We start from the raw sequence: 69,811 nt of genomic DNA, 5'->3' as shown, positions 1-69,811 counted from the left end.
CTGTGGATGTAAAGAAGCTAATGGAAATGCAATATCATGTGTTAGGTTTGTAATTTTATTTGATTGTTGATTCTGTCTGAGTAGCAAATGCCTCTTGCTCATGTGGCTATCTACATGCTTCCGGATAAAAACTGAGAATTTACGAGTTTTCTGCAATTCTAGATTATCTATCGGATTGGACTCATTTACTTAAAATATCATTGGCTTCAATGACATAACGATGCCATTAAATACAAGTCCACTCCTGACAAAAGTGTGGCTCTCCTACCGTTCTACGCTTTAAAAAATTTGATTTACAATATTACCACCAGCTGAAATTGGTATTTGAGCTGAGCTCACGGTTTTGATTTCCAAGAGTTGTTCTTTCCTATGTTGATTTATCCAAACTTCTTTTGATTATGCGGTTTGAGCAATATGACTCATGCTGTTACTATTAGCTATATATTTAAGTATAACAGCAAAATCTTGATCTAAATAGATGAAGCATGCCTTGTTCCCAACTACGGTTCTGGACATACTAGAAAAATTCAAGCTTCTAATTTCATCTGTGTTTGTTTACTTCTTTCGAGCAGAGAAGGTGCGGTCCCCTCAAATTCTCTTGGTACTGATATAGTTCAGTGCACAAATCATATGTGCCCTCTTCGGATTCACTGGCACATCAAGAACAACTACCAAAATCATTGGAGAGTGAAACTAACAGTATCCAATTACAACTATGGGAGAAACTTCTCCGACTGGAATGTCTTAGTTCAACATCCTGGCTTTGGCCTACCCGCCTCTGTTTACAGCTTCAACAGTACGACGCTTTCAACTATCGGTGTCCCAGGTACTTTTTATATGGAGCAACTTTGTATACACTTCACAACATGGGAATGAGCCTAGTTACTATGTGGCAGACGGAGGGGGTGGTTTGCAGGGGCAATGGACTTCCTTCTATTTTAGAATTTCTTGTAGTGGAATAGAAATTTCTATTCTGATATAGCCTGCATCGAGAAAGTCTATATATATATATATATATATCGAAAATAGAATGTCTATAGTTTTAAATTACGCATTCTTTTGTCTACTTTCTGACTCTGCCTTGATTTTTTATCTCCTAACATCATTCTAAGAATGAGATCACGTGTAGAAAACGAAAAAAACTGTACAGAAAGTTACATATCAAACTCAGGGTCGAAAGAAAGCTTATGTTTCATAAGAATCCCATATAAATCAAGAACTCTACGTGAATCTAAACCCACTCTTATTTCATTATTGTTTCTCAATAATTTTCGTATTCGTTCTTATTTGGAGATATGGGAATTCTCATGCCATTGAAGTGTTGCAGAAGACGTAGCCCTTTTCTGGGGAAAAGAATTCTACAACACCGAACTCTTGCAAGCTGATGAACATCAACTGGGCTCCTTGACGACGGAGATACTTCTGCAAAAAGATCCAACTTCATTTACGCTAAGAAATGGATGGGGTTTTCCAAGAAGAACGTATGTCAATGGTGAGAACTGCCAAATGCCCCCTCCAGACGAGTTTCCGATGCTCCCGAATGGTAGCCCAAGACAAAAGCCTTTCCATGGCCAGTTTCCTCATCTTCTGTCTGTACTCTACTTTATCTACGGGACGCTTTTTGGGTTCTGATACATTTTTAGTCCTGTAGATTTTGTCGAACTAGTGAAGAACGTGCATACTCCACGGTTCACTTGAAATTTAATGCGTATTTTTTCCAAAAAAAAAAAATGCGGGTTCAGTTCATGATCTTCTTTGTAAGAAAGCTCCTACTGATATCTAGTTCCGTCAGGGGAGAATTTACGACAAGAATTATCCAATTGAAGCAAACTTCGATCGAGCAGTTCAAGTGACTCATGCAAACTGTTTTATGTTGTTTGTTAAGAAGATTGACTTTATTAGCAATAGGTGTTGTAGAAGTTCAATTGCTGTCATTTGCTTTGTAAAGATGTCGGTTTATACTTCTTGAAGATTTATACTGTCAAGTGGTGAATGACGATGATAAGAAAATTATGTCGACTTAAATTAAGCTATGTTCATCAATAATTTATATTGAAATTTTTTTTTTTATCGATAATAAAATCATAAAATTTCAATCCATAGGTATACATCATAAGAATATACATGTGACTCTGAAAATTGGAATTCATTTTGAGTTTTGTTTAGCATCTTGTGCAGCGACGGAGCCAAAAAAATTTATTCGGACAGACGGGACGAATTTTTTTAATAAAAAAGTAATTAATTAGGTAAAAAATAATATAGATATATAAATTGATATGCATGTACGCACAATATAATAACCATTATATGTTGTGTTTGCATATGTATTTAAAAAAAGTGATTATAAAAAAAAATCTTAATTTAGTCTAATAAAAAATTTTAAAATAAATTACTTCAAATTAGGGTGACTGCGTACAATATCAAAACTTTCAATATTTCGTTCCTAACATTTCACAGGAATCAAGTTGCAAAAAAAACGACAGAAAATTATTTTAATATAATTTGTAATATAAAAAGTAGAGTAACAGAATACATATGTAATCATAATTTCATTAAAAAATATATAAACATAATTTATTAACTTATTTATCATGTCCAACTGTTTTAAGCTATGCTCGATGTTTTTTCATAATTTCAAACTCATAAATAATGGAGTTAATAATAAAATTTAAGCAATCTGTTTTAATGTGGATTGATAATAAAAAAGTTTTCATACTATTAATATTACTAAATGGTGTCTGATTTTATGTGAATAATTTATATCATATAATATATTAATCGAATTAATTCGTCTCACGAATATAGATTCGTAGTTCAAAAGTTTTTTTTAAATTTTTTTCTTAAAAAAACCCAAAAATAATATAAGTTTCATTTAAAGAAAAATGGAATAAAAAGCAGCTGGCTCAAAGCCGCCCCCATTTGTCAAAAATAAATCGTTTTTTGTATGATCCAATCCAATATCATAAAAGCGTTGCCACTTTCCTTTATTCTCTCCGGTTCTTGAATCTTAAATTATTTCCAGTTGATTCAAAGTAATCGCTTTTTGATTTTGGTTTGGCCTCGTCAACGGAGGGGACAAAGCATGCTCTCTATAGCTTTTTGATTTAATCGGGGATTCATCGGCGGAGAGGAGGTTCGAAGACTTGAAGTCGATTATAGTCTGTAATCTAATGGCTCCTCCCCAGGATGTAAAAGCTGAGATACAAGTTAACGAGGATTCAATTTCTCAGCGCTCCATCTCCAATGTACTCTTTATCATCGGTACTCTTTTTGCTCCTAGTGTTTATTTATTCCAACAATTATTTTTGTTCGATTTTTTTTCTCAAAATGTAGCATATTGATTTCAATTCTGTGTTTTTGCATGTTTGAACCGATGAAAATGACGTACAGCTATGCAGACTGAGGCGTCACCTCTAGTGAATAAGTTCCAGCTCACCGAGGACCTTGATTCTGTGTATACCTTCTTTTTGATTGATTTATTCGTTAGTTTCTGTTGTTTGGTTGAATTGGAGTTGAATGTTAATTCATTTCTTTGTCTGCATGAGGAATAGGGAGTTGGTAACTTGTTGATCATTTGTATTAGTTGATAATCGATGTGAATTTATCAGTTTAAGCTTACTGTCACAAGTTAATTAGTGTGGGATTTACACTGTATATGAGACCGTGGGTTTGATTATTTGAAAGGTGATTCTTTTTTTTTTCTATATGTTTTATTTTCTATTAAACTTTACAACAGTGATTGTTATTTCTTAGCTCTGGAAGTTAATTCACCAAAGAGTTGCTTTTCTTTTTCCTCCTTCCATGTCTTGAATAATGCAGTTTTCCAAAGGGGGTCCCATGGGTGCGGTATCATGGTAAATACAAAGATTTGAGCATCAACATTGTTTGCCCTGGAAAAGACAACACATTGGGTCTGTATTTCTTTTCTTGATGTAGCTTTTGATCATGTTAGTGTATGTTTATTCTTGTGTAATTTTCCTCTTTTTATGGAATGTGTACTGGCACCAAATATTTTTGGCTGATACTACTCTTGAGTTTCCTGTTGCTAAGCTCATGAGCTATTTCTTATTAGGTGTTGACGGAGTAGGTACCGTGTCTGCATCCCTCCTGACTTATGCTTCAGTTCAAGCATTTCAGCCAGACATTATAATAAATGCAGGCACTGCTGGAGGGTTCAAGGTATTTCAGATAAACATTTTATGTTTCTCCTTTATTCCAATTTTCAATCTGTAATATTTGAATCTCACTTTTGACCTTATCAAGGTTGGTCAGTTGCTGCTGATATTTTTACGCTCCACTTATATCTGTAGTTGGGTGTACATGAGAGTGTCTTCTCTCCAATTTCATTACCTTTATATATCTTTCGACTCACTGATTCGGTGCTTGCTAAGTAAAAAATTATTTCTAATATTCAGAAATTTAACTATGTTTTTCAATTGTAAGGAATATGATCAATTATCTTGCTTGATGAAATTTTGTACTTGTAATTTACTTTCTTTGGCATAGATTTGTCACTACATAAAGCAGCTGTTAAATTGTTGTTTCAGATTTTTGATTTGTATGTTTCTGAAGGTGTAAAGGGAAACTCAGACGTGCTCTCTATGTAGAGATCATGTAATGCCTCTCAATTAATTTTGCATTGATATCTATAACTTACCAGGCAAAAGGTGCTTGCATAGGAGATGTATTTCTTATATCGTATGTCGCTTTCCATGACAGAAGAATTCCCATCCCTGTAAGTGCTCTGCATTCATATTTTACCACTTATATTTTTTCCCTTTTATTTATATTATATGAACATGGTGGAATATGGTCTCCCTTTTTGGAGATAGGGTGATTGTTTCCCTATCTGGTTAGTTTACTAGTCCATGTATCAGAATATTTCGTTTCTAATTCTTATATTCTTGTGGTAATGTTTGGTGCTTCACCTCTTTACCAGTAATGAATGATTTCGGTGTCATGCTTTCCCAAAATGATTAAACCTCCAAAGATTTTGATCTCTACTACATGGTGCAAACATGCGTGACTAAAGGGGTATATTGATCTATGAAATTAAGACAAACCGCTTCAGTGTTGGCTTTGAGATTAATATTTCATATCGTTGCTTGGATACCAATGCCAATTAATTTCCACGTAGCGAGTTGGAACATGAGGTATATAATTGGAACACTGTGGAGCGAGATGTAATTTTTTAAACAGGCGGTAGTGCTTTTTTATTAAAGCTCTGAGAATGGATGTAAATAATTTTTTGTTTATTGCTCACTTTCTCAATCTCTGGGGATGGAAATCAAGGAAACCTTGACCTCGTGATCAATGATATAATGCAATGCTGCTGTTTTCTGGTTGCAAACATGCGTTAGTAGTTTATGGACAGTCAGTTATTGTGTTTCCTGAATGAAGAAGTTTAATTTCTGCATCAGATCTTCATGAGCCTTCTGTTTTGCCTCCAGGTGTTTGATCTGTATGGTGTCGGCTCTCGTCAAGCATTCTACACTCCCAACCTTGCGAAGGAGCTGAGCTTGAAGGTTATTTACTTTCAGAAGCTCATTTAATGATCATTTTGAACCCCGAGTACTTTTTCCCTTGTTTCTTTTCAAAGTTCCTTTATATCAGAAGTCTCAACTACAAATGTCAGTCTCTGATTAAGATTGGTAATTCTTCTCTTTGGCATGTCTCTGCAATGCTTAAAGCTGTATTTTTTTTATTCAACGGTAAAACATCTTATGGACTTGAATTTTCGATCTAATGGAGTAGCAGATCTTTCCTTACATGTTTGATGGTAGTAAAAAGTTAAAGTTGTTTAGAATTTGTCTCTGCTTATCTTGATCTTTTTTTTTTTTCTTGCTTATCTTGATCTTTGATTATGACTCAAGTCGATGGTATATATTTATATTTCCAGTATGTCGTGAATGTACAGGAATTGAGATTTGCTTGCTCGTTTTTGTTTGCTGACTTTATCTTTGCATGCATGAAATTTAAAAGATGCAGTGTAGATTTTCCCCTAAATGGTCCTCTCTAATCAACCATGAATATTGTGCTTGATATTACTGTGTTTGTCACTAACGTTATTTATATGAAAAGCATGTTAGAATAATATCGCTGCAGTTAAAGTAGTATCTTTTGTATGTTTCAGGTTGGCAAATTGTCTACTGGCGATTCTTTGGATATGTCCACAGTGGATGAAGCAGCAATCCATGCAAATGATGCAACTGTTAAAGATATGGAGGTTGGTATTACGTTTTGAGCTTATCATGTTGCTTGATGTAATATAAAAAGAGTGGTTCTGCAAACTGAGGTTATTGCACGCCAGAAAAGACTTGAATCACATGACACATCTGTAGCAATTTTTTTTTTAACTTGGACATCTGTAACAATTGAATCTTCTAGCTCTCACGTCAACCTTGCTCAGTTCATTTTCACAATCTTTCTCTACGTCCTAACTGATTCACATCCTTTCGTCCACTTGAATTTTGTCAAAAATAGAATCGTATTATTTTGAAATTAAAAGAAATCTAACCTCCTATTTGTCAAAATATTGGCGCAAATAGTATACACTTCTTTATGCTCAATTGATGCAAAGGACATCGTATGTTGATTTGTCATGCATAATCAGGGAGCTGCTGTTGCTTATGTAGCGGATCTCCTGAAAGTGCCTGTAATATTGTTAAAAGCTGTGACTGATATTATTGACGGCGACAAGCCAACAGCTGAGGAATTTTTGCAAAATTTAGCGGCAGTTACCCTGGCACTCGATCGAACAGTCACCCAAGTCGTCGACTTTATCAATGGGAAGAGTTTCTCAGAAATTTGATCATCTCAACAGGAGCGAGCACATGCAGGTCGTTTATAGTATAAAGATGCTACTAAATTCATTAGCTTTTGCTATGTAACTAGAAGGTCAAAGCAAAGTAATTTACGCATCTTACTTCAACCTGCACATTTATGCTTGCGTTTTGTTTTGTCTAAATGTTGCACTTTCCTATTTGAGTCAGATGATTGTGGGGAATCCATGGACCATGTGAGACTGTTTGCTTGACTTTTTAACTTGTACATCGCTCTTCTGGATGACAGCAACATAATGTGCCTAAAAATTTGTTGTTACATTTGATCCGAGGTTGCATCAAGATATGACACCATAGTTACAATTGAAACAATGCTCGAGTTTGAGGAACTCGATCGGACAACAAATTTTCTCTTGGTTTTGGAAGTTGAACCGAAACAAACACTAAAGAATTGGAAAAGATCTATAGTTTTGTGGAATATTGACTTATCGACCGAATTATCCGTATTTGAAAATTATCCAACATGAAACATGATCCTTGGCTTAACTCGGATTTCCATAATTGCGAAAACATAACTGCATCTTTTATCATTTGTAATTTGATGATATGATTTTTATTATCATTTTTTAAGTGTATCTTTTCCAAAAATGGGAAATAATTACCTAGTTCAGGAATTTATAAACTAAGTTATATTCAAATTTCAAGCGTTAAAACCAAGGCAGATGCACATATATTGAGTGGGACAATAAACATGGCAAGATTCACATAGTTGGAAAATCAGATACGAATTATGATTTTTTTTTAAAAAAATTTCTCCACCATGAATTAGCCCTTGAAAAACCTCAAACTAATCTACTTGGAGAGAGAAACCAAATGAAACAAGAAACCAAATCTTAAAATATATATATTACTTGTACATTAGTTAAACAAAATAAAATAGATTTCAAATGATAAATTATTGAGATAATTTTAAATTCATCAAAATTAACCTAAAATATGTCTTGTTTTTTTAAAACAACAAAAATACATTTAAAATATATAGATTTGAAATCAATCAATCTAAATACAACATAAAGATATACTTAAAGATATAAACTTAAAGTCGATGAATTTAGATTATAGTTTTATTGTTTACAATACAATAATATATCAAAACTTAAATTCACATTTTACTAATTTACATATTAATAATATAAAACATAATTAATTTCAAATAATACAATTATTTAATAAATTTCAAATTCATCATAATTAACATGAAAATTGTTATATAAACATATAAGTCGTGGATATAAGTTCCGGATTTGAAATTTCTAATTTTACTTCTCTAAACAACAAAGATACATTTGAATTTCATGGATCTAAAATATCAATCCAATCGTAAAAAAAGGTCGAGAAAAATTTAGTGATCATTGATTTAAAATTCAAGTGTTTCTTACAGAAAAAATCCATAATCTAAACCAAACTACCGCACATGCAATATTTCCAACACAGTTTCTGGCAGAATTAACCCCGACACCCCAACATATCTAACCACCATATTTTAACACCGAAATATCAACCATGAGGCGTGCACCAAAACAACTAAATTAGTCTGCAAATGTTGACTACACCACCCCAGAAGGAAGGTGCATAAGAAGCTGTCCTCCCAAAGCGCTGCAAAATAACAAAATCAAGCACAATGAAACGATACAGCAACAGAAGACGCATATCTACACACACACACAAAATGCGAATACAAGGGCAGAAGAATGCACCTTTTAACGTAGTAGTAACAAAAATCAGCCAATATGAATGTTTGAACAATTTCCGAGATAAGAACCATTGGAGGCCATAGTCCATAACCTAATGCCACGAGCAGGTGACCACGACTGTCCAAAACCTGGCAAAGAAAAATGGGAAATTGATGGCAATGCTACAGCCAGATGACTAAGATTCAATAAGGTGGATCTTAACAAGAGGAAAGGTATGTAACTTAAACTACCATAACAGGGGTCAACATATTATGATAATTATATAGATGATTTATGATTAAAACAATACTTATTGTTGATGACATAAGCATATTATTTCAACCAATCTATTTCTATATTAGGATAACAACACCATTAAACACCGGAGTTCTGAAAATTTTAAAATGGATATGATATCTACATTCTCAGTAAATATGATTATGCTCATGCTACCATTGAGCATCTTCAAAACTCTCTTACAAATTAAAATTAATAATGGAATTTTAGAACATTGATTAGGTAATGGACGGTTTGTTTGTGTTTGTTAGCATTCTTCACTTAGCAGACTAGAGATTCTTAAAACAATTGTGTGTGGCAAAGTCTGTGAACCAACCTGGAGAACCCAATGAGCACAGCTCAGAAACCTTGCAACACCCAGTGCAAATACATAATGTGCTGTAAATGGTTCCACAATCTGTCATTGAGAAGTTACAATGTTATACAAGTACATGCACAATAAATAGCTAAATTTAAGATAGCAACATAAAGTATCATGCATGTAATACTGCAAACACAAGTTAAATCTACCTTGGTGTTTTGCATTACGCGCAGCTGGGGTAGCACAGAAACAGCTTCGAGGTAGACACAGAAAGCCCAAGCAATCCTGTTGGCAAAGAGATGCGATGTGGATGGGTGTACTACTAAAGCTAAGACTGCACAAGGAAGTAACTGCAAAGACATATAAGCTGTTAAAAATCAACTTTAGTTCAGATTTCCGTGTTCAACTTCATATGGATGTTAGAAATCACATAATATTTATTTATTTATTTATATAATTTGATTATGATTAGGTTATAGCAAAGAAAGTTTTCCTACCACATCTATCCATAGATATTTTAGCTATATATAAAGTGGTGAAGACTCAAGATTCTATTCAAAATTAAGTGAGGCCATTAGAATTTAGCCATTTTAACAGTCATGATGTAGACCTTTATGATTGCACTGCTTAAATCATATGTTTGATTGCATTTTTTCTTCACTATTTTATTTCTATTGAGTTTTCATGAGCTTGTGATATAGCTACACCTAATTCAAGACCAGTTGATGCAAGAAGCCAAGAAATATAAAGGACCAAGATCCCCCGTGAAATAGAATAAGCCAACTGTCTCACTTTGACTTTCAAGTAACTCTTGATCATGGTGTACTAATCTCCATAAAACTGAGAGACAAGATCAAAGCCGCAGAAGAAAATGAATAAGAAAAAGATGGCATCATTCACAAGTAAAACTCACCACATAATATAGAGCTAAATTGTCTTTCTCCTCCATGTAACTCGACCTCAGTTTAAAACGAATCATATAAATAACCCACAAGGTTGTGGCTAGTGTGGCCAAGTCAAGTACAGTGTGTATATCATATTCCATGACAAAACTGCAATACAATCTAACAGCCAAAAATATAGCTGTTAGCTCCTGGGATTTGAGTGAAATCCCTGCCACAATTTCATCAAAACTAGACGGTATGAGTATCAGAGAGAAAGCAAATCGAAGAGAATAATTGAAATGGACATTTACTTTTTTGTGGTAAAAAAAGATCATAAACACAATCCAAGGCCTCTAAATATTAACACGATGATTTTTAAGATTTGCAGTCTTTACTTTCCTTGATATTTAACATCCTAATTGATAGACAAATAGAGGTTGCAAAAAAATGAGGGCCTTAGTTACATCACACGACCTATATTTACATACAAGTTACTGTTCACTGAAAGACGAAAATAACTAAGCAACACAAGGACAACTGGAAGCTGTAAATCATTTTCCAATTATAGTCAAAATAAGGGTAAACCTCAATTTCAAACTTCACGAACTTGTTATCAGAAAGTCCAGAAAATGAAACGATTTTAAGAGAAATTAGTGTTTTTTTACTCATTGCAGTCGAACGGCGCTTTCAGCGCACAACTAGACCATAATACAATACCTTTTCCAAGTAAAAAGGGAAAAACGGGATTAAAAGTGCACCTTTGTCCTTCCAATACGAAAATACCAAGAAATGAATTATAACACCGGCAAGTTTCGGAAGAAAACCGAAACCCGTCAAAAGTTCAGCTATATCCCAATCACAGATACCATAAAGGAAACATAATCACCCCTCATCAGTAAAGTCCCAAACTTTTTTCACCCCTCGATCAATCCCACCAAAATTATATCCTAAAAACAGCGATTCCCACACCAACAAACACATAAATCAAAAACCACACACACACACACAAAAGAACCCATTACCAGCGCAAGTCTTCTCCTTCATAAGTTTATAAATAAGAACCAAGATTCCAATCGAGTGAACCGCCTCAGCAGCTACGAAGAGGTTATCGTGATCGTGAACAATTGCACGAAGGACAACGAGCGCCACCATGCCGCTAACGACGGCGAGAAATGCCTTCACCTTGGGCGGCTGCCGCCGCACCCAAGACGACACCGCTTTGAACGGCCCTCTCGTGGGCTTCATCTTCGGTGTGTACGTGTGGTTTTAGTGGGATGTCTGATAAATAACATATAATGTACAAAGTAGAAATTTGTAAAATAATTTTGGTAATTATTTTTTAAGAAAAAATAGTTGACATTAAGAAAAAAAATACCGCAATATATAAATAGAAAGGAAATTTTTCGTTCGACGGAGAAAATTTTGGTCAGGGGAAAGTCTCTGAAAGCCTGGAAGGAATTAATCTCCAAGGGAAAGGCGGTTTTTTTATTTGGTGAAGGTGTGAAAGTATCCAATAAAAATTGGGAACTTTTCTGAAAAAAAAATCTAATCTCCCCTTTAATTAGGTAAAAAAAATATTGTATCTTAATTATAATATGACAGTCTTACGGATTATATATGAGTCAATCTGAATCATATTTTAAGTGAAAATATCGAGTCGAATAGAAAATTTGTCTCACAAAATTAACTCGTAAGAAATTTTTATAAGAGTTTTTTTGTTTCAATCATAACAATTGTCTAGGAGTGTTCAAACTTCGGATAAAACCGAGAAAACCGAACACTGAACCGAAAGTCAAATTTTGTAATTCAGATATAAATATTAAAACCGAAGTTTATTTGGTTTAGTTTCGGATTATATATGTCAAAACCGGAAAAACCGAAAACCGAAATTTCATTAAATTAATAATTTTTTATATTTTTATTTATATTATATATTTTGATATGATATTTAGTGAATGAAGAACTATATTGAACGATTTTTAGTTGATTGTTGTTTGTTTAATTAATTTAGACCTTATATTTAAATATTTTGCTAAGAAAATATGTAAAAAGTTAACATATTATATTTTACAATATATTTATATTATTAATTTAACTAATTATACCAAAACCGAATTAACCGATCGAAATAACCGAACCGTTTTGGTAGAAAACCGAACTGAAGGAAAATGGTTCGGATATCGGATTATATATTTCGAAAATCGAAAAAACCGCAATAAAAAACCGAAAATCAAACCGAACCAGCCGATGAACACCCATACAATTGTCCAATTAAGTCCATATACAATCAATATAATAAGTTAATTATTGTAATAACTTATTGTAAAAAGGTTTTTATACTTTTTTAAAAAAAAATTCCAAAGATAATAATAGTGATTATTAGGTAAATATCCAATAATAATATAATAAAATGACATAAAATAGTGGATAATGTAGCATAGATTATGGTATTTGTTATATTCAACATCTACTAGAAACACTATTAAACTATTGGCAAAGACCTATAATAATTTTAAGATGATAGATTATTAAATTAATCTAATAAAATGTCATTTAAAAAGCAAAGTCATCCGTTGTATTATCAAGTGTCAAATGTATTCAATAAGTCGAAATCGTCTCTGTTTTATAATTTCTCTGTCCCTATTTAATTCATTTTTCTTATATACTAGAAAAATTGGCTGACAAATTGTTAAATGACGGGCCGAAAAGTTATATGTGACTAAGAACGGAGCTGATATTAAAGTACAAACAAAAACATTTTCACATTAAAAATAGGATTGATATCCCCTAAGAAAATGGAAATGATCCCTTCATGCTACAAATTTGTTCGTTATCTTGCCAAAAACTAAAATTCCACATTTGCTCCAATAAAGCGAAGATTCACCTGTTGACGAATGGGAGCTAATGAATGAACCAGAGATGAATTAGTTTCAAGTAGTCCACGAGGCCGATCTTTTCAAGACCGGCTGCTTCAGATGTTTGTCCTCCTCTAGCGCGATCATACCCAAATGAGATGGATCTTCGATCATCATTTTTGCAACCAAATAGCCGGCAATGGACCATGTTTGGTATTTTCGAGCCTGCTTTCCAATGTATCTACCATGCTTTCCATCATAGTATTCTGGCCAACCGTCTTTTGATAGCCTGGATTCAACAAGTTCAATAGCTCGTCTCGCAATCTGGGGTCGTCCTGTCTTGATGCATGCTGCGGTGAGGAGCCACAAGAGCACTGTTTTCATAAAAGTTGAGAGAGAAATTAGAAGATTGCCTCTTTCCTAATTCAACCAGGTAACTGATGTTGTAATACACCCAGTGAACAATGGCAGTGGTTAAGAATAATGGAGTTTCAAAGTATCATGATTCACCTCAAGATCCAAAATAATTGAAGACGAGCTCGGTTGAAAATATTTCAAGCTGAATTCGAGCAAAAAGTCATGAGCCATTCACAAACTTTTAACATATTTACTTAAAACTAGTAAATATATTAAACTAAATGGCCTCTTGAGTTAGAGCCACAATTCGAGCTTGTGTTTTGATAAAATTCGATATCAAGCTGGAACATAACTTAAAAAGACGGAATTCGAGCACAACCCCTGATCAAAATAGTTTTTGGAGTCTCACAAGAACATCAACAGACTTTGAGAAACTTGAGCTCAAACCAAAGAAAAGAGGGGAAAAAAAAAGGAAAATGCATGGTATTTGGCTTGGTTGAGTTTGTTGGCACCATTATTCAAAATTAGGAGAGTACCTGGCCATGATCCTCCATTATGGTAACTCCATCTAGTATTTTTAGGATCACATCCCGTCACAATCCGCCATTCATGACTCTCAATGGCAGGATAACAAACTTTAAGTGGCATATCTCCAACCAACTCCTCCCAACGTGATTCGATAAGATCCATAATTGCTGTAGCCTGCTCATGTGTCGCTAAAGATGAAAGTATTGCAATACAATTACCTAAACAGAACCAACGGAAATCCATTTTTGAAGGACCAACATTCCCAATGAAGTAGCCTCCAAGCATTGGCATGAAATCGAAAATCCATTCTGGCAGAGAATCAGGCATGACATTGAACTTGTTGACTGCTGTGTGGGAATACTCCTCAGTTTTAAATCGATATATATCATTAAGTTGCTTCATATCTAGCCAAAAGTAACTTCTCATGTGATAGCTCAAAGCATGTAGACGCTTAACAATTCTTTCTAAGAATTCCTTCCCTTGAGCATCATGTTTCAGTAAAACCATGGCACATCTCAAAGCCATAAAGAAGAGAGTTTGTATCTCGATCGGGTATCCATATACTCCCTACAAGAGTACATATTTGCAAACAATTATATAACTGGAGATCCTTAGGACAAAAAGACAGAAAAATTCACCAGATAAGAAAAGATTGGTTTTACGAAGAAATTGGCAAGAACCTAGTTACCATTATACATTTTCTTGATTCAATCCAATTGCATGGAAAAAGGCAGACATGTCATCTATCAGCTAAACTAAGAATAAAAGAACTAATAAACTGCCAAATTCAAGACAAACTGGCACTATAACTATGAATGATCTTCTTGAACACTGTAATTGAGCTTCATTGATTGTGTAATTCCTCCAGATTTCATAATATATACAATGGACAAAAAAACCCATATCACCATTAGTGACCTTCGTTATAGAAACAGAACTGATTATGAGATTCTTCAAGAATTCTAAAACAAAAGAAAATCAGCAACTCGTATGCATGAAAAGAAACTAAGCTAGGTTGATGATCCCCGTGTAACCAGATATTCAAGACATTAACCATAATTCGACAATGAAGTTCATGTGGCTGATTTTGAAGACTTCAAATTCTTATAAAACTGAAAAAGGGAGAGAAAAGCAAAATAATCATAAATAAGACTTATTAAAGATATGAAACTCACCATTCTGCGATCAATCATGCAGCAGCCATCAGCACAAAGGAGTGTTGGAAATGTATCAAATCCTTCTGAGAGGCATAAACTGAGTATCAGACGCATGCCTCGTTGGCATTCAGGCCTCTCAGCCAAGGAAGTGTCTCCAGTAGACTTTGTGTATGCCCTTAGTAAAATGATCCACCAAAAGCCAGAATCAACCGGAGCCACTCTTCCTATTGCACTCTCACCAAAATCTGCTATCAATGTCTCAGTATTCCTGGCGGGATCGTGCAAGACTTTAAAACTGGCAGGCATCACACCTTCCCCAAGTTGGAACCTATCAATTTTTTTTTCCCATGATTGTAGCCTAAGAGTTTTGAGGATAAAGTTCTTTACTATTTCAGGTTCTCCATTCATTAGAAATGCCAGCGCGCTTGGAACAAAATCCCTGACAAATACCTGCACATTAGAAAAATTAAGGAAAACCTTAACAAGTAGCTGGCGTTGGAGAACTTTTAGATGGCTTTTTGCAACCCAGATGATCTTGCTTGTTATATGGTAAGAACAAAACTGCTTAATATACAGATTGTTCGTGGTTCTTCTCCAGCCAGCTGTTTCATGCTAAACAGGCAAGTAAAAATCATGAAAATTATAGAAATTAAACCTACAAATCCACCAAAAATATTGCATTTCAGAGTAAACAGTGGGTGCATTCAATAAGTAAGTACCATGGTTTTAGCTATTCACCTGATCATAGTTGAGTTTCTCATCAGAATTGTCAAATGCAGCAATTGTTCCAACAGGTTGGCCTCTGAAGTACACCAGCGATCGCCTTAGATTTTCCCAAGCCTCTGCTATCATGGGGTTTGGCTCGCAGCTCATCCCAAAACCATACTGGGACAGCGGAGTTGTGTATCCGGACCTTTTAACAGGTGAAAACACACTGTCTAAATTGTCAAAAGCTCGATTGAAGTTCTCAGCTCTAGAAGGGGGATGAGGTGAAAGTCCCATTGGCATCTCAGTGAGTGACCGTTCATCAAATGATCGTTGTCTTTCTAAATTCAAATTTTGTGGCCGGTCGGATAACTTTGAAAAATCAAAATCTTCCAACTCAACCACGCTGCTTGATGAATCAACAGTCTTGATACAACCATTTTGTGATACATCGGTGGAAAGGTTTGACAATCTTGAAAGAGTGGACATTCTTGCAAGCTCTAAATACCTGACTAAAAATTTCCTACTTGCAGGTTAAAATTTCGATCTGTAATGTGCATTTATCAAGATCCAGCTAGGTATTACACAAATACAATTGTGCAATCCCCCAACCCCACAAGCACCACACACACACATATCATGCAGTATCAACAAACACGGACAAGTCTGCCAAAACCCATTAACAAAAACCATGTTCCATCTCCAAAACCGAAGAACACTTCCTTCATTTTAATTGCTAAATTGTAATTAAAAAATTGATGAACAAATGATAATAACGTTAACCTCGTTGCTTTACTTTTCAGATTGATGATCAACTATTTTCTTTTCGACCCCTCATTTTCTTCCTCTTTTCATCCGTACAGATTCTTTTATAAATCATATCATAAACAAGAAAATATGCAAATCCACGAAATTCCACAGAATTAAGAAACGGCGAGATAAAACCCACCATCCTGCGTCTCTCAAATCCCCTAGATAATACCCGTCTGTCTACACATGCATGAATCAGAATCGATTAACTAATGACACATTAACCCGGGCAAAAAATTTAAAGCAAATAAAACACATACACCCACCTTAGTTCCCAGATACTTACCACGTTCGTATCCGATGACGAAACGTTTCAGAGAAATAATACACACAGATCACAGCTTGCCCTCGAAACACCAATATCGGTTCAAAAATGTGAAGAAGAGTATGACAGATATACGTGAAGAACACGAGGTTGGTCACATCAGGAAACAGAAACACGCATTTATGAGTGCCCCAGTATGTGCGTGCGTTATAAAGCTGTCACACACTACTCACGGAGAGAACATGAACGTATAGCGAACAAGAAACGCCGAACGAAATTCTCTTCCTCGGCCTCGGGTGCGTGCGTGCGTGCGCAGCGCAACTGTGTGGGGGCGCTCGCGTATGAGCCAGGATTGGGAAACAGAGACTCGAGCTTACCGGCAATACTATTACGCAGGGATGTCAGATTGTACACGTGTTCGCTTCACAGAGTCCTACACACATATATAATATACGTATAATGAAGATCTTAGACTAATTAATTATTATGTTTTCATTATAGACTAATTAATTATTATGTTGTTTAAATAATTAAGATGTGAATTTAATTATTATTTCATAAGAGGATTTAAGAATATATAGAGAAAAAACATATTAATAGAATTTATGAGGTATCCTAACATCCTTGATTCTTCATAAACGGCTTTATTACATGCTTATTTATATTTTAATAATTTTCGATATTAGATACCGCTTGACTCGTGGAATAAGACGATGAACGATGAGCTAATAAATTGAAAAATACGAATAACAGAGTTGTTTATTTTCGATTATTGTAAAACTTGATATAAATATTAGTTGATAAAATGTTGTTGAATATCATCTTTTGCACCGAACAGTACCTAAATGTTCAAATATAATTCTCCATTAGATGTTTATGTTTCCCTTTTACATAAGGATTATAAGATGGAGAATTACAAAAATGACTTTTAAAAAGTTTTTAAAAAAAATTTGATTTTTTTTTTTATTAAAACATACGAAATATAGGATGGAATATGCAATGTGTAACTTAGTATTTTATTATGATGATTAGACTGAAGTGTTGGAAAACATAACCTTATGGTTGAGGTTTTAGGTACAGGCTCCTCCATTGCTTTTAGCAGAAAGAAATTTGTTGTAAAATGATTGATATTGGCATGTATTACCTAAAAATGAGTGTTAGAAAATGCAGAATATCATTTCCTCGTCTCATGTATGAGATGAAATCATCTGTTTCATTTAATGTTTCAAATATGTGTATATTTTAATCAAATAAGTTTCATTTAGAAAAAAATATATTAAAAAATAAATGTACGAAACAACTTACATGAAGAAAATAGAATAAATCACAAACAAAATATTTGATTTATATTTTTTTAAAATATTATAAATCATAAACATATTGTTTTGAATATAATGTTTTATTAGTGATTGATGATATTTCATTTGTATATAGTGTTTTGTACGTTTAATTTTTAATAGGAATGTAATCGAGTCGAGTCGAGCCGAACTCTTGAATGTTTGAGCTTATCAACGAACATATTCACGAGCTAACGAGCCGAATATTGTAAAATTTGAGTTTGGTTCATTTATCTTAACGAGTCTCATTAAACGAACTTTTATCGAATCGAGCTTCAAATAGTTCATTTACATCCCTATTTTTTTTTTATAATTTGTGCAAATATAACTTGTTTGGGCCAAATGTAAATACGGGTTGGAGTACCAAGTGTAGCATATGATTTCGTAAAGAGGTGAATCAAATGTTATGTATGTTATTTATTCTATTTTCTTTATGCATAGTGTTTAATGCATTTATTTTTATATTTTTAAACGAAACTTATTTGAACAAATTGTAGTATGATTTGGAGCATCAAATATAGCAGAAATTTCCCTTCATTTTGCGGAAGATGATTACCAACGTCGGTAGAATATATCAAGGGATTGTTGATAATTTGAAGACTTTTTTGAAGTTTTATTAAAATTCAAAATTTAATATGATGATTTTTGAAAATATAAAATACAAATCGATTATGGCATTTCATTAAATTTAACTTTGATTTCCGATTTTACAACTTAACTTCATATCAAGTGCTTTCTTAATATTTAATGTTATTATTTGATTTATTTTTAAAAATATTAAAATTCCTCACTTCTCGTAAATATATTTATGTGAATATATTGATTTTGAAATATATATATATATATATATATATATATATATATATATATAAAATAACAATGACGCTCCTCGTTATTTCTCATAAATATGCGAATGTATAGATTTTGAATAGTATTTGAAAAAATATCAATATATTTGTATATGTAATTAAGTAATAATTTATATTGAAAGATATAAATATGAATATATATATATATGATTTCAATAAAGGAAAATATATTCTATAAATTTAAATCTAAGTGATATACAATAATTACGAACTATGCAGTAAATAGTTATATTATTATTTACAAATTGTTGTAATTCATTAAATAAATAAATATTATCAATAAAAATTAAATTAACTATTTGAAAATTAATAAATTATCTTGAAATTTGATACAATAATAATTTGTTACGGAAGCAGAAAAATATACAAAATCATTGGTATAATTAAATCATTTGTCAACATATTTAAGAAAAATTATTTAAGATAGAAAAGATAATTTTACTTAAATTAATTTGAACAAGTCTCATGTTAGACAATATCACGAATGTATATCATTGGACGACTGAGTGAGAGATATGACTGACAAAAGTGACATGTGAAATAATATCATATGAATTTTTGTGAATGAGTGTTAATATTTTTTATATTTAATAAAGAAAAAATGTTAAAAAATAATGTATATTTATATTAGGATTTAAATAATCATTCGATGAAATATTAGATATTTTAGAATTTTTTTTAAAAAAATGGAATGAATTTATCAAAAAGTTGAGTTATATAAATACTCACTTTAAATCTTTACATTAGTTATACCATTTTATTTAATTTTGATTATGATTTTGAGTTTTAAATTATTTTTATATATTTAATTCTAAATACTGTATAAAATATTAAATAAAATATAAAATTTTAACTAATATTCCGTCTTCTATCTTTTTAGTCAATTTTCGATATATTGACTGTCCTTAAATCAATATTATTATTATTATGATTATTATGTATCTTAACTGAACTCTAGTACTGTGGAGATCCGGACGCAAATCTTCTTAATCATCTTTGGGATTTAATTATCAATTAAGATAAACAGGGTCTAAAAATTTTTATTTTTAAAAATTTAAGTGCGAAACATAATGGAATTTAACTAATATACATATCAGTATAAAAGTACAGTAATGTACAACAATTATTCAAACTAGTCTAAAGTTCAACTACTAAGTTTCAAGTATTAAACCGAGTCTACAATAAGTCCGGAATCACCACTCTAACTCATCTTCTTTCATCATCTTCTTGACCCCGATCATGTCTCACCTGTTGTCATGCACACATACAAAACAAGACAACAGCCGGATACTCCGGTGAGAATAAATCCCAGTATAAAACATGGTAGACATGCATGTACCCAATATAAATCATAAAGCATACTATCATGCATAAAATCAATAACAATAGGTTTCATAGTCTAGGAAACCCAATCAAAATAAGCATGAGTAACAATGGATATCATAATCTCTGAAATCAAAATCAAATAAGCATGCAACTCAATTCAATTCATATCTTGACTCGACTCGACTCTAACTCTAGAGATCCCGGTGTGAATAAGACGTCACTGTCTGTCACCTACCCTCCCAATCGGGGTAACTGTACGTCTTATTCCTAGACTTCGGTCATGTCTGTATCGAATGTCTACAATCGGATTGAATCTGATCCGAAGCGTCGATACCACCAAACGTCTAGTTTAGCAAGTATGCCAATGACTCTCCTATTTCAATGCTTGAATATAAATCTATAAACAAGACATAATCAGAATCAAATATCAATAATAAATCTAGTATGTGATTTAGGGAAACTCCAACCAAGTCTGATTCGAGTCGTATCTCCCGAATTCACATGAATTATACCTTTCTTGTCGTTTGAATAATTCGAAGTCTCGAAGTAGGGATATCGAACCTGTCAATCCAAATCTGAAATGACAATGTTGAGATGCACAATAACAAATCACAACTCAAACTAATACTAGTACGGTTCAATATCAAATCTGGATACAAGTCGACGTTATAACGGCATAGTTTCTCGGTACCGATCAATTCAAATCTCAACATATACCTCCTCAACTCATGGTCAATAACATAACCATTTCAAACTCTGAAAATCTGCATAATCTCATGCACATATATGCTTAAATTTCATAACAATTGTATATGACATCCGATAATCGATCCGTTTACGATTCTACGACGTCTATGATCTCAAGAACATATAATCACAAACATATCTGAATTTCCTCCACATGTCAACTTCAAAACATGCTGAAAAGATATAGAAAGTATATCTTTTTGAAGCCCTTGTCAAGAGGAACAAGAATCTCAACTTGGATTAAAGTTTGGATGGCTAATTCTTGCACAAGCTCAATTCTAAAATGAAAGAAGCCTTTCACCTCTTTTTGGAATAGCTCTTGGTTCTCTCATCAGGAAAATGAAGAAGAATGACTCAGCCCAAGTGTATATATATATGCCATGTGTCAACATAAGAATCAAGGGTGGCTTTCTCGCACAGGGTACCGCGGGTGCGCTTCTCCCGGACCGCGGGTGCGCTTAGCTCTCGGCAACCCTATCAATATCCTAGCATCGCCGACCGCGGGTGCGGTAGTACTACTGTAGCAGCACCGCGGGTGCGCTGCTTCTGGACCGCGGGTGCGGTGACCCTACTGTAAAAATGGCCAACTTCCGCGGGTGCGGTCCTTCTTTAGGCGCGGGTGCGCTCGTGCTACTGTAATTCTTCCACAATTCATGAGCTCAACCGCGGGTGCGGTCCTTTCCTTACCGCGGGTGCGGTCCTTTCCTTACCGCGGGTGCGGTCTATATTTCATGCACCACTTCATAATCTCATTTAGTGCTTCTCATTACATGTCATGCATACTCATATCTTCCGAATATCACATCAATGAAGACTAATAAATCTCAAGCCTTACAAGTACAAATATTTTTTAACATGTTCTGAAAAATCAATATTTTGGGCACAGCTGCTTCCCATTCTCTACAAACCTGGAAAACCATAAAAGAGTTTCATGCAATTCCACAAGTAAAATATTGGGACATGATGCAGCAAAAGACTTGCGTTCAACTCCCGTGTATCTATTGTACTTGACACTTACATCCCCTACCACATGCAAAAATTACATGTCAGGAAGACAAGTGTCAAATTCCTTACATAAAGGGGAGGTGAAAGCAAAAAACCCTGCAGCGAAATCAAGGAGTCCTCCAACCTCAACCCCAGCCTGCTGAACCAATTGTGTATAAAGTTTGCGTAGAATAAGAAAAAAGAACAATTGGAACATGGAAGGACCAAGATAGCAATATTCAGAACTTCTCATCTGCTCATTCCTACCCACACATCCATGAGTTTGCAAGGCATAGTTACCAAATGTCACATTCTTGGGATAAAAATATCAGGGTTTCAGAGCTGATATTGTCAAAAGCAACAGATAAGTTACATTTAACAATTCGTAAAGACCGTTTAAGCACGAGACCTCCACAGAAACTCAATTCATCAATGTTATAGAGTATTCTAAATTTTAGTAAAGTGATCATGATCAGGAAAACAACACAGTGCAAAAGGCAATAGTTTGCACAAAAAGTAGCAATGAGCTAACCTTTTAAAGCTCATCATTCTCAAACAAGTCCTCGAATCGAAATAAACTCCAAGAAAAATCTGCAAGTCAACTCAAAGCAGGTGCGAAGTTGATTGTGATTGTATTTTAAGGGCAGAAAATATCAGATCAGAAAAGTTCAACAAGAAATTGAAACATTTCCCAATTTAGAATGATTCATTACTCACCCCAACAATTAACTGAAAAAGTCCAGAACAGGACCCTTGAGATTTCTGTTAATAATGTTACGTCTCAGACAAATCTACAGCGAGACAAATCTACAAACACAACGTGCAATAGCTATTCAAAATATGATCTTTTCACCATTAGAATCTTTCGGGTATCCATTATACTCCAACTTTACATTTAAAGTAGCACAAATAGCCCTATATTTCAACCTTAATGAATCCATAATATCAGAAACTGACTCATTTTCTGGGTCAGAAATTGGGTACTTGTGAAGCAACTTATCCATCTGCTTGATGGTCTTCTGGATCCTGACAGAAAAGCAAGCTGGGTCAATCCGGATTGCGGAGTTCCAAACATTAATGCAGCCTCTGTAAAAGCCCAATTCCTCGCCAACTTCAAATCCGGTTTTCATACCCACTTGACAGCCTTCTTCTTTTCCGGAAAGCAATCCATCTGCATAGCCTTCATTATAGCCTTCTTTGAAATGGGTTTCTTCTAAATTAAGAGAGGATTCGAATATGTCCTCAATGGAGTCCATGAAATCGTTGGATAATCAGACACGTTCCCAGGTCTCAAATTGACTTTTTGGTTATATTTTTCCGTGCAGTCACGCTTCAGAAAGACGAGCTAGATAAAATCCTATATAATTAACAAATGCAAGTAAAATGATTAAGCAGTACAAACATAAATACCAACATTATCAGGATAGACAATTTTGTCATTATTTTTCTATAATAAGTGCCACATAGCTTCAAATAACATAATTAATATCTTCCAAAAAGCCATAAGCAACAAAGAGCAGCAATTGCTTTTTCCTCTGTGTGTGTCATATGTAGCTATCTAAGTGGCAAAGTGCTTTAAATTTGAAGGATCTGATTTGGATTTGATTTGCATTTTAAGTCGACACTTAGTTTTATCAAACACAATCATAAAACGGAAGGAACACTAAAAATATTCCAATCAATGAAATACGAAAGTAATCCAATCAAGTTGCAAAATTTTATCCTGGTGGTCTCCTGTTGAACCATGACAGAACACACTTTATTCGCTATGTTATTCTAGATTGAATTGGATATATTCTTTTCGGAATTGTTGAGTTTTTTAGTTCATGTAGACAAGAAAACCGAGTTTAGTCACAAATTTAGGGTGGGGGAGACAAACAAACAAACAAACACAAGCTCAAAGCACCCACGTCCATATGCAGTCAGAATGATTTCATACCCAAATTCAAGGAAATAACTTACAACCGTTGTCAGTTTGGACTTAACAACTTACATAATTAGACAAAGGAAAAAAACATTACGGGGTTCGTGTGAGCCGTATAAGCATGCGTGAGTTCCAATTTTCATAGAAAAAAGGAACCCAACAAAGTAATCAACTCCCAAACACTAGATTAAGAGCAGAATGAAGCCTAAAAACAGATCGGCTTACAACTTAATACACAACACTCCCAAGACCTTAAAGAATCGACATTTTTCACATCAAAATCATCAAAAGGATTAACAAATCAAACCCAGACAAGTAAAGGCAAAATATTATGTAAAAGCAACGATCTTTACCACATCCGCCTTTTTTAAAGCGGAATGTGTGTGAATAATAATAAAATGAGTTCGTTTAGACTAACTCAAATTAAAAGTGCTGACTACATTTTTACCACTATTTTATGACAATGAGATTCAAAACCCCGAGGCAAAAAAATGGAATTCAAAAAAAAATTAAATCAGCAAGCAAATGACCGCCCAGCCATATACCTAACAGTTTATAACATTTAAAATGTGTGAGGGCAAGGAATGTAAGCTTTCGAATAAAATCTGGCAAAAAATGGAACTACAAATAAGAATGGTAATTAGCAAGCATCTATGAAAGATGGCATCCATATGCTGGGCGAAGAAGTAAGAGAGAACATATGCATGTCTTTATAATTTAATTTTTGGAAAACGAATCTGTACGAATACTAAGACAGCAGATGTGTTCAGCCATCTCAAAATTAAAAGTGTTTGCATCTTTTTTAAGCTGAGGTTCCCTGTTGTATAGCGATGGACTTCAGACCCCGATGGGTTCACATGACTTTAATGTTAACAATTTACAGCAGGGATTCAGCGACAACACAAAACATTTCAAGAAATCAGAAAACCCAAACAAGCACAAGGAATTCCTAAGCTAGGAGGTAGTGTTTAGACTGAAATTTTCGAGTAGCAGAGGCAACAAAAGGAAAACATCTGAAGACATCAGAAACCCCAAACAAGAGCAAGGCAAAAGCAGCAAAAGAAAAACATTTCAAGAAATCATAAAACCCAAGCAAGCACAAGGAATTCTTAAGCTAGGAGGCAGTGTTTAGACTGGAAGACAACAAAAGGAAAGCATCTAAAGACATCAGAAGCCCCAAACAAGAGCAGGGCAAAAGCAAACGAAAGGATGTTAAAGAAAGCTAAAAAACCGAGACAAAAACAAGACAAGAAAAATAACCAATCAAAAACAAATCAGCTCCAGAAGGCAGATTCTGATGTCTTAAGTTAATGCCCATGTTGAATATATGATTGCCATTTTTTTTTGTTTTAAAAAATGACTAACCAAAATTTTACATTTAATTTTTCGAATGATAGCCTATGCAAGGTGGTTATGGAATTTTCATCTATTTCGCCTAGTCAACAGCCACATAGTGATAATGGAGCATGCGATCCACTGAGAATATTTCCATCCTACATGTAAAAATCGACCTATTCTATGAAATGTTTTTTTTATTTTCTCGTTTCTATCAAGATGGTCAAAATAAGGCAACATCATGAGCTAGACTTGTAGAGAAAGCCCATGTGAGGTCAGATCAACTAATCCTTGTAAACCAAGAACAAAAGAAGAACTCACCCAAGATTGTAAGGAAAACCAAAAAAAAAAATAGAAGAAAAACATAAGTAAGAAAGCTAACACAGTAGGTGCTTTCCAATGGCAAGATGGGGAACGTCACGCAGCAGAGTTGGCGCCGAAGGAACTGCAAGAAGGAGGAGGCGAACAACAGACCAAGCAAACCTTCTTTGTTGACCTTTGCTCGCTGCCACGGTGGGAAGAAGAAAACTGAAACTCCAAAACAAAGCAAGACAAGAGGAAAACGAAGAGGCGGAGAAGGAAGCAAACCCTCAATGTAACCTGCGGTTCTGTGCTGTGGTGATGAGAGGAGCCGGTGCTATTGTCCCTGCTGTTGTGGTAGAAGAAAAGCTCATCACACGTGTTTGGGCTTAATTGGCCCAAAACTGGCCAGCAACCCAAATCCACTCTAAAATCAATGTACCCAAATCTGTAACGAAAATTAACTAAATAAATTTTAAAAGTATTTTTTTTATTATTTATTTATTTTTTTAATTGATATATCAAAATTGCAATATAGTCACTCACTGTTTCGTATAAATATATTTTGATCCATATTTAAATATAAATCAAATGAATTATGAATTATAAAAAATATTATATAATCACGCAACATGTGCATCGATACACAAGTATATATACCAATATCATGTCTGCTTCGTTGTCTTCTTTTGACTGCGCATTTTTTATTTTTGAACGGTGGCATACACTGTTTATGAGCCATAGCCAAAGATAATAGGTAAAAACTTGTGTGAGATAGTCTCACGGGTCGTATTTTGTGAGACAAATATCTTATTTGAGTCATCTATGAAAAATTATTACTTTTTATATTAAGAGTATTATTTTTTATTGTGAATATCGGTAGGGTTGACCCGTCTCACTGATAAAGATTCGTGAGACCGTCTCGGAAGAGATCTACTCAATATATTATTCTTTTAACTTACTGAACTACCAATACATAATTTTTTGTGTTTTGTGTGTTAATTTCCAAAATTACATAAAAGAATAATTCATGACATATTTAATAATCACTTGGTTAAGTTTATATATTGAATTAAATTAGAAACGTGTACAAATATTAGTTAATGAATTAATATGATCAATACGTTAGCACTCCGACGGAATATTTGGTTGAACATATATCCAAAAAAAAGTAGTTTGATGATTAAAAAGTCAAAAAGATATGGATATTACACTAATTAAGATGCTATTTTTATTTGGTTGAAAATTTCAATTTTTTTTATCCAACAAAAATATTTTGATATTAAGAAGTCCAAACATATGAATATTAGATTTGTTACATCAACTTTTGTTTAAAAAGAATCTTATAAAAATTATATAATTAGTAATTACTCATGTTAGAAAAACCTTATTTATTAGAAAGTTTCACTATCATATCAAAAAGTTAATAGCATAGATTTTGAAATATGAAAAAAAAAAATCATTTTGGAAAAAATAAGCGGAAAGAAATTGAATTAATTACAATTTAACTGTATCTTTATCGGAAAAGGTCCTAGATGACGACTCAGCGTAAATAATTCATTTTATGTGGAAATCTTGATATTTTTTTGGCTATACATTCAAACTCATAAATATCAAAATGGTGATGTTTGACATTTTGGAGTAACATTGAATTTGAGGCTGCGTCGAAGAACAATAATAAGTAGTCTGATAGATATCCGAGTTGCGGGAATAGATAAATATTTAATTAATGGTCAGTAGTTCAATTCTTCCTATTAACATTTTCTTGAATATATTTCTCACATCATTTGCCTGATTTACAAACTATTGCATTAACCCAAAAATTTACTTTGTTCACGTCAAGTCGCCAACCACGTTTGGTGCTGCTGACACTACTCTTGGTTCGATATCAGCGAGAGAAAACGTCCATCCTATGTGATCAGGGCAAAAAAAAGAAATGAAATATACCCTACCATCAATTTTATTCTGATAATAATTTATCTGGTACGTAATGTCATGTAATACGACTAAAATGAACATGAAACTCGTCACTTACCAGAAATGATCACTGGTTACTTTTTTGACATTAGAAATTACGTCGATAACATTTATTAAAAAGACGCACAGTAACACATTGTTCCCAATTGAAAGCTACATCAAGCATTTCCCATGTAAATATGCATAACCCTCAAGCGGATTGTATAGACCAATCAACACAGCCAAAAGTCAGAGACTTGGGACTTGGGAGAGGCTTTAATCCTGCCATCACGTAAACATACGTAAAAGAAAAACAAGAAACGTGGAACCCAGTATCAGATATATGAAACAGTCAAAATTTGTCAATTCGGACTCAAAGAAAGCTCATTAATCCCAGAAATGAGATCCTCAAGCTGTGCGTCTTTCGAGCTTTTCCATGCCTTGAATTCGTCAGATACCGAAGGATTTGACTCCAAAGAACTTCCTGCGAGGGCTTCATTCAAATGTTTTATAAGATCATCTTCCTCCGGTGGAATGTCTAAATCCCATATCTTGAAAATGTCATCGGTTGGTCGATCTAGTTCGAATGATTGTAAAAACATATCCACTTCAGAATCATACGTTCCAAGGTCTCTCGCATTTTCGTTGTACGTAGGAAGGAAAACGTCATCTAAGTTATGTCTTGACCAGAACCCACCAGTATTATCACCACTTGAACTATCACTACTACTCGGTTCAGATGCTTTCCCATTAGATGCAACATCAATGGTTGCTTTTCCAAGATTCTTCACATCTATGGTTGCTTTTCCAAAAGATGCAACATCAATGGTTGCTTTTTCAAGATTCTTCACATCACCTGTCCCCTCAGTCGAAGAAAAAACCTCCATTTTGTCACTTTCAGGAAAATTATCTGTCTCACGTGCTGAGGAGTCAGGCTGGGAAACTGAAGTTTCTAATAATGCGCATCTAAGAGAATTCCATCCGTTTTCTAGAGCTCCGGGATCTTTTGTCAGACAAGAATCAGCCCAGGCAACATCTTCGGGTGAAAGCACTGTTCCACCTTGGCCAAAATCTACAGAACTGAGACCCGAGGAAGAAACACTAGTCTCGGTCATATCATCACCAGCATCCATAGCAAAAACATACGAAAGGCCAAAAAGCTATTCAGTACCTGCTCTCACAAATATTTATAAATTTTAATCAAAAAAGGATATGAAAGAGTTTCGTTATCTTCAATAATTCTTTTAAATCGCCAGAGGCCAAATTCATCATATGTTAAATACTTGATTGTTAAAAAATTTTTAGTAGTATTTCTAAATTGCACATCCCTTCCCCAAAAGACAAAAAATGGACGTGATTACAGCAATGTTGATGTGTAAACACAAAAGGAACCTAACGATGTGAGAAAACAGACGTTCAAAAGATCGACAATTTATGAGAAACACCAAGCAAGAAAAATTTTACATTTAGCATATTAGAAAACAACATACTAAATTTAATCTACAAAATAAACTCTGAATTAGCAACAAAATCATTAGTTTCCCAAAACATTGAAACAACCAAAGGCATCCATCTCTGTTCAAAATGACACAAAAACTCAAGTGAGACGGTCTCACGAGTCAATTTTGTGACATAGATATTCTATTTAGGTCATACACGAAAAAATATTACTTTTTATTGTATATAAAGACTTGGTTGACCCATCTCACGAATAAACACAAGAGACCTACTCTCAAACATGTTAGAACTAGGTGATATAAATAAATTAGCAGAGGCTTGACAAATGCCGCTGTAAAAAAGAAACCAATCTATAAAACCAAAAGTCAAGAAACTTAAGAGAAGCTTTAATCCCGCAACTATGTGAACTGCAAAAATACATAGAGCAAAACAGGAAGCATAGAACTTAGTATTCGATACATGAAACAATAAAAAAGTTATAATTTGGACTCGAAACGAGGTCATTAAGCCCGAAAATCAGATTGTCAAGCAGTGCGTTTTTCAAGCTTTTCCATGCCACGAATTCATCAGAACCTCTTTCAACCAGAAAACATTGAATGGCACCAACACCAAAATCCTGATCTCTACCGTGTTATTCAATTCCCTCATTTCTTCCAAAATGGATATCAAATCATCCCGTTTCCGTTAAAACTCCTTTTCATTGATCATCAACTTGTAATATACACACAACAGAAAAACAGCGGATTTCCATACTGCAGCTTATACAATTAAAAAGGCAAGAAAAACAAATTAAAAAATAAGTCAAACTTAGCTTTTAAATTCAAGCGAAGTATGCCACAACAAATTGGAAATAAAATTGAAAACGATGAACAACAGCTGAGAAAATGAGGGAAACAGTGAGAGACTTTGGAAGGGAAAACACACCTCACACGAGAAATACGGGGCAACTAGGGTTTATCCTTGGAGATTGGAGATATAAACAGGGAAAGGGCAACTGACAAGGGAGGGATAAAGGTCATTTCACACGTGGAACGAGGCGGTCTCACTCATGGATCGGTCTTTTTATTAGGTTGTGTCTATACGACAAAATTGAAATTTCACTTCTCCATATTTTTATTGAGTGATGTCAAACAAAAAATCAATTGATCTTAAAGATAAAACAAAAAATTACGTGAGACGGTTTCAAAGTTCATATCTTGTGAGACGGATCTCTTATTTGGGTCATATATGAAAAATATTATTTTTTATGCTAAAAGTATTGATTTTATTGTGAATATCAGTAGGGTTGATCCGTCTCACAGATAAAATTCGTGAGACCGTCTCACAAGAGACCTACTCTAAAGATAATTTCGATATATGTTAAAGTGATTTTTTAATTAGTCTAATTTGGTTCATAAAATTAATATTTTAAATGTCTAAAAGTCTAGTTTTTTGAGAAAGAATTATAATCCCAATATTTTAGGGAGTTTTTATATAGTAAGTTTTAATCTATCAATTTTTTTGTTTGAGTTTTTATTTTGTCATGTTTTTCACATAACAATAATATAGAAATATCTAATTATATCATTTATTAGTTTTAAAAATTTTGAATGAGGTATTAGTTCAAAGAAACAGAGAAAAAAAAATCTGATATATCAAAATATATAAAATATTTTTCGAAGAGAGTATACAAATACATCGAGATATAACCCACAGCCAAATCAAGATACATGCCTGAAACGTAAATTGGTTACATCAAATTCTAAGCATACCCGAGCAAATGAAGATACTGACGATACACATCAACTTAAGAAACTAAACGAGGCTGCAGAGAAATAAAAATACAAACATTTTGAAGAGTCATTTCAGTATTTTTGCATTTCACAAAATACCAATAACAAAAAAACTTGTAAATTGTAATTAATAAATGAAATGTTTTCTTTATCCAAAAACCTACCGATATATCAATATTTGCATGTGGAACAGAGGCTTGTTCAAGCATCCATGTTGAACAACAAGTATATACTGTTAAATTTGTACAATTTGACTGAAATCAGCAAATATACTGGCCGCAGAATACTATGTGATGGAACTCTCGACACAGCTGATGTAACATAAACACAGCTCTCTCGAACATGCCAAATACTTGAGGGAATACAAGACCATTAGACATATGCCAAATGCTAAATGCTCTTCAACTTAAACGAGTACTGCGTTCACGATTAATAAATTGTCTGGGAATAAAAAGGTCAAAACTAAGAGGTTCTACCAAAAATCAAGAAAAAGTGCAACATTAACTTAGTTCATGAACCTAGAAAAGAGAACAACGATTGGCCAAACATACAGGCCACAGATTTCTTCTCCTAGTACCTTCGTGGAAAACGGTCCACGAACCTCCCAGATGGGCATTCGAATGCCATATGCCCTCTTCCCCCACAGTTGTGACATATAGTCATTGAAACACAGTCCCTACTCATATGCCCCACCTGCTGGCAAGTCCGGCATACGATATCACGAAACCCACCTCCACGAATTCCACCAACCCTATCTTCAAACAGGTGGCCTCCCTTGGGACAGTCTCTCGCCATGTGCCCAGATATGTTGCATGTATTGCAGACAGGATCGTTTTGACAGTCGCGAGCTATATGCCCTGGTTTCCTGCAATTTTTGCAGGCCTTGTCATTAGTGCAGTCCACTGCCATGTGGCCTTGCTTGTAGCAGTTGTTGCACAGCCTCATATCACCAGGATGCATTGGAGGAGCCATGCAGTCTCTGGCACGATGACCAGCCTTTCCGCAGGTGTGGCAAATGCCTTCATTTGGACAGTTCCCAGCCATGTGGCCAGGTTCTCGGCAATTCCAGCAAAGAGCTTTCGTGTTACATTCTGATGCAAAATGCCTGATTCGAATTTCAAATCATCGTGGAAGGTTAAAAATAACGAGACTTGTCTCCACAGAGGACATGATTACCCAAGTGATATTAGACTTGAAATTCAGAAAATAAACAAACATACACACAAGAACATATATATTAAGACAATTGAGCAGACTGTTACCATCATGAAGCAGCTTCGCATTGCCAGACTGTGAAGTGAACAAGTATAGACACAAGGAAAAAAAGCCTTTTATTTTGGGGGGCTAATTACGAATGGCGACCAACAATTATGCGTTTTTAAAATAGAACTTGTTGAATCGCAACAACTCTTCCCACGAAAAAAAGCACCATGTTTCTGTATGGAAAGAACTTTTAGCTGATTATCTGAAAAACCCATTAACAAAATTTCGATTTAAACCAAAAATCTCCCCGGCACTTGAATAGTACTATATCAAGAAACTCTTTTCTTATACATTATGAAGACATATCATACAAAATTTAATGTCAGGTTTAACATTGAAAAATTACAATCTTCGAAAAATGCTTTCCGATAAAAGGGAAAAAAGAGTAATGAATACTAGAAGGGCCACACGTTTAATTTCTCAAAAATAAGAATAATGAGATATTAGCTGTCACAACATGATCGCACATATACAGTGTCTTTGAAGGCGTAAGGGTGAGAGGTACCAAAGGACACTTACCCAGGAAGACCACAATTGTGACAGAGAGCAGCACTGGGGCATTCTCGAGCAAAATGGCCAGGCCTTTTGCAGTTGTTGCACAAACTGTTCTCACTGCAGAAGAGAATCTCACTAAATGTGAGGAAAAGGACAGTATCTCATGATGCTGCAATGCCATAGGGAAGAACATGGCAGCAAACACAGAAAAAATTCAATCCATTTTGTAGAGCTTTTTCTGGTATTTTCTTAATAATTTGGAATTGGAGTGAAGGATGGAGCACAAGGAACCAAAAACATTCATACGAATTTGTAAAAGCAATTAAGAAGGAGATTCAAGCAAGACCCAAAAGACACAAGCATCCAGGTACATCGGAGCTGCTTCCATTCAGGTTGATCCCATACATCAACTGCCCCCTCCTTCTCAACCAACACATGTAAGAGTGAAAATAGTTACAAATAAATGAATGAATGGAGACCAAATAACCTGAAACCCCGCCTTGAATCCCGTCTATAAGGAGCATCACGATAGGAATAGCGCTGAGTACGAATCTTACGATCCATCGGGCTCCTGCTTCTGCTCCTGCTACGGCTTCTGTTGTCTAAGCTCATTTTCAAAACTATTTCAATCAACAAATCAACACCTATGTGCAACAATATCACCAACAACGCAGCTGCTGCCTCTTCCCTGTCCACCACAACCACGCATCCAATACCATGTCAATGAGTCCCAGAAAATCTTCATCTTACCTTCATGATTTTAAACACCAAATTCCAACACTACACACAATATATCAACAAACAAATACCACCCGACATCAATCACATACATGGAACCAACGCCCATTAAATTCTCTAATTCAAAAATTCAAAGTGCCAGTGACATCCTTGGTATTACAAACATCTCCTTCCATAATCGTAGCACATCTAAAACTAATGACAGAAGCTGAAGACTTCTTCATTTCAATTTTCAGACATGCCAGCCATCAGATGTAGAGAGTTTCTGCTGCTCACACCATCTTCACGGTTGACTTTTTATTGTGACTAGTTTTATTAAACAATGATGAAAATGTCAATAGTCAATACTCTCATACGAGACAGATAAGCGGAAGATTCAGAAAGAATGCAAACTGCTGATTATGGCAGTGGAGTCTACAGTGGTTCAATTCAATGGGACACAACACATTCAAATTTATTTATTTTATTTATAGTAAATTTAACAAATCATAGCCACCAAACAGTTTATACCTTATAAAGCATGTTGTTATTTGATTTGTCTTTTTCCTCAATTTTGAGAATAAACCTTTCACCCACTATTTACAAAATAAAAAGAAGATCAGATATACATTCCCATGTTGTGGGGTAGGTAAAATGACTCTCATGTTCATGGATTACTAAAGTCGTGAATATGGCAGGACATAAACAATAATTGACTTGCGTCTGGTTCATAACAATTAACAACACTATGGAACCAACAACTTCCAATCAAATTATATCTGAAACCATAATTATTACTTATAATTTCTGGGAACAAGAAATAGCCAACTACATAGGAAAAATGTATCCTGAAACAAATCTGGAACTTGAAACACAGCTCAGAGGCATAGAAAATCGAAAACAAGGATTATTCAAACCAAGCACTACACAACTTAAATATCATAAAATAATATTAAACCTTACTTACCATTCCAGCAAACAGTTGACCGCCAATGAGCAAGGAAAATGAAAACATAAATCACAATAGTCAAGTACAAAATCCCCCAAAAAAGAACACATTAATAATAAATACCTCAAAAAACATCGGAAAAATCCACCAGTATTAAGATACACCAACTCGCCAATACAAGAACCATCACTTCATAACTGAATTAAGAAATGAAATGCGTGAATCCAGATTAACAAAATCCAAGACACCAAAAACAGAACTAACAGCTGCTCTTCAAGCTAAGTCTGAAACCCCAAATGTAATTGATGACTTTAAGGATAATTAAACTTGACGAAAACCAGGCACCACGGTAAATTCTAAGAAATCTAAACAAAAACGCAGCTCAAAAGACATCAACCGATCCAAACGATGATGAGTCGAATCACACCACCCATCTTAAAATTACAACAAATCTGAGCCCACGATTACACGTCCGCCAAACAATTAACACCAACGAACATTAAAAATAAGAAACAGAAATCACATAATTCACAACTACAAAATCCCCACAAAGAAAGGTAAATAAAACACAAAACATATGAAGAATTTAAAAAAATTAGAGAAGAGATTCCCAATGGCTAGACGGAGGAGGGAGAACCTGCTGTGACGCAAGGTATCGTGACGGCGTGCTGTTTGGCAAATGGAGGCAAGGGCTGGATATGACGACGGTTTTAAGTTTTGGTATCATAGTCTACTTTAGTTATTAATCAGATTTTTAGTACAAACACGTGTAGCTTAGTGGATAATAACAATAATTATTAATTAAATTGTTAATATTATTAGTATTATTATATAACTATTAATGTAATTAACAACAACAATTATTATTAATCCAATCACCACTATTGTATATAATATAAACAATAAAAAATAAAGCAAGAGATCTAGTAACTATTTTTTGACAGTATTTTTATTAATTCTGATATAATATTGTCTTCCTTTATGTGTTATCATGGCAAGTCGAAACGAAAAAAAAAGTTACAAAATCTACTTTCAAAATTATACAAAAATTTCATGCACGTTAATTTAGATAAATAAAGCTAAATTTAAATATTAATTATTAAAATATTTTATCATAAAAAAATGATATAACAAGAGTAGGTTTTCGTGAGTCGATCTCCCGAGTCCATATCTGTGAGACGGGTCAACCCTACCCATATTCACAATAAAAAGTAATACTATTAGCATAAAAAGTAATATTTTTTCATGGATGACCCAAATCCCGTGAAATCGTCTCAAACAAATTTTTGCCCAAAAATTAACACCTTTTAACATTTCAAATAATTAATTTGTGAGAGACTCGAATAATTATGCACGTACAGGTGTGTGATACGGGCTGTTTGTCTTTGTTACGTTGCAGAGTATTAATTGTTGAAAAAGCCGCCAACCAACGAAGAACAGCTTCTTGCGTAACACGCAAGAAGCCCCTCAACCATATTTGAAACCACCGAAATTCTTAATTTTCCGCCATTAACAAACGATTTCTTCTTCAATTTTCTTTCGTTTCCTGGACGAAAATCTTTATTGCAATTAAGAGAACACTTCCTTGTGCACAATTGATCCTTTAGAAGTTGCGTTCTTTGAATTTGAGGATTACTCCAATATTTACATCTTTTCTTTCTCGAGGAATTTTAATGGCTGCGCGTAAACGTGCGTTTCAATCGTGGATTCGCTTGTCAAAGTTTCAAGAGATTAATGCTGGAGGCTTGGCGGTATATGGGCCTCGATCTGGCCGGTTTTCCGTCAAATCCTACGGTTCTTTGTCCGCGAATTCGTCTGGTTATCGATTGGACTACAGGCAGATCTCTAAGCTCGTTAAACCCACTGGAGGACGTGTTTATCTTGTTGACACACTAGCGCTGGTATATTTTTTTAACTTTTGGTTAATGTTTCTTTTATTATTAGTTGCGACGAGGAATGGAGCTACCAAATTTATAAGGGTATTAGTGATTGTCAGACGTGGTCCTCTGAGAATTAACAAGATTTTTTTTTTGATGCTGTGGTGATTTAATCCCGATTCTTCATTACATTATGGAATTCTGGTTGCAACTCACGTTTACTTACCGCGTCAAATGTTCATTTTACCATTTTTAAAGCTGACCTACAGCATACCAATTTCCATTTCTAATCAATAATGTTTGAAAATGATAAGAAAAATGTATAATAGGTATTTATATATGTTCGTGTGCTATTAATTTTCTTTTGCTTGAGATAAGAATTAAAGCGTGAAGAATAATGTTCAATGCATTCAGCATTTAGGTGGATGACTAAGTCCAACATTATGTGAACACTGATTCCCAGTTGCCGCCATGGGATTATATTTTTAATAAGAAAGGGCGGTCTGTACTTCTTCCTAGGTTTTTGTTTGTACCCTTAGTTCGTTATAGCTGCACAATGAAGTAAAGGAGGTGTGAATATTAGATGCTTCTGTTTTGTGGCCAGATGAGGAGTTTAGAAGCACAAGGCATACCTTCAAAGCATGCAGAGGTAATTACATCTGCTATGACTGAGGTTTTGGATGACAGTTTGGAGAATATTTCGCAAAATCTTATTTCAAGAGCCGAGATGCAGAGAGTAAGAGTTCTTCCAGTGTTTTCTAGTGCATATATTAATATATTATCATTGAACATTCAAAACTTTTTTATGTAAATTGTGATATAAGGTTTAGCTTTGAGTTTCCTGTGTTTCTATATGGCATTTTTTTCTTAATTTTTCTTTTTGTAGATTGAGATGGCACAAGAAGCCAATCTTTCCAAGTTTAAGTCTGAAATACAAAGTTCTCAGGTATGAATTAATTCTGTATTGGAAATTGATCTACTAAATGCCGACTCATTTATAATTTCAGCAATGATGTAGTTTATATTGTTACCGGCTTTTGAGACCTTTGCTGAAGACCAATATTGCAAGAGTGGTTAGAGGGCGCATAGGCTATCTTGCAAGCATTGTGCATTAAATCGAGGTTAATTATTTAGTTAAGATGTTGATTGATTGAAGCTTGGGGTGAAGGAACTATCCTAAAAAATGCACCAACTGCAATTGCTTGCTTGTGCCTTTTTGTGCTGAATCTGCTTATTGTTTGCAAAAAAAAAAGACTTTCATTTTTATGGTTTTAGGCGTTTAACTGGTTATTTGAACATGAAAACATATATCTTTCTTTGGATATTGGAAGCTGAGGGCTATCATCACATAAGGCAAGAAAAAGGATGAACTTAATGGATATTTGTATCCATTTTTCCTTGAAATTGATTTTTCATCATTTTTTGGTATAGGATACCCAGATTAGGAATATCTTTACTTAGATTGTTTTCTAATGTTTGATGTTTTCACTGTCCGATTTTAAGATGTTTATTACTCCTTATTGAGAAATGCACTTGGTTATGATTTACACTTATTCTAATTGAACTCTTAGTTGAAGATTGTCTTCTTGTATGACCAATGTGAATGTCTAAAGCTATCATATCATGTGAAGATGTTGTATTTTTTTTTCTTTTAAATGGTTTCATATATAACAGTGGAGAAACTCATTTCAGATTTTAAGTGCCCTTAAGTTCCAGTGATTTTAAGTTCCACCTTCTTTTTGCCCGATATTGCAAAAAGCCTCTTGATTTTTCACGCTCATCAATTTTTCCTAAAATTTATGGGAACTTCCCCTGACAGATGAAATTCCGTGCTAGAGGCTCCTATCTTATGGCCTAGCAAATGATTAGGGAACTGAAACTGTTTGCGAGTTCATTTTACCAAATAGAGTGTTTGTGAACAAGTTTATAACATATTCAAGGGATTTATAGTTGGTTGACACTATGCAGTCACATTTGTGACTCATTCACATCCATTTTGCTGCCTCTAATGGTGCAGGGCCATCATTTTTCTTTGCTCCAACGCGAGGCTGAAAAGCTCCGAAATGATATTGAGAAAATGCGTGGTGAATTAAGGTATGTATTCTAATTCAATCTCGTTTTTCTTTTGGCGTGAACTATGTTAACACTCAACAGTCGGTCAATTGACTAATGCTCCTTGAGAAAGGTACGAAATTGACAAGGCTACTGCTGGACAACGCCTAGATTTAAATCTCGAAAGAGGGTAAGGATATGAAAATAAAACTGGATGTATTTTCATCTTTACTATATATTGCAATGTTCTCATTTAATTGAACTTTTTCACAACAAAGTCGGATTCGTGATGAGCTTGCTAATCAGAATGCAGAAACAGCAAACCTTACGAACAAGCTCGATCGGGTGAGTTTTTTATTGTTTTACTTTGTTAAATAGGAAGTGATTTTACTCCACATGTCAAGTAGAAAATATCATTTTTGTCATTCTGCTTTAAAAAATAAACATCTAAATTATAAACCTAATTTATTATTTAAAAATAAAAAGACATAACTTCAAAATAAAAAAATTTAAAAATAAATGAATGCGATTAATTGTGTGATTAAGCATACTTAGTTAAATGCTTTTATTATGCTTAATTCTGTCCAACTATATTTTAACCCTTTTTTTTTCGCTTTTCTCCGAAATGGGGCGATTTTGTCGAGCTTCTGCTTAAGTAAGATTTTTAGAATACTGATTTTTAGTCATGTGAATATTGTCAGGCCAACACATTTTATTATTTTGCTGCAAATTGTGACAGTATTGGTACGAGTAATTTGACCATATTTTTGACATGTGACTTGTATGTCTAATTTAGGCACAAATTGGACTGATCTTTCAAAAAAATTAAAAATCTAACTCCATCTCAAGATTCAATTTGGAATTTGATATGATGATTCCAAATTTATCACTTTCTTTTTGGCGAAATGTCCAGCATACTTTTAGCAAAAATAGTTTGAGGAAAGAATTGACTGCTAATCAAAATGTATATCATGAAGGATCAAATGTGTTTGGCTTGCCAAAACTGATAATTATCATCTGTAAAAAGACTAAAATACCAGTTCTCAGTAATTATTGGATGAAAATATTCAATCTTTTATTCCAAAGAAACTAAACTTTCAAGATCCTGAGGATTACTGATTGTTACAGGAAATCCATGAACTGAGGGCTCAACTTGAAGCAGCAAAGTATGATGTGATCAAGTACTGCATAGGGACCCTCGTATCTATATCCGCCGTTGGTATAGGAATGATTCGCATATTTGCTAGCAAACAATAAGACGAGGAGTCAGGCATTCTGAACTAGCTTAGTGCATTTATCTACTTTCTATTGGGAAAGCATGTTTGTAAAATTGTTTTGTTCATTAATGTGATCATTCATTGTATGTTGTGTTCTTTTAAGATTGTGCCCCTATATTTGGTGATCAAGTTTAGTGGAAACATTGTAGTACATGTGTTACATGTATTTGGCCGAAACAAGAAGATGAAAGAGGATTAGAACATATTTACTTCCAAAAACACAACTCATACCACAACCAACATTTCTACTAGTGTTGTGTTGCTATGATAATAATAATTTTATTCGATAAATTATGAAGTAAATTTTATTTTCATTTTTCTACGCATAATAGCCTAAGACCTTGAGTAATAAATTCCGCAAAATTGAACCGCGGAAATGGACCAAATTTTAAATATTTTTAAAATTATTTAAGAATAGGTATCTTGTGAGACGGTTTCACAAATCTTTATCTATGAGACGAGTCAACCCTACCGATATTCACAATAAAAAGTAATACTCTTAGCATTAAAAGTAATACTTTTTCATAGATGACCCAAATAAAATATCCGTCTCACAGAATACGACTCATGAGACCGTCTCACACAAGTTTTTGTCATTATTTAAAGTACAGTTGACAAAGTATTATGAATGCATTAAATAATTAAAAAATATATTTGTGATTATTTGAAAAATAATTATCAATAATTATGTAGTTTTTAAAATAAATTTCTTTTACTTAAGATTAATTTGATTAAATTAGAAACTGCAAATGAAATAATTACACAGCCCCGAAAATTCCATAATTAAGTTAAAAGAGAAACCTACTGAAAACTCTTTACCTCCTATCATCCTATAATCCATCTAATTTACCACCCTAAATCCCGCCACAAAGACCGGAATTCCCACCGCCGTCGGTACGCCTAGTCTACTCTCAGAAACTCTGAACCATCAAGTCCGGTTCTACAAGATTTTCCTTCCTCCGCCGCATTTCTAAAACTTTCCGGTGACTATTGGAATGATTTTCCTGCGAAAAACTCGGGCTGCAAGCCGGTCTGTACTCAGGAAATAGTCGACCAGATTTGAACCGGACACCACAAGCGTTGCACAATGTTTTGGGGCCTAGCGGTCCAGCTCGCCACTGCGGGGTCTTTTGCACCTGGCAATGCGTACACCGCCGCCCGGATATTGCAACGCCGTCATATTCCGGTTTTCTCTTTTGCTTCTTCGCCGGAGGTTTTTCGAGAGGTGAAAACCAGAGAGTTTTCTGAACCGGGTTTTCGAAAAACAAGGGGGTTATCGTGGACGAACCGTGTGAAGACGGGGATGTTGAAGAAGACTCCGCGGCGCTCAACGTCAGCCATGGTAGTGACCACGGCCGCCCGTTTGACCTTGACCGGTTGCTCCTCGGTTTCGTGGGAAGCGGCAACGGGAAGCACGGAGACCTGGGTTTCTGAACCGCAGAAATGTTGAGAGGCGGAGGGTTCCCGGAGAATTGTCCATTTCTACCAGAAAATTTTCTGGCATGGTATAACAGAGAGAACTCTGAAGTGGAATCGTCCACGAATTGTGATAGCCACTCAAGGTTTTCCAATTCATCAAACTGAAAATTCATGCATTTATTAGTTTTTCTTCCCTCCCATTTCCGAAGACCAAATTTATACATGAATGAATAAAAATCTAAAAATGAACAAAAATCTAAACGCTCACCGGAACCATGAGGTCACCGGCGGAAAGGCTCTGAAATTCACCGGAAACCACGTCGTCCGAAATTTCCAAATTTCTCTCATGTGGCAGCTTTTTCTCGTCTTCATCTTGTTCAGGCCGCTGAAAAACACACCCCTCCTGAAACTCCTTTTCGGGAGAATCGAGGTTAAGGAGGTCTTCTACGGAGAAATCATCGGAATTAAAACTGCTCACTCCAGCAAAACACCATCCGTCATCGTTGTAGAACACCTGTGGATTCGTTTTCATGGCCATTTGCGAGAGGAAACTGGATTTCAACGCTCTCGTTTCAATGCATTCCATGATTCTAAATTAATTTCAAAATTTTAAATTCCCACGACCGAAAACAAAAGCAAAGAAAAAAAAGAGAATCGAAAAACCCAAAAGATATCAGTTGAAAAACATTAAAAAATAAGATTTTTTTACGCATGGATAGTGAAATTACCTGGAAATTGGAGAAACTGGGAGCAATCAAGAAAAAGGTAAATGGGTATTGAAGACAGGTTCGTGGGCGAAACAGGTGGTTAGTTATTGGGATTTTTCCACTTTTCCTTTTTGGACTTTTCCCTCTGATTTTGCTTTTCCATATTATTATCTAATTATGTGATTTATACTCTCTCAAATGAAATGAAATTTACCAGAACAAATATTTAATTAAATAAATAAAATTTTCATATATTTTCTTTACACCATATCGGTATACCTACATGTACATTAAATTTATTTTTATCTAAATTATTTTCTGTGTGAAGATTTAGAAATTATACAAAAATTAAAACTGTGATCGTTTGAATATGGATAAGATTTGGATGATTTTGTGTGTTCTTTAATCTGTAATATTTTATTTGTCTTAAATATATTTTACTAAACAAAATAAAATATATTTATTATTAAATAGAGATATATACACGACACCAGAGAAACAGTATAAAAGGGTTTCATATAAAATAAAATATTTGTACAAAAATATATTTTTGTCTCGAAAATTTAATGGAAACGTAGTTTGTTGACATCGGAATAGAATTTATGGATGGAAAATTAACTTTTTAAAAATATTCTGTCAAAAATTTGAGTTGGTTTTAACAGTTATTAGCTGTTAAGACTCTTTTTTGAACAATTAGGCTTGACTGGACTACACAAAAGAGTTCATGTGCAAAAACGGTTTGGCTAAACTAGTGAGATATAAAAAATATATTCAATGCAATCAATCAATTAACATAGCGGCTAGATAAATGAAGATTAAATAAATGTGTAATTTAAATGGACAGGATATTATGGATATTTGGAGATAATGACTTCTATATCGACAACTTCTTCCACTTATAAAGGCATTCACTAAAATATTTTATTTACATAATCAATGTACATACCCTATTCGGTTATTACTTATCATAGTGTCTAAGTCGAAACTTTTAGTACTATCTCAACACAATAAGTTTTGACTGTTTAAGAACACTCAATTCACCAGAAACAACAAATTTTCCAACAATTAGCTTTGAATGACAAAAGTTGTCGAGCAGCACAAGTTGATCCTTGATGATCATATGTGAATAAATAGGTATGTGTCAGTTGATTAGCTCGATATCTTATAAAGAATAAGTATGTTCGAGATCTTGTATAACGCTGATCGTGTACGCTTGAAACTTGTTGATTTCTTTGTGGTTATGAGGTTCTGAATCTACATATTTATACTCGAAGTCTTTAAACGGGTGAATTTTATTTTCAACAATCATTGGTACTATTTCCCGACATATTGGTATTGTCAACATTTCTTCATCGTACAATGCATTAAATGTTAATTTAATGCATCTTTGCTTTTTACGACTTCAACTCTTTTAACTTCTGAAAAATTGATTCTCTCGATATTTTAAGAAACATTCATGTTAATTGATAGTTAATTGGATAATATGTTTGATGTTGTGAAAAAGTAAAAATTTATGGTAAAAAGTAAAAATCTCAAACTCTCAAAATTTACTAAACTACACACTTTATAATATTTTTCTCTCTACTCAATTGTGATTTTCTTCACAAATGAGAGATCTATTTATAGGAAATCTTTACAAATAATCCAAAAATAAAATACATCATTACCTACATCATCACACACTAATTTTCAATATTTACAACTCTTATTTTCAACATTCAAATATTCAACATTCAAATATTCAATACACACATTTTAAATATATTTTTCAACACTCCCCCTTGTGATGATGATCATAATGATTGTCTTCATTACGTGTTTTTATACTGCCTCGTTAAAAACCTTACTAGGAAAAACCCATTGGGATAAAAACCATAGTAAGGGAAAAAGAGTGCAGTCACGTAAACTCCCCCTCATGTTGACACGAACAATTCTTCACAAATTTCGTAGATTGCGCATCCCAATATTATATATGTGCTTTCTGAATATTGACGTAGGAAGTGCCTTTGTGAAGAGATCTGATGAGTTTTCACTTGATTGAATGTGACGAACATCAATACATTTATTCTTCTCTAGCTCCTTAGTGAATGCGAAGAACTTAGGAGGAATATGTTTAGTTCTGTCGCTTTTTATGTATCCCTCTTTCATTTGAGTAACACATGCAGCATTATCTTCATATAGTATCACAGGCTTCTCGTCGAACGATAATCCACATGAGATTTGGATATGTTGGGTCATTGATTTTAACCACACACATTCACGACTTGCTTCATGTAATACAATAATCTCGGCATGATTTGATGAAGTTGTTACGAGCGTTTGTTTCTGTGAACGCCAAGAAATTGCAGTGCCTCCACGAGTAAATACATATCCAGTTTGGGAACGTGCCTTGTGTGGATCAGATAAGTATCCAGCATCAGCATAACCAATTATACTTGGATTAGTATCTTTTGAATACAAAAGTCCCAAGTCTGTCGTTCCTCGTAGATAACGGAATATATGTTTAATTCCGTTCCAATGTCTCTTTGTTGGATATGTGCTAAATCTTGCCAACAAATTTACGGCAAAAGATATATCGGGCCTCGTAAAATTTGTAAGATACATAAGGGCACCGATAGCACTTAGATATGGTACTTCTGGACCAAGAATAGCTTCATCATCTTCACATGGACGGAATGGATCCTTTTCTATGTTTAATGATCTAACAATCATTGGAGTACTTAAAGGATTTGCTTTATCCATATTAAAACGTTTAAGGATCTTTTCTGTATAATTTTTCTGGTGAACAAACATTCCACATTCTTTTTGTTCAATTTGTAAACCCAGACAATACTTGGTTTTTCCAAGATCCTTCATTTCAAATTCTTCCTTCAAGTATGACACAACTTCTTGAATTTCCTTATTCGTTCCAATGATGTTTAAATCATCAACATATACAGCAATAATTACGCATCCGGATGTTGTTTTCTTAATGAAAACACAAGGGCATATTGAATTATTCACATATCCCTTTTTCATCAAGTGATCACTTAGTCGATTATACCACATTCGACCTGATTGCTTTAACCCATATAATGATCTTTGTAATTTCACAGAATAACATTCCCTGGGTTTTGAACTTTGTGCTCAGGCATCTTAAATCCTTCAGGGATTTTCATATATATATTACTATCAAGTGATCCATATAAGTAAGCTGTAACAACATCCATAAGACGCATTTCTAAATTTTCAGATACCGCCAAGCTAATCAAATACCGAAACGTAATTGCATCCATCACAGGAGAATACGTTTCTTCATAATCAATTCCAGGCCTTTGAGAAAAACCTTGTGGAACAAGTCGAGCTTTATATCTTACTATTTCATTTTTCTCATTTCGCTTTCGAATAAAAACCTATTTGTATCCAACAGGTTTTACACCTTCAGGTGTAAGGACTATAGGTCCAAAAACATTACGTTTATTTAGCGAATCCAATTCAACCTGGATGGCTTCTTTCCATTTTATCCAATCCTGCCGATTTTTACATTCACCAAAAGATTTTGGTTCATGATCTTCATTATCATTTATGATGTCGATTGCCACATTATAAGAAAATATATCATCAATTTCTTCTATATCTTTTCGGTTCCATATTTTTCCAGTATTAATGTAATTGATAGAGATTTCATGATTCTCGTCAGTTTGTGGTTCTGACAGAACATTTTCATCATCATGTGTTTCTTCAGGAACACCATTCTCTATTTTGTGATCATCATGTGTTTCTTCAGAAACATCATTCTTTATTTTGTGATCATCGTGTTTCTCTATGAATTTTCTTTTTCGAGGATTTTTATCCTTGGAACCTACTGGCCTTCCACGCTTCGGGCGTTTAATGACATCATGAGTATCTTCAATTTGTTTCTTCGAAATTTCAATTCGAGCAGGGGCATTTGCAGCATATATATATGATTTAGTTACCCCTTTTGTGTCTGCAAATGCATCTGGTATTTGATTTGCTATTCTTTGCAAGTGTACAATTTGCTGTACATCTTTTTCACATTGTTTTGTTCTTGGATCCAGATGTAACAATGATGATACATACTATGTAATTTTCTTTTCGGTATGTTTCTGTTCTCCCCCTAACATTGGGAAGATTTCCTCATTAAAATGACAATCAGCAAAACGTGCTGTGAACACGTCGCCTGTCTGAGGTTCAAGATATCGAATGATTGATGGACTATCATAACCGATATAAATTCCAACCTTTCTTTGAGGTCCCATTTTCTTTCGTTGCAGTGGTGCAATAGGCACATACACCATACATCCAAAAATTCTCAGATGAGAAATGTCTGGTTCTTTACCAAATGCAAGCTGCAATGGGGAGTATTTATGATATGCACTTGGTCTGATGCGAATTAATGAAGCAGCGTGTAAAATTGCATGTCCTCATATAGAAATAGAGAGCTTTGTTTTCATAATCATTGGTCTAGCAATCATTTGCAGACGTTTAATCAATGATTCAGCCAATCCATTATGTGTATGTACATGAGCAACAGGATGCTCAACAATGATTCACATAGACATACAATAATCATTGAAAGTTTGGGAAGTAAATTCACCAGCATTATCAAGTCTAATTTCTTGATTGTATAATCGGGAAATTGATTCCTCAATTTTATTATTTGAGCAAGTAATCTTGCAAATGCAACATTTCGAGTTGACAATAAACATACACGTGACCATCTGCTGGAGGCATCAATCAATACCATAAAGTATCTGAATGGTCCACATGGTGGATGGATTGGTCCACAAATATCACCCTGAATACGTTCAAGAAACATTGGTGATTCAGTTTGGATTTTGGCTGGTGATGGTCTTATAATAAGTTTTCCAAGAGAACATGCTTTACATTGAAACTTATTATTCTGAAAGATCTTCTGGTCTTTCAGCGGATGACCATGTGTATTTTCTATAATTCTTCGCATCATTTTTGAACCAGGATGTCTCAATCGGTAATGCCAATTGGTTAATATTGAAGAATTATCAACTACCATGTTTAATTCAATGGGACTTATGTGTGTATAATGCAATCCAGTAGGGAGCATTGGTAGTTTTTCAATCACATATTTCTTTCCTGATTTATATGTGATAAGACAAATATATTTCTCATTCCCTTCATTCATTGTTTGAGTATCATACCCATAGGAATATATATCATTAAAACTCAACAAATTTCTTTTCGATTGTGGTGAATATAAAGCATCATTGATAAAAAAATTTGTACCATTAGGTAACAAAAATTGTGCTTTACCACATTCTTTAATCAAGTCTACATGACCTGATATTGTATTCACCCTTGTTTTTGTTGGTTTTAGTGCCAAGAAATATCTTTTATCTCGGAGGATAGTGTGCGTTGTACCACTATCGGGTATGCAAACTTTAGCTTTGCTCATAGTATTTTCCATATTTCAACTTCAAAAAATATATGCAATGAAATAAAATTACTGACAATAAAATGCAAAAATATAGCACACAATAAAACATTATCATATGGGTACATAAAATATTTTACATATTTATTCCACCAGCAAATTGATCATTGTCTGAGAAATCAATCAGAAAATCTCCAGCATCAAAATGAGTTGAATCACTCAAAGATTCACTTTGTTCAGTGAAGTTGGTCTCCTTTTCTTTCCCCTTTAATGATTCTTTATAAAGTTTACAAAGATGCTCAGGGGCTCGACAAATACGGGACTAATGTCCTGGAGTACCACATCTGAAACAAGAACTTTCATATCTTTTTGAGTGAATCTCATTAACACTCATATTTTCATGATGCCTTTTCTGTGGATGGTTTGGGACGTTCTTTTGAGATGAGTTATAAAAGTAACTATCTCGATTATTTTCAAAACCACGGCCGCGTCCACGACCACGACCACGACCACGACCACTTCCACGTCCAGATCCACGACCACGACCTCGATTTCGTCCTCGACCAAAATCTTGTTTATAACTTTGATTTTGGTTTCCAGATTTAAATTCATTTTTGCTTACGACATTTACTTCAGGAAATGCCGTTGAACCAGTGGGTCGTGCCTGATGATTTCTCACTAAATTCATTTGTTCGAATATTTCTTTTAATCCTTTCCACAAAGCCATGGGATGCCAACGCAAAAATATCATGGCTTTTGTCTTTTCTTGGGATGTCGATATGCCATTTTTTTTTATGGTCTCATTTAGACCCAATGACTCAAGATGCATTTATACATCGAGAGTCCATGGCATATAATTTTTTTCCGTGATATCAAGAGCAATGAATTCGAGTTTTGCCAAGTTTGACATGGTGGTACTAAAAAAAAATTACGATGCATTTTATTAGTTAATGAATATTGCAATACAAAGTAATGGATAAACAACAAGTACAAGTATTTGTAAAAATAAAGAAAACACACGAGGAGGATATTCTCCGATAAATAAAAGACTCGTGAGTATGATAACCAAAATAATTAAAAATAACTTTGAGAAAGTCATCTTCTTTTTTCTTCGAAAAATTTGATGAAGAATAATTTTTAGAGAAGAAGAGAAAGTTGGAGTGATTGAATGTGTTTGTGAGATGATATTTATAGGGTAAAAACTAGCCGTTTTGTTACCGTTTATGACCGTTGGTGTACAAAAAATAAATGTATGTATTTGTATAATTTTATGGTAATAATATGGTGAATATAATATTAATCATGTTTAAATAATTATGTATATCATATCACATTATTATAATGAGGTGTCGTAAGTTATTTTGTTTAAAAATCTTATAGGCTTTTATACTTGTCGTATCCCTTACCGGGACTTACCGGGAGTGTGGGATGTCGTCTTAACATCCTCCCAGGATTTATAACAAGTTTTTGAAAAATTTATTTTTATTATTTCTAATAATAACATTATATTGTATATTAAATAAATACACAATAAATAAATAACAGTAAAATAAATATTATTACTTTTGTTACCTTTTTCTTCTGTTTGGAGCTTGGAAAAATATGAAGGACTTTTAGAGCTTCGTGCTGATAACGTGTTGTGAAAAAGTAAAAATTTATGGTAAAAAGTAAAAATCTCAAACTCTCAAAATTTACTAAACTACACACTTTATAATATTTTTCTCTCTACTCAATTGTGATTTTCTTCACAAATGAGAGATCTATTTATAGGAAATCTTTACAAATAATCCAAAAATAAAATACATCATCACACACTAATTTTCAATATTTACAACTCTTATTTTCAACATTCAAATATTCAATACACACATTTTAAATATATTTTTCAACATTTGACACTTTTTCCGCTAGTCATTGAAAAATTTGAGTTGTTTTATCCATCTTGATCTGTCAATGTCTGAGCGATTAGAGTTGAATGGTCGGACTCTGAGCATTTGTTCTATAAAGTGGTTCGGTTAGAAACAGATACAAGTGATTATCTTCTTATCATATCTGTAACTCGAGCTTTTGATAGAATCTGAACGGCTTGATTTGTCCAACAGTTAAAGCCTTGTAATTACACGAGACTGATGAATCTGAAACAGTTTGACGTTGAACTTATGGTATTTTAAACTTATAAACATAGTTGCTGAATTTTTGTACTGGTTTGATTTCAAGTTGTTCTATTAATGCAACTTTAACTTCTTGTTAAATAAATAATATTTTTTTTTTGCAAATTATAATATATTATGTTGATCTTCTATCTTGAAAATTGGAAGCAGCTGGCTAGATGGGTGGATTTCTACAATTATTGGACATCATCTATTTTCACTTCCATTATGAGCAATCCTAGCTATGTGTGGAGGAGCTTTATGCCTACTCTATAACTTATTCGTAAAAGGGCTACGAAGAGAATTGGTTTGGGTCTCCAAACAAATATTTGGACAGATCTTTGGCTCTCAGATGCATTAAATCCGTTCTTTGAAACAAGGATCCGACCAGAATTAATTATGGCATCAGTCTATTCGAAACTTTCTATGGAGAACCTTTTCCTCTTACTTGCCAACTATTAAAGCATTGGAATTTCGAAGGGTGGATGTCACAGCCAAGGTTCGAAACTTTCTATGCCTGAGGATGCATGGATTCCATGCATTGGTAGCGTGTCCATTTGTGCGAGTTATTTGGAGCTCGAGTTCTATCGCTAGCAATCTCTCTTCTTTGTATTCTCTATCAAATTAGTGGGATCACATTGTTCATCACACGAAGAAAGACGAGATTGAATTAATTAGCAGCAATATTGTCTTGGTGTATTTGGCAAAACAGAAATGAAGCAGTGTTGCAAGGTAAGTGTAAGTCAGCTATTGAGGTTTATGGATCATCCCTTGGTTTATATTCTCAAAGGTTGCTGATAAATTCAAAGTATGTCTTATCTCAATCTAATCAACCAACAACTGACAACATAAATTGAGTTGGATGACTGAATTAGATCCAAATTCGTAACGAGCTTAAAAGAAAAGGTAAAATAATTGATTTATTTCATTTTTATTGCCAGCCGATCCAACATATGTCGGAAACTATCTCTAGATTTGTGAAAATCATTTCTTTCTCCTTCTACATGATACCAGGATTTTCCATTAACCCTTTCTACTTGCTGCAGGCGCCGGACTGAGGTAGAAGAACATGCTGCTGCAGCCGGTTCGTGGATACGACCAACTTAAGCTTTTATTTTTGGTGTAGTTGATGAGCTTCCCCAAATTCGAAGATGCATGTAATCTTCTTCCACTGCAAAAAAGAAAGGTGATGCAAAATTTTGCCACGGTTCTAACCAAAACCGCCGTCATTTAAAAATTTGGGATGGAAAATTTTCGCCAATTTTAGCGACGGATTAAAAAACCCCTTGTAAATAAAATTTGTTCGGATTGTGTTATGGGAACCAAGACAGTTGCATAACCATGAAAATTGGCATATTTCAATGAGTCCTCTGTGTGTTTTTTTATTTGCCAAACTATGTAGAAGTTTGGATTGTATCATCTTTTTCACTATCTATTTCAAGCATGAACATTGTGAAAAATAAAGTTTTTTTTTTAAAAAAATGAATAATCCTTAAAATTTATTTACCATTATAATATGCTAAAATTTGATTTTTAAAAATACCTGTGTAATCTTCAGAAAGATATCTATTTTATTGATGTATTTACCTTTGATCTTAGATTAAGAATTCACCAATTTGGATGTTTGAAAAAATAAATTAGATATGACTAAAATAGTTTGTATTATTGTAAAATTTTTATTAATAATGTTTAATGTCAACACTTTAAATATAATTTTCTAGTATCAATTTAATCTAAATTATAATATTTTAATTATGATTTGGGTATTCATGTAAAGAAAGTAATCATGGTAAAATATTAGCTAATATATTTGAAATTAAAAGATAATTTTTTGAAATAACTGAAAAATCAATTTCTTGATTTTAAGGTAAAAAAATGACTATTTTTTTTATACCTTTTATAATAATCTTATGCCTCCAGTCAAACGGCCCGAGTGACGTCTTATAGTCTAAAAACGAGAATCACTCGAATTCGAGTCTTATATATTTTATTAATAATAATTTAAAATTATTTTTTTAAGATTTTTGTTTTTTTTTAAATATTCGTTAAATTATTTATTTCAATATATATTCTTTCTTGAAATTAAAAAGGACTTAAAATTCAAAATCGCCGATCAAAAATCAAATCAAAATAATTTAATCCACAAAAGTTCCGTTCGAGTTGCCATTCATTTTTCAATCGCATCCCTAATCTTTTTCCGTTCTCTTACGAATTGAAAATTCCAACGCAGATTTGTTCAACCGCACGCTTATATAGATACGAGTTTAAAGGCTATAGATCGACTCGTTGATGGATGCCATCAGAAAACAAGCCTCCAGGCTCCGAGAACAGGTCGCAAGGCAACAACAGGTGATCTTTTTCTCCCCTGATTCACGGATCAGTATGTTTTTGAGCTTCTCTGTGTATCAGATATCGATTTGTATTCGAAATCATTCGGATCAGTCACCAACTCCGAGTAACGCGTTATGTAGATCTTCACAAGTCATCGGTTGTGTCGCATTGTACGGTTTGTGTGTGAGTTTGATTATTTTTATCTGTTCCAGCGTTAGGAGTCGAGTGTAGCCGGAAGTGCAATCGCTTTGGTTCAGGATCGATAGCATTAATTTCTTTTTCCTGGGTAGAAATCGAGTTTTGACAACTGTAGATGTGGTATTTGTGGTTCGAATGTTGGCTCATTAGCTCGTACTGGCTTCTACGTGTACATTTTTTTCTGGTAGAGTGGAAGATTGCTATGCGTGAAAATGAACCCTACACAAGCGCTATGCGTCTATTTGTTTTCCGTGTGTGGTTTCATGCTGATGCCTGGGGCTTATATTCTGTTTGCTATCCAACAAGGACAATTATACTGGGTCAATTTTGAGTTGCTCTTTCATTTAGCCCAAGCTAGTTTTTGTCCTATGACGATTTTGCCTGTTTTTGTGGACTTTTTTTAAGTGATATTGTTTGGTGTCTAATACCGTCTCGTATATGATTTTATTTCAGGCTGTCTTTAAGCAATTTGGAGCAGGGGTTTATGGAGGTTCAGACTATATTGTAACTGATGATCCTGAGCTCATACAGCACCAGAAGCTTGAAAGGCTCTACATATCTACTCGTGCTGCCAAGGTTATTTCTCTTCAGTTAAATCTTTTCCGATTGTGTCTCTGTCCAGTATCATCTAGTTAACGCGTATATTCAAGTGTGTGCACGTGGGTGCTGACATGCAGCACAGATGAGCATTCTTGTTTTTGGAATCTCTCAAGTCTCTGAATGTTGTAGTATATTCTCTGAAATAGAGCAGATACTTTATGCCTTAGTAAAATTCTACGTTTAATTTTCTTTTGTCTTCCATTTTCAGCATTTTCAAAGAGACATTGTCCGTGGTGTTGAAGGTTATATTGTTACCGGGTCTAAGCAAGTTGAGATAGGTCATCAAAATTACCTGAATGCTACTCTTACATTGAATATTTATTCATGTCTAAATTTTGTCAAAATCATGGACCTCATATGGCTCAAATTTATGACTAGTCTTGGGGAACCAACTATTCTATCACTATCACTTAAATTAGTTGGTTGACCTCGGTAATTTGTATGATGTTGATTCCTTTATGTTTTCATGTTTTGTTCAGGAACTAAAATGTCGGAGGATAGCAGGAAGTATGGAGCCGAGAACACATGTACCAGTGGTAACTTATTATCAAAAGCTGCATCAAATTTTGCACGAGCTCGTGCTCTAATGGAGAAAGAACGTGGAAATCTCTTAAAAGTTTTGGGAACACAGGTCATAATCATGACTTTCTCACCTCCAATGGAATGTTTAGTTGTTGTAATTACGTGACATTACTTTTTATATTCCTGTTAATATTTTCCATAATCTTGTTTTGGATATAACATTAGGGATTTCTTGCAGAATTGCCCATTACTTCCTGCAAACGGCATCATACCCTGTTTAATAATTTACCCACTTTTCTACTGCCCTTATAGCTTCTGTTAGTTTGTGCGGCACAATTATGTCAGATTTCTCCTTGTGTCTAAGTACGATATTTTGGTAAGTTTTTATCTTGAAAAATTGGTGTTGGTGCATTGTTTTAGTGGTGGATCTTATCCAATAGATAATGTTAAATGTTTTTGTATCATCACAAATTCACAATATTATATCTACTATTGGTGCTATGACTTAGTTTTAATAATTGTGTTATATCGCATTTGGGTTCCTTGCGAATTATTTGATTTTGCTCCATTAGTTAAAGACTTGACTCTTCTGTCAGGTGGCTGAACCTTTAAGAGCTATGGTAATGGGAGCTCCACTGGAAGATGCTCGCCATCTTGCTCAGAGATACGATAGAATGCGGCAAGAGGCGGAAGCTCAGGTACTTTAATGTAATCATGCTGTTCTGTCTGGAAGTTATGCGAATTTATTTCCTATTTTCTGTTTCTGTTGTCAACAAGATTTTGGCTCCTATTATCTTTTATGAATTTTTTTCGCGATGTTTATCCATTTTTATCATGTCAACTGTGAATTATCTCCTTTTATTTAAGTTGTATTTTATTTGATTTAATCTGCCTCTCACTAGACGTTCTATATTCTTTCAACCTAGATAGGCTGTTGATGTTGCCAAAAAACAAGCCAAAGTCAGAGAAGGAACTGCCCATCCGGACATGGTTTTGAAACTTGAAGCAGCTGAAATTAAACTGCATGACCTGAAGTCTAATGTGGCCATGTTGGGGAAAGAATCAGCTGCAGCAATGGCTGCAGTGGAATCTCAGCAACAAAGATTGACACTTCAACGACTAATAGCCATGGTAATGATTTCTGATTTCTCAACTGAGTAAAAGTTTCGCTACCAGTCTTGTCAGTTGTCCCTAAATTGTTTTGCTTCTGTATTCAAGGTTGAAGCAGAACGTGCCTACCATCAGCGTGTTCTTCAAATTCTTGATCAATTAGAAGGCGAGGTAGGTGTAATGGTCTTATCTGTTATTTATGGAGAAGGAAAGGGGGGTAGCCTGTCATGTGACTTTTTAACTTTAGAATCTGAAACATCATGTATTTCGGATGTTTCTAGATGATGTCAGAGCGCCAAAGAATTGAAGCTGCGCCTTCTCCAAGCATGGATAGTGTGCCTGCTCCTCCATCTTATGAAGAAGTAAACGGTGCGACTTCTTTGCCTGTGCAGAATGGATTTAGTGATGGCATGGGATACTTTCTTGGGGAAGTAAGTCTGACTTTTTAAGTTGATATGCAAGGTATGAAACTATAAAGACAGGAGATTTGATGGTAATTGATAAATTATGTCCATTTTGCAATGCTTCTACAACAGGTGGTGTACTCTTATCAAGCTGAATCTGACGTGGAGCTTAATTTGTCGATTGGAGACTATGTTGTTGTGCGAAAGGTTTGCTATTCTTTGATTGAGTTATAATCATTTGCCATCATATTTAGGCAAGGATACTGAAATTTTACTGCACTCAGAGCTTAGTCTGATACATGCAAGATTAATAAATATCTGTAGTCGATGGTTGATACTGAAGTTATGATAGTTATTTTAGGCTGAGGTCCGTGTCTATATTGATGACATGGTTTTGTGACCAAAAATAAATTATACTTGGGTTGATACTGAAGTTATGATAGTTATTTTAGGCTGAGGTCCGTGTCTATTTGGATGACATGGTTTTGTGACCAAAAATAAATTGTACTTGGCTGCATCCACCTTAAGATTGTGCACTCATTGGAAAGTCTTTGGTCATATTAAAGGCTGATTACCTTTAAGCTTTGTTTTAGACTTCAGTTTATGGTTTTATACGAAATCAACCATCTCAGTTGATTATTTAGACTATTTTTTTGACAAAATTCCTGTTTCAAATCTTTAACCTTGGCTAGCCAATCCATTGTTTTAAAAGCACATGATTTCAAATGTTTTTCGATATCCATCCATTCGGAGAGAATCTAATTTTTATTTTATTTTGTTTTTGAGAGAGAGGATCTAAAATTGATGAAGCTGCATCATTGTAACCAATCCATATTGTTTGGGGTCTTTCTTCATTTAGATACGGGAAGAAACAATTATTTGCACAGAAACATAAAACGAAGTAGCTGGATGTCTTCCAGTTTATCATAAAAAAGTGTAAAACATTTCCAACGTTTTGTTTGAAGCATATCCAAGTTTGTGGTTGGGGGCATGTGTAACATCGATGCAGAAGTGCAAATGGAATATGGAAAATTGAATACAAAGAATAGTCGTCTCCCTTAGCATAAAAAACAGTTTGCTACTCTTCCCGCAGCTTTCTCTGTTTGCCCTTACCTTGAGACTCCGCATTTAGTTTACAAGATTTCATGCTTGTTTTCTACATTTTCTCACGGATGAATTTCTTGATTTCGCAAGTTCTGTACGAAATATAGCAGACGAAACAATTAGTTAAATATATATTTTTTCCTTTTCAAGATTTCAAATGATGGCTGGGCTGAAGGGGAATGCAAAGGAAAAGCAGGTTGGTTTCCATTTGGATACATTGAAAAACGAGACCGTGTTCTTGCAAGTAAGATGGCGGAAGTTTTCTGAACTTGTTATGGTGGAGATTCGAATATCAATATACAACCTTTTGTATCCTTGTTAAGCAAACGCATTTGCGCCAGCTTCCTCTGTGTTATATACCACCCATTTCCCGTTTGCTTATATAAATGTATTATGGCTCATGTGGTTAGAGCTTTAAGCAACATACGTTTGAGAAGCTTTCTCCTTTTTGTTTTATATATATGAATGCAGAATTCCGATCTGACATATCACTTGTTATTTATGCGTTATATGGAATCGTTAAAGTAACTAGTGAAATATTCATTCTGAAATCACTTTCTGATTAAAAAATACAAGTCGATGGCAAATGTAATTTCGCACAATCTTATCTCCAATAATCTCTTATTTGACGACATCATCTTCTTGCAAGTCATCGTTATATCATTGAGATAGTTTAATGTGAATTTGAAATCAATATTGACGTTGTTCTCATCTCTTGGCTAATGTCAGTTCGATTAGTTGCGGAGCAACAAGTAATCAAAAATAGCTATTGAATAAAATACGATTAAGTTTTATGCATCTGACTTGATCAAATACTTCATCAAAATGAAAACTGCTTATATTTAAATATAGGCAACACTATTGTACAGGTATTTCACCCATATTTTTTTAAAAATCCATATGTTAGCACATACATAAGGGAGTTGCAACATAAAATGCTTTCATCATACAATCAATCCCTCCACACAGGAAGGAAGTCACTATTCAGCAGCAGTCTATCAACCCTAGTCATTTTCGTTATATATTGTTTAGTCATTCACTAGAATCCGTCCCAGATATTGGAGAAAAATTCATTACCTCAAGAATCTATTATATCTTCGGCAACTCCCTTGACCTCACAAACAAGCATGAACTCCAAAACTTAACTTTCATCCTGAAGTTGGGTTCGATGGCTTTGCATGATATGCCGTCCGTTGGGCTGTCTAAGTGGGAAAAATTATGGCAGCTCAAAATCTGCTACTTCTTCGCCTGCCACCACCAAATTTTCTTTGCTCTTGTCCTGGCCCTGTCTTTGGCCTTAGTCTTTCACTCTGCATTTCAGTTCAGCATGAAACTCGAAACATTATATATTGGGAAGCGAAGGTCTTGTCGGTTCTGCTGGGTCCACCCATGTCATAAAAATCAAGAGCAGAAGAAAGAAACTTTGCGAGTCCTACAAAATATTTAAAATGAGTACATAAAAGACTTACCTTTGGAGATTGTTTTGACATAGAGTGCCTTTTCAAATAAACCCTTTGAACTTGTTTCTTCTTCTCTTCTGCCTTTAGCTTAGCAATGCTTGGCCTGTAAAGAATCACGGTTCTACCGATCCGCCCAACAATTACCGAACCAGTTGATAGCTCCAACTGCTTCAGCACATCATCTAATTCTCCCGGACAGGTACCATGTATTTTGAGCTGACATAACGTTGAACAATCAATGCAAATTATTTTCTTTTCATCCCTACTAGTACCAAAAACATGAGAGCAAACTAAATTTTGATTCAATTATCAGTGTTAACTAAAAGAAATTCATGGCAAATCCCATAATACCAATCAAAAATGTTATATAAAAAGCACCTAACAAAGTGAAAAGAAAACAGTAATTTAACCCGTGGCGGGGTATATGGGGCAGTCTGAACTGTACACATATTTTTCTGTTATTCGACGAGCTGGAACAGATTGATCATCCTCTTGTATCAAAGCAGTACAAAATGAAGTTCAAGTTTATGTATTTACATGAACCTCAACACAAACTAGAAAAACAGACTTTTTAAAACTAAGCAAAGAAATCTAAACAATTGAAGACAGACAGATAATGAGGCTGGCATTTTTCAGAACTGACATTTCATCTTGTCCATTCGTGCTGTGTCTCAAATCAATTTCATTACATTATATTGCAAGAGATCATGTAAGTTGAAAATGATGCCTTGTCTGTTTATCTGGCATTTTTACCATCCATTACCTTAAAGAATCCTAAACCACAGTTTTGACAGAACATTACAATTACCTTGAGAAGTTCATTGGCTTCAAGGGTTTCAATCAACGCCGTCACAACAGTGTCAGTGACGCCAGATTTGCCAACTTGCTGTGACTTGAGCTTTTTGCCCAAACTGTGAGCATACGAAGCCAACTCTTTCTTCTCCTTCACGCTGAGACTCGGAGGCTCAATTTTCGAAATCAAAATCCTCTCCGAACCTTCAGAGGCATCTGCACTGGAACTTTTCTCGATTTCAGAATGGGTTTCCTCGATATCTAGCACAGAAACATCATCTTCTGTCCGCTGCGAAATGGCGCGTGGATTAGGGAGGAAGCTTAGAGTCCTCGAGAAGGAAAGATATGGTTTCGTTCTGAGTGGAAGATATTGCTTGGGTTGACGATATGGACATGTAGGGAGGAAGGGGACGACGAAACGACGTAGTATCAGGTGTGGGGAGGAAGCAAATAGTGTCGCCATTGCGAAGCTCAGTATAGTCTTGTTATTTTTTAACCTTTTCTTTTAAAGACTGACGATATAATTATATTATCATAACTAAAAGAAAAGGAGTGGGAGACATTTTATCGAAATTAATGTGTTATTAACATAATATTTTATCAAAAGTGAAAATAAAAAACTGTTTAAAAATTATGTTTTAAGATTTCAAAAAAAAATTTATGTTTTAAAAGTGTTTATTTTTACTATGTAACAAAAATAATGATTTTAATATTTTTAATGTAAAAAAGTCAAAATGGAATGTAATAATTTATTCAATGGAGTGTGGTGAAAATATTAGTGATAGATAGATAATAAATGGGTAAATTCATCTGCACATTAAGAAGAACTACCCCCGATTGACTTTCAACTATTGGTAAGGCGATCATATTTCCTTCATCTAAACTAAAACTTGATTTAGCGGCTCTTTCTAAAAGACGTGAATGCAAATAAAAAACATCCCCTGGATAAGCTTCGCGATCATGTGGTCTTCATAAAATTTGTTTTAAACCTCTTAATCCAAATTTAATTTGCATTTAGTCTATGTCGAAAAATATATATGTTTGCATTGTCTAATTCACGAAATATTTTGTACTTTCTGAACTCAATTTCTTTTTTTGATATGAAAATCAATAAAAACATTGAAAATATGATACTAATAAATGATATATAAGGATCAACATATTTGATACAAAATAATAATATTTGAGTATAAAATTGGACAATTTTATTAAAATCGAAATGTTTGGATATCATATATAAATATCCGAACTAAAACATAAACTCAAATATCATATATTGACATCATATTTTAAATATTTTGTATCGATTTTTATTCTTTAAAAGATAAATGTGTCATTATATTTGGTACTTAAATATCATATTAGTATCATATTTTCAATGTTATGTATTAATTTTTACTCGTAAAATAAATATATCATTGATATCAATATTTGTTTGAATATTCAAAAATTATAAATTAATAATAAATTTTCAATGTTTTGTATGATTTCTATACAATAAAACAAAAACAAAAATAAAAACAAAAAAACTTAAAGAGTGCGTGAACATTTTTTTGAACGAACAAATGCAAACATACTCGTATATATATTTTTAAGAGCAAATTTGAGTTTAGAGAATAAAAACCCGTTTTATCAAATGATTCAACGGATTCAAAAGTCGAGATTAATTCCAAGGTAGATGCTTCTGAAGGTTTAGAGAGGGTTTTGAGATCGAAAAATTGGGGAAATATAAGCGAAGCAGCCTCCAAATCTGAGCGTGAAGGAGAAGAAAGAGTTGGCTTCGTATGCTCACAGTTAGGGCAAAAAGCTCAAGTCACAGCAAGTTGGCAAATCCGGCGTCACTGACTCCGTTGTGACGGCGCCGATTGAAACCCTGGAAGCCAATGAACTTCTCAAAGTAATTGTAATTTTTTGTAAAAAACGTGGTTTAGGATTCTTTAAGATAACAGGTGGTAAGGCATCATTTTCGGCTTACATGATCCCTTGCAATATAATGTCATGAAATTGATTTGAGACACTGCACGATTAGCCAAAATAGAATGTCGTTCTGAAAAATGCCAGCCTCGTTTATCTGTCTGCAATGGAAAATATGTGCAATTTAATGTGTTTTGACTCGAAGATTTCTTCAATCTGTTCCAGCTCGTCGAATGACAGAAAAATAAAATCATGTGTACAATTTAGGCTGCCCAATCTACCCCGCCATGGATTAAACTACTGGTTCCGTTTTCACTTTGCTAGATGTTTTTTATATAATAATTTGTTTGTTATTATGGGATTTTTGATTAATTTCTTCTAGTTAATACTGGTAGTTGAATCAAAATTTACTGTGCTCGCATATATTTGGTATTAAGAGGGATGATAATAACATAATTTGCATTGATTGTTCAACATTATCTCAGATCAAAATACATGGTACCTGTCCGGGAGAGTTGGATGATGTGCTGAAGCAATTGGAGGCAACAACCGATTCAGTAATCCTTGGGCAGAGATCGATAGAACCGTGATTCTTTACAGGCCAACTGTTGCTAAGATAACGACAGAATAGGAGAAGAAACAGGTTCAAAGGGTTTATTTGAAAAGGCAACCTATGTCAAAACAATCTCCAAAGGTAACTCTTTTATGTACTCATTTTACATTTTTTGTAGGACTTTCAAAGTTTCTTTCTTCTCTTGATTTTTGTGACACGAATGGAGCCAGCAGACCGACAAGACCTTCACTTCCCAATATATAATGTTTCAAATTTCATACTGAAGTGAAATGCAGAGTGTGACTGAGGCCAAAGACAGGGCCAGGACAAGAGCAAAGGAATTTGATTGTGGCCGGCGTGGAAGTAGCAGATTTGGAGCTGCATTATTTTTCCCACTGCGACAGCCCAATGGACTGTATATAATGCAAAGCTGTCAGACCCAACTTCAGGATGAAAGTGGAGTTTTGGAGTTCTTGCTTGTTTGGGAGGTTGAGGGAGTTGCCTCAGATATAACAGCATTCATGAGGAAATGAATTTTTCTACGCTATTTGGGTCGGATTCTTGTGAATGACTGAACAATATATAAAGAAAATCACTAGGGTTGATAGACTGCTGGTGAATTGTGACTTCCAGTGTGGAGGGATTGTGTGACGAAAGCATGCTATGCAGCAACTCTCTATTGTATGTGTCCAAAAATGTGGACTGAATTTTTGATGGGTGAAATGCCTGTACAATAGTGTTACCTGAATTTTTGACACATTCTGGTGTTCTGCTTGCATGCATTGCAATGGGAATTAGACATAGAAAGTGTTTTGATGTAGAGTGCTTTAATACAGAAGCTTTAGGTATTGTTTGGTACGTAGGATTTCTTGATTCAGAATTAAGTAGCCTAATAGGCTGCTCAATCTTTCTTTTAACCAAAAAGAGTGGGCTAATGATATTTTACTATGAGAAGTCCTGAAATATTTTCGTTTTTCATGTCCAACATATCTGCTACTTCTCTGAATTTAAAGTAATGTTAAAGTGTTGATCGTGTGTCATCCTCCACTCTTGGAACAGGGTAGCTGAAATATGCTACATAGGTCACTTCAGACTAGCAATGTCCTCTGTCTTCGATCTTCTCTGGTCGGACTCATCTCTCTTGTCCCGCCTGCTCAAAGCATGCGTCCAATACCGCTCGCTTTTCGTAACACGACAGCTCCATTCCATCATGATTACTGGAGGGCGCTCGAGATTCAAGTTCTGGTCCAACCACCTGATGAATGCTTATACCAAACTTGGCATGCAAAAAACCGCTGTCAATATGTTCAACACAATGCCCCAAAGAAATATCATGTCCTATAACATCTTGCTTGGAGGACACATACTAAATGGCGAATTGGGTGCTGCAATTGAGGTTTTTAACAAAATGGGTGAGAGGAATTCAGCCACATGGAATGCGATTATTACAGGCTTGATCAAGTTTGAGGACAATGAGGAGGGGTTGAGATTGTTCTTGAAAATGCACGCTTGTGGGTTTCTACCTGATGCGTACACACTTGGGAGCATTTCGAGGGGATGTGCTGGACTGAAGGATTTGAATAGAGGAATACAAGCTCATGGTTATGCGATTAGATCAGGGCTGGAGTTTGATTTGATTGTTGGCAGTTCATTAGCAAATATGTATATGAGGTGTGGTAGTTTGAGAGAAGGCGGGAATGTGATTCAGTTAATGCCGATTCATAATGTTGTTGCTTGTAATATACTTATTGCTGGGATGGTGCAGAATGGGTGTCCTGTGGGTGCACTAGATCAATACACCATTATGAAAATGGCAGGATTTCGACCAGATAAGATCACCTTTGTAAGCGTGATTAGCTCGTGTTCTGAGATGGTCACTCTTGGTCAGGGCCAGAAGATTCACGCTGAGGTTGTAAAAGCCGGGGCGATGTCGGTTGCTGGGGTTATTAGTTCCCTCATTAGTATGTATTCGCGATGTGGCTGTTTGGATGATGCTGTTACCGTTTTTGGGGAGAAGGAAGGAGTTCAAGAAGATCTAGTTTTGTGGAGCTCAATGATTGCCGCTTATGGTTTTCATGGAAGAGGACAAGAGGCTATTGAGTTATTCAACAGGATGGAACTTGAAGGACTGCAAGCAAATGATGTCACATTCTTGAGTTTACTCTATTCCTGTAGTCATTGTGGATTAACAGATAAAGGACTTGAATTTTTCGATTTGATGGTGAAGAAGTATGGGCTGCAGCCTCAAGTTAAACATCATACCTGTATAGTTGATCTCCTAGGGAGAGCTGGCCGTTTGGCGGAAGGAGAAGCTTTTATTCGATCCATGCCTGTAAAGCCTGATGTTGTCATCTGGAAAACCTTGCTATCAGCTTGCAAAATTCATAAAAACCCAGACATGGCAGAAATAATATGCAAAGAAATTTTGAAAATCGATCCTCAAGATTCCGCGTCCTATGTGCTCCTTGCAAATACCCAAGCCTTTGCTAAAAGATGGCTGGATGTGTCAGAGGTTTGGAAAACCATGAGAGAAAGAATGGTCAAGAAAGAACCCGGGATAAGCTTGTTCGAAATGAAGAATCGGGTGCATCGTTTCACAACAGGTGATAGTTGTACTTGAAAGAACTAACAGGTGAACTCAAACTACTCGGATATGTACCTGACACAGACGTCGTTCTTCACGATATGGATGTGGAGGAAAAAGAATACAATTTGGGGCACCACAGTGAAAAAATAGCTCTAGCTTACGCACTGATGAGCACACCAGATGGCATTGCCATTAGGATAATGAAGAATTTACGGGTATGTGATGACTGGCATGTTGTTATAAAGTACATATCTATCGTCAAAAACCGAGAAATCGTAGCCCGGGACGCAAGCGGGTTTCACCATTTCAAGAATGGTCATTGCTCGTGTGGAGATTATTGGTAAGATTTAATCAATATTTTTCGTAATTTATAGGTTGTACCCAAATTGCTAGTTACACAACTAATGTACAAATTAGTCATAATTTGTCTATAATGATGGATGGCCTATATATTTTCCACTTGTTGGAAATCTTCAGCTTGGTAATTAAATTGATTGATTATATTATTGGTGTTGTAAACCTTGGAAATTTACGTACGTTTGGGTTTTCGGATGCACGAAGAACTTGTTATGTATTTATGTGGGAGATTGACTATCATTTAAATTTGAGAAAACTGTATTTTATTTTCACATTCAGCCAGCAGCATGTAAATCACTTTAATCAAGTAAATTATATTTAACAAATTTTATGTGATTGGCTTGTCTAATAAAGTTTTGGTAAAAGAATCGAACTAATGACTTCATCAGTCATCTACATATTTTCTCATATGCTTAAATATTTGCTGGTATTTCATATTTTAAAATATGTCTCAGTTGTGTATAAAGTTTCAAAATACCATACTTTCTTTCATACATATATTGTATCATCACCCATATTTATCGAAACAACACTGATAAATTTAACACTTACGAACTTATGTGATTAACCCAACATATCATCATAAGACGTTCTTTTCCTACATCTGTACGCATAAGTGCATCCCAATGGAAGCTCCTAAGAGCTCTCATGGGGAGTTCCCAGCTGTTGGGATAAAATATATTATGTATTTTTTAAAATATACATTTCAATTTGTTTATAATTAATATTATTTTAAAATTTTATATTATATTTTTAAAAAATTGTTTGTAATTATTATTATAAATAAGGAGAATTTTTATTAAAAAGTTTGAATTAGGTGATAGTTCCATAAAAAAAGTTTATGCTTTTTGAATGGTACATAAATGAATAAAGTTTTTTTCTTTTCGTGTGACATTAATGTCACAAGGTTCTAACACAGGTGATCACAAAAATTTTTGTGGGAGATTTTATGAGTTAATTTTGTTTGAGAAATCTTTTACTTTGGTCAATCATTAAAAAGTATTACTTTTAATGTCAAAAATATTACTTTTACTATAAATATAAGTATGATTGACCACTCTCATGAATAAATATATATGAGACTGTCTTACAAGAGACTTATTTATTGATTGATATATCTTTATCACGTCTCCCAAATAACCATTTTTGGCATGGATATTACAATTTCTAAATTTTTTGAGTCAATTTTAAAAAGTACTTGGTTAGTGTCCAATGGATAAACAGATTATTTATGATTTTCTGTTTGTTGGTTTAAGTTTAATTTTTTTGTTGGTTTTGACTTTGTGCTTTTTTCTCAAAAGCTGAAGGATACCGGTTGCAAACAGGTTATTTGTAGAAATGTCATACTCAATTCAATGGATCAGATCTACTCGCCCACATCTTCATCTGGTTTGTTTTTAACAATAAATATGTTTATCGTCTATGATTTATTATGTTGCTTTATATTAGTAATCATATCAAATTCGTTTGTTTGTTTTGATATTGCAGGTGATAATGTTTTTATTACGAGCTTAACGGTCTTATGATATAATCTATCGCATAATGTTAACAGAGTCACTAAATCATTATCTCAAGGCTTCTTAAATATTGTTTTATTATAATCTTTACATACAAATTTACATTTTGGTTGGTAGATTAAACTAAAATGTTTCAAGATCTAGCAGAGTTCTGATCTCAAAATCTGAACTTTTATCTGCCACATTTGCATCCCTACTGATCTGACATATTTGAATCCTTGTTGCATATGTATTTAAACCTGACGATTCATACATGGAAAACGCGGATAATGGAGGCAGGAATCCAACCAATAGTCAACGCCGCAGGTTTTTAAATTTCTCATTATTAGAATTAGGGGTGAACGTTTATTTTCGGGTATCGGGTACCCGATCCGATCCGATCGGTTAAAACCCGATCGGGTCGGGTATTTTTTAAAAAAATCGGGTTCGTCGGGTACCCGATACCCGAAATTAATTTTCGAGTTCGGATTCAGGTATCTCACCGATACCCGATGTGGCGCCCCAAACCTTGTCACGTAATCATGCAACATGTGACGTCATATGCATAATATTTTTTTTTCGACGACGTAATAATATAATGCATATACGACAAAATAGTGCAATCACCACACTATCTACGTCAGTGTAGCAGAAACAGTATAATACATACACACATACAACTCAAATAAGACAATAAGCTACATTGTCTCTATCTACTATCAACTACAAGACTGTTTGACTAGACACACCTAGTACTTCACCACTATCATGTCTCACGCATAGTCCTGTAACCTGCCCAACAGAAACAGCCCTCAAAGGGTGAGCATATACAACAATCATCATCGCAATACATAACAGTTATATTAACAACATAAAATATAACTGAAATCATAATAGAAATACCCCCTTTGCCGTTTCTGGACAATCAGCCAACAACAACCTCAACAACATCACAATGCAACAACATCGACGATACGTCGCACCCCAACATCGGCGACAGCAATATCGTCGAACGAACAACAACATCGACGACACGTCGCACCCCAAAACCGGCGACAGCAATATCGTCGAACGAATAACAACATCAACGATACGTCGCACCCCAACACCGGCGATGGCAATATCGTTGAACGAACAACATCAACGTGACAACATCAACGAGACGTCTCCCAACAACGATAGTCAACAATATCAACAATAATAAACAACAACAAATATAATACCAAATCACCCAATTCCGGTGATTTATCATCGTTCAACACAATAGTATTCATCAATACTAAACAATAACAACATATGCTCGTACGTCAACACGTACCTGATAATCGAGTATATATACAATCTGGCTATTTCTTTGATCCTGAGGCTTGTGATGTATCTAAATAATTCAACAATAATTATCAGATCATTGTCACCGTATCAACACAGTTATAACAGCCTCAATTTATAACATCAAATAGTCCAACAACAATTAATTCAACAAAATATAAAACTCGATTATAAATTCGTATTGTTCAACAATTTAATATTCTGGTGTATTTAGTTCAGAGCCGACCTCTCTTAGTACGGTGTGGTTCGGGGAGGAACCAAGCGGAAGCTGGTGGGCATGTGAGGCCCGGGGCCGAAGAGGGCGGGGGGTGATCGCCGGTGTCATCAGTTGCACGGACAATGAGCGGCTCCTGGCAGGCTTCTAGGTGGAGGGAACATGAATGAACCGACCCACACGGGAATGAGAGGGATTCCGAGACTGTTCAATGTAATGGACTGTACAGTTGAAGAGGGCTTAAAAGATTTGATTTGTACTACTCATATCACGAAGGTGCATCTTCTTTTCGGTAGCTCATCACATAAGAACTCCAAAGTTAAGCGTGCTGACTTGGGGCAATTTTGGGATGGGTGACCTCCTGGGAAGTTTCCCAGGGTGCGTGTGAGTGAGGACATAAGCACGCTGGAAAGACTCGTCTTGATACAGTGATGACAGTCGTCGAATCTGGGGCGTTATATCTGGTCCTGAATGCTGTCTTCTTAATATCCTCCTCTCTAACTCGTATCTGATGATATCCTGACCTCAAATCAATCTTCGAATATACTGAGGTTCTCTGTAACTGATCAAACAAATCATCAATACGAGGGAGGGGATATTTATTCTTAATCGTTACCTTATTCAGCTGTCGATAGTCGATACAAAGCCGCATAGTTCCATCTTTCTTTCTCACAAATAAGACTGGTGCACCCCAAGGCGATACACTAGGGCGAATGTATCCTTTGTCCAGCAAGTCCTGCAACTGGGTTTTCAACTCTCTCAACTCTGCTGGTGCCATTCTGTAAGGAGTACGAGAAATAGGGGAAGTATCTGGCATCAACTCGATCCCAAACTCCACCTCACGGGCTGGTGGGAAGCCTGGAATCTCATCAGGAAATACATCGGCAAACTCAGCAACTATAGGTATCTCCTCTATTCCCACCTCCTTCTTCTTTTCTGTCACATCTACAGCATAAATAAGATAACCCTCATGCCCATGCTCCAATAACCGAGACATCCGGATGGCAGATACCAACGGAACACGGGGACGAGAACCCTTCCCATAAATGTCCAACGCTCTTTCTCATGTGTGTAAAAATATACCACCCGCTGATAACAATCAACTGTCGCACAATATCTCCTCAGCACATTAATTCCCACAATACAATCAAAATCAGTCATCTCTAGAATAATCATATCAGATCTCAGCTCATAGCCCTCATAAGAAATAATACCATCTGATATCATAGATACAACTGATATATCAACTCCAGAGGGTGTCGAGACAGAAAGAGGCAGAGACAATGGAGACGAGCGCATATGATGCTCAACCACAAACCTCTTCGATATAAAAGTATGCGAGGCACCTGTATCAATAAGAATATAAGCAGGATAAGAACATAAATAACACTTACCCGCTATCATCTCCTCTCGTGCCTCCTCTGCCTGCTCTCGTGTCAAAGCATACACCTGTGCCTGAGGCGGACCAGCTCCCTGCATACGTGGCTGTCCTCCAGAAGGTCGTGGTGTAAACTGCTGAGGCTGTCGTCCTCCTCTCTCTGAGGATCTACCTCTAGCACTCCTAGGCTCTCGCTGTCCCTCACGACTAGGACACTGTCTCGCCAGATGACCAACACCGCCACACTCAAAACAGGTGATCTCGGTCTGTGTACACTCTCTGATCAGATGAGGTCCCCCACAACGATAACATCTCACTGCTCTGGACTCTCCTCTCTGTCCCTGAACAGACTGAGAACTGCCCCCACGACTCTCAACACGTCGTGAATCAAATCGACGCTTCCCAGATGATGCTGAAGAAGAAGATGAACCCTTCTGATATTTAAAAGACTGTCCCTGAGGTCGCAATGACTCCCTAGTTGGCTCTGATAATCGTCCCTGAGCCCCATACTCCTGCATAACCAACTCAGCCATCTCAACTCTCGTCACTGCATCCTCAAATGATACTGGGTTGTTCGATTGCACACGATCAAATAACTCTAACTTCAACCCTTTCAAGAAATGCCTCATCTTAGCATGAACATTCGTAGCAATATGTGGCACATATTTCAGCAATGCAGAATATCGAGTCTCATACTCAGCAACAGACATACTACCCTTTCTCAAATCCTCAAATTCTTTCTCTTTCTTTTGTCTGGCTGCTATAGAAAAATATTTATCAAGAAAACGAGACCGAAACACATCCCAATCAACAGTACGGCCCTGAGCTCTCAATCCGGCCTCAGTCGTCTGCCACCACAATAATACATTCCTCGAAAGCTGAAATGTAGCCAATCGTAACCAAGCAGACCTAGCACACGGAGCGGTCACAAATATCTGCTCTATCCTCTCAATCCACTCCTCGGCTCGCTCACCAGTCTCAGAACTATCAAATCTCGGCGGAAGATAACTGCTGAACTGTGCCAAAGTCAACTCACCAGGCAATAAAGGCTGATCTGCAGGTGCATGTCCCATAGGAGGAGGTGGCAATGGATTCATCTGTCCAAACCCATTGTCAACCTCATCTGTTTCCTCGTGTGGATGTACCTGTTCTCTAGCTGCCATCACTGATAATCAAATTGTTAATCACAACATTTAACAATTACAATCCAGTAATCATCATCACATCTTTCGCACGAAAGTACACGCAAGACAATCAATCATATCGAGAAATCATCATAACAAGTCAAATGCACAGACACACGCAGATAATATCGTCATCCAACTCCCTCATCACAAACCCAACTCTTAACTATCCCAGACATCTAACATATGCTCTGATACCACCAAATGTGGCGCCCCAAACCTTGTCACGTAATCATGCAACATGTGACGTCATATGCATAATATTTTTTTTTTCGACGAAGTAATAATATAATGCATATACGACAAAATAGTGCAATCACCACACTATCTACGTCAGTGTAGCAGAAACAGTATAATACATACACACATACAACTCAAATAAGACAATAAGCTACATTGTCTCTATCTACTATCAACTACAAGACTGTTTGACTAGACACACCTAGTCCTTCACCACTATCATGTCTCACGCATAGTCCTGTAACCTGCCCAACAGAAACAGCCCTCAAAGGGTGAGCATATACAACAATCATCATCGCAATACATAACAGTTATATTAACAACATAAAATATAACTGAAATCATAATAGAAATACCCCCTTTGCCGTTTCTGGACAATCAGCCAACAACAACCTCAACAACATCACAATGCAACAACATCGACGATACGTCGCACCCCAACATCGGCGACAGCAATATCGTCGAACGAACAACAACATCGACGACACGTCGCACCCCAACACCGGCGACAGCAATATCGTCGAACGAATAACAACATCAACGATACGTCGCACCCCAACACCGGCGACGGCAATATCGTTGAACGAACAACATCAACGTGACAACATCAACGAGACGTCTCCCAACAACGATAGTCAACAATATCAACAATAATAAACAACAACAAATATAATACCAAATCACCCAATTCCGGTGATTTATCATCGTTCAACACAATAGTATTCATCAATACTAAACAATAACAACATATGCTCGTACGTCAACACGTACCTGATAATCGAGTATATATACAATCTGGCTATTTCTTTGATCCTGAGGCTTGTGATGTATCTAAATAATTCAACAATAATTATCAGATCATTGTCACCGTATCAACACAGTTATAACAGCCTCAATTTATAACATCAAATAGCCCAACAACAATTAATTCAACAAAATATAAAACTCGATTATAAATTCGTATTGTTCAACAATTTAATATTCTGGTGTATTTAATTCACAATACTACCATCAAACACACCCTAATTAATTAGCTTCAA

The 69,811-nt window shown here is 34.9% G+C and overlaps 10 protein-coding genes across 22 annotated transcripts in view; 5 read left to right on the top strand and 5 right to left on the bottom strand.

Moving 5' to 3' along the window:
* The window catches only part of LOC142505439 (COBRA-like protein 1), a 5,947-nt gene extending 3,955 nt beyond the window's left edge, over positions 1-1,992 (top strand). For 3 of the 4 annotated variants that reach the window (XM_075618422.1, XM_075618423.1, XM_075618421.1), the window contains 3 exons: positions 1-45; positions 573-826; positions 1,328-1,992. The exon at positions 1-45 is cut by the window's left edge and continues 115 nt beyond it. In XM_075618422.1, the coding sequence (XP_075474537.1) occupies positions 1-45; positions 573-826; positions 1,328-1,632 (604 nt within the window). In that variant the 3' untranslated portion in view covers positions 1,633-1,992. Of the gene's footprint in view, positions 46-572; positions 827-1,293 lie in introns of all 4 variants that reach the window. The other variant, XM_075618424.1, reaches the window with a different exon arrangement.
* A 986-nt stretch (positions 1,993-2,978) lies between these two features.
* On the top strand, positions 2,979-7,050 carry LOC142505817 (5'-methylthioadenosine nucleosidase-like). Its single transcript, XM_075618930.1, has 8 exons — positions 2,979-3,261; positions 3,391-3,454; positions 3,820-3,911; positions 4,073-4,179; positions 4,661-4,735; positions 5,451-5,525; positions 6,134-6,226; positions 6,614-7,050. The coding sequence occupies exons 1-8, from the start codon at positions 3,171-3,173 to the stop codon at positions 6,809-6,811; spliced, it is 795 nt and encodes a 264-aa protein (XP_075475045.1). The 5' UTR covers positions 2,979-3,170; the 3' UTR covers positions 6,812-7,050.
* Positions 7,051-8,173: 1,123 nt separating this feature from the next.
* Positions 8,174-11,287, bottom strand: LOC142505758 (uncharacterized). The gene is made up of 6 exons (XM_075618866.1): positions 11,020-11,287; positions 10,027-10,226; positions 9,323-9,463; positions 9,129-9,209; positions 8,540-8,664; positions 8,174-8,438 (listed from the first exon to the last, which is right to left on the bottom strand). Exons 1-6 carry the CDS (start codon positions 11,240-11,242, stop codon positions 8,390-8,392), a joined length of 819 nt encoding a protein of 272 aa, XP_075474981.1. The 5' UTR covers positions 11,243-11,287; the 3' UTR covers positions 8,174-8,389.
* Positions 11,288-12,719: 1,432 nt separating this feature from the next.
* LOC142505893 (putative alkaline/neutral invertase B) lies at positions 12,720-17,022 on the bottom strand. Of its 4 annotated transcripts, none has more exons than XM_075619038.1 (5): positions 16,670-17,022; positions 15,633-16,107; positions 14,913-15,344; positions 13,746-14,304; positions 12,720-13,226 (listed from the first exon to the last, which is right to left on the bottom strand). In XM_075619038.1, exons 2-5 carry the CDS (start codon positions 16,086-16,088, stop codon positions 12,928-12,930), a joined length of 1,746 nt encoding a protein of 581 aa, XP_075475153.1. In that variant the 5' UTR covers positions 16,089-16,107; positions 16,670-17,022; the 3' UTR covers positions 12,720-12,927. The 4 variants fall into 4 exon arrangements, with proteins under 4 accessions (XP_075475153.1, XP_075475152.1, XP_075475151.1 ...); XM_075619037.1 differs by having other exon boundaries at positions 15,633-16,122; positions 16,696-17,022; XM_075619036.1 differs by having other exon boundaries at positions 15,633-16,111; positions 16,696-17,022.
* A 14,039-nt stretch (positions 17,023-31,061) lies between these two features.
* Positions 31,062-34,863, bottom strand: LOC142504810 (uncharacterized). 6 transcript variants are annotated; one of them, XM_075617616.1, is made up of 6 exons: positions 34,744-34,824; positions 34,230-34,303; positions 33,689-33,753; positions 32,928-33,128; positions 32,465-32,557; positions 31,062-31,787 (listed from the first exon to the last, which is right to left on the bottom strand). In XM_075617616.1, exons 2-6 carry the CDS (start codon positions 34,239-34,241, stop codon positions 31,253-31,255), a joined length of 906 nt encoding a protein of 301 aa, XP_075473731.1. In that variant the 5' UTR covers positions 34,242-34,303; positions 34,744-34,824; the 3' UTR covers positions 31,062-31,252. The 6 variants fall into 6 exon arrangements, with proteins under 6 accessions (XP_075473731.1, XP_075473730.1, XP_075473736.1 ...); XM_075617615.1 differs by lacking the exon at positions 34,230-34,303 and having other exon boundaries at positions 34,744-34,839; XM_075617621.1 differs by lacking the exon at positions 33,689-33,753 and having other exon boundaries at positions 34,744-34,786.
* A 660-nt stretch (positions 34,864-35,523) lies between these two features.
* Positions 35,524-39,519, top strand: LOC142506223 (protein FMP32, mitochondrial-like). Its single transcript, XM_075619407.1, has 7 exons — positions 35,524-36,007; positions 36,588-36,719; positions 36,870-36,929; positions 38,001-38,077; positions 38,169-38,225; positions 38,314-38,380; positions 39,164-39,519. The coding sequence occupies exons 1-7, from the start codon at positions 35,780-35,782 to the stop codon at positions 39,290-39,292; spliced, it is 750 nt and encodes a 249-aa protein (XP_075475522.1). The 5' UTR covers positions 35,524-35,779; the 3' UTR covers positions 39,293-39,519.
* A 516-nt stretch (positions 39,520-40,035) lies between these two features.
* LOC142506103 (GATA transcription factor 7-like) lies at positions 40,036-41,603 on the bottom strand. 2 transcript variants are annotated; one of them, XM_075619250.1, is made up of 3 exons: positions 41,460-41,603; positions 41,000-41,321; positions 40,037-40,892 (listed from the first exon to the last, which is right to left on the bottom strand). In XM_075619250.1, the coding sequence occupies exons 2-3, from the start codon at positions 41,315-41,317 to the stop codon at positions 40,224-40,226; spliced, it is 987 nt and encodes a 328-aa protein (XP_075475365.1). In that variant the 5' UTR covers positions 41,318-41,321; positions 41,460-41,603; the 3' UTR covers positions 40,037-40,223. The 2 variants fall into 2 exon arrangements, with proteins under 2 accessions (XP_075475367.1, XP_075475365.1); XM_075619252.1 differs by lacking the exon at positions 41,460-41,603 and having other exon boundaries at positions 40,036-40,892; positions 41,000-41,437.
* Positions 41,604-51,096: 9,493 nt separating this feature from the next.
* On the top strand, positions 51,097-55,753 carry LOC142505083 (SH3 domain-containing protein 2-like). The gene is made up of 10 exons (XM_075617908.1): positions 51,097-51,347; positions 51,981-52,103; positions 52,336-52,405; positions 52,607-52,758; positions 53,246-53,347; positions 53,580-53,780; positions 53,868-53,930; positions 54,041-54,190; positions 54,296-54,370; positions 55,418-55,753. The coding sequence occupies exons 1-10, from the start codon at positions 51,288-51,290 to the stop codon at positions 55,532-55,534; spliced, it is 1,113 nt and encodes a 370-aa protein (XP_075474023.1). The 5' UTR covers positions 51,097-51,287; the 3' UTR covers positions 55,535-55,753.
* Positions 55,754-56,128: 375 nt separating this feature from the next.
* LOC142505084 (uncharacterized) lies at positions 56,129-58,029 on the bottom strand. Its single transcript, XM_075617909.1, has 3 exons — positions 57,536-58,029; positions 56,737-56,943; positions 56,129-56,577 (listed from the first exon to the last, which is right to left on the bottom strand). Exons 1-3 carry the CDS (start codon positions 57,980-57,982, stop codon positions 56,494-56,496), a joined length of 738 nt encoding a protein of 245 aa, XP_075474024.1. The 5' UTR covers positions 57,983-58,029; the 3' UTR covers positions 56,129-56,493.
* A 1,085-nt stretch (positions 58,030-59,114) lies between these two features.
* Positions 59,115-63,136, top strand: LOC142505175 (pentatricopeptide repeat-containing protein At2g41080-like). The gene is given in 4 exon segments (XM_075618033.1): positions 59,115-59,416; positions 59,919-60,667; positions 61,046-62,595; positions 62,598-63,136. Coding segments are annotated over 3 exon segments (1,893 nt in total). The 5' UTR covers positions 59,115-59,416; positions 59,919-60,644; the 3' UTR covers positions 62,918-63,136.
* Positions 63,137-69,811: the final 6,675 nt, after the last annotated feature.

The sequence above is a fragment of the Primulina tabacum genome, chromosome 10 (genome assembly GCF_025594145.1).
Source record: "Primulina tabacum isolate GXHZ01 chromosome 10, ASM2559414v2, whole genome shotgun sequence".
NCBI lineage: Eukaryota > Viridiplantae > Streptophyta > Magnoliopsida > Lamiales > Gesneriaceae > Primulina > Primulina tabacum.
Note: the sequence above shows the minus strand (reverse complement) of the source record. Positions and strands in the feature narration are given on the sequence as shown.

Excerpts from the sequence above, each read along its gene's own strand:
- LOC142505817 (XM_075618930.1), top strand. The coding sequence starts at position 3,171 with ATGGCTCCTCCCCAGGATGTAAAAGCTGAGATACAAGTTAACGAGGAT. Across the intron at positions 3,912-4,072 it reads TGGAAAAGACAACACATTGG|GTGTTGACGGAGTAGGTACC; the intron begins GTCTGTATTTCT and ends ATTTCTTATTAG. Across the intron at positions 6,227-6,613 it reads CAACTGTTAAAGATATGGAG|GGAGCTGCTGTTGCTTATGT; the intron begins GTTGGTATTACG and ends ATGCATAATCAG.
- LOC142505758 (XM_075618866.1), bottom strand. The coding sequence starts at position 11,242 with ATGAAGCCCACGAGAGGGCCGTTCAAAGCGGTGTCGTCTTGGGTGCGG. Across the intron at positions 10,227-11,019 it reads GAAGGAGAAGACTTGCGCTG|GGATTTCACTCAAATCCCAG; the intron begins GTAATGGGTTCT and ends AAATTGTGGCAG. Across the intron at positions 9,464-10,026 it reads ATTTAGCTCTATATTATGTG|TTACTTCCTTGTGCAGTCTT; the intron begins GTGAGTTTTACT and ends ATGTCTTTGCAG.
- LOC142505893 (XM_075619038.1), bottom strand. The coding sequence starts at position 16,088 with ATGTCCACTCTTTCAAGATTGTCAAACCTTTCCACCGATGTATCACAA. Across the intron at positions 15,345-15,632 it reads AGAAACTCAACTATGATCAG|GTATTTGTCAGGGATTTTGT; the intron begins GTGAATAGCTAA and ends TCTAATGTGCAG. Across the intron at positions 14,305-14,912 it reads GCATGATTGATCGCAGAATG|GGAGTATATGGATACCCGAT; the intron begins GTGAGTTTCATA and ends GTACTCTTGTAG.
- LOC142504810 (XM_075617615.1), bottom strand. The coding sequence starts at position 34,833 with ATGATACCAAAACTTAAAACCGTCGTCATATCCAGCCCTTGCCTCCAT. Across the intron at positions 33,754-34,743 it reads GATACCTTGCGTCACAGCAG|TGGGTGAAAGGTTTATTCTC; the intron begins GTTCTCCCTCCT and ends TTTTGTAAATAG. Across the intron at positions 31,788-32,464 it reads CACAATTGTGGTCTTCCTGG|GCATTTTGCATCAGAATGTA; the intron begins GTAAGTGTCCTT and ends AATTCGAATCAG.
- LOC142506223 (XM_075619407.1), top strand. The coding sequence starts at position 35,780 with ATGGCTGCGCGTAAACGTGCGTTTCAATCGTGGATTCGCTTGTCAAAG. Across the intron at positions 36,720-36,869 it reads CAAGAGCCGAGATGCAGAGA|ATTGAGATGGCACAAGAAGC; the intron begins GTAAGAGTTCTT and ends TTCTTTTTGTAG. Across the intron at positions 38,078-38,168 it reads AAAATGCGTGGTGAATTAAG|GTACGAAATTGACAAGGCTA; the intron begins GTATGTATTCTA and ends TCCTTGAGAAAG.
- LOC142506103 (XM_075619250.1), bottom strand. The coding sequence starts at position 41,317 with ATGGAATGCATTGAAACGAGAGCGTTGAAATCCAGTTTCCTCTCGCAA. Across the intron at positions 40,893-40,999 it reads CCGGTGACCTCATGGTTCCG|TTTGATGAATTGGAAAACCT; the intron begins GTGAGCGTTTAG and ends ATGAATTTTCAG.
- LOC142505083 (XM_075617908.1), top strand. The coding sequence starts at position 51,288 with ATGGATGCCATCAGAAAACAAGCCTCCAGGCTCCGAGAACAGGTCGCA. Across the intron at positions 53,781-53,867 it reads TTCAACGACTAATAGCCATG|GTTGAAGCAGAACGTGCCTA; the intron begins GTAATGATTTCT and ends TCTGTATTCAAG. Across the intron at positions 54,191-54,295 it reads TGGGATACTTTCTTGGGGAA|GTGGTGTACTCTTATCAAGC; the intron begins GTAAGTCTGACT and ends CTTCTACAACAG.
- LOC142505084 (XM_075617909.1), bottom strand. The coding sequence starts at position 57,982 with ATGGCGACACTATTTGCTTCCTCCCCACACCTGATACTACGTCGTTTC. Across the intron at positions 56,944-57,535 it reads AAGCCAATGAACTTCTCAAG|CTCAAAATACATGGTACCTG; the intron begins GTAATTGTAATG and ends ACGTTATGTCAG. Across the intron at positions 56,578-56,736 it reads TGTCAAAACAATCTCCAAAG|AGTGAAAGACTAAGGCCAAA; the intron begins GTAAGTCTTTTA and ends ACTGAAATGCAG.